Below are 72,089 nucleotides of genomic sequence, written 5' to 3'. Positions count from 1 at the left end.
CAAAACATGCTCTCCGTAATTCACAATGCCTTTCTTGTGGCCCTTGCTGTTTTAGTTTGTTGGTCATATCCGTAACGTTCTTGCGCCAACTAAACGATCCCGGAATGAAACACGCCTCTCTTCGCTATATCTTCCTCAACCGCACTCGGTAAGGGCCCCAGGCTGACGAACACTACTCAATCGGACGAAGAGTTTTTTTTTCTATCAGTTCGCTCGGTGATGAATAAGATTCCGCAATGAATCTCAGTCTAGGTTCTTTTTTCCTATTGGTTTTCGTGGTCATTTCACCTTAAGTCGCTCCGGATAGTTACTCTTAACTATTGCCTGTCAGCTAGTGTTTCCAGTGATTTCTCGCCAACAGCGTAGTCGAACAGTGGTTTACCTCTTCACCTATTTAAGTGAAATACATTACATTTATTTACGTTCGAGGTCAAATGCCAGCCGATGCACTGTCTGCTTGCATTTCGCTGCGGTCCTCTGGCGTACCAACGTTCTCGTAGATACAGGGTGTTTCAAAAATGACCGGTATATTTGAAACGGCAATAAAAACTAAACGAGCAGCGGTAGAAATACACCGTTTGTTGCAATATGCTTGGGACAACAGTACATTTTCAGGCAGACAAACTTTCGAAATTACAGTAGTTACAATTTTCAACAACAGATGGCGCTGCGGTCTGGGAAACTCTATAGTACGATATTTTCCACATATCCACCATGCGTAGCAATAATATGGCGTTGTCTCTGAATGAAATTACCCGAAACCTTTGACAACGTGTCTGGCGGAATGGCTTCACATGCAGATGAGATGTACTGCTTCAGCTGTTCAATTGTTTCTGGATTCTGGCGGTACACCTGGTCTTTCAAGTGTCCCCACAGAAAGAAGTCACAGGGGTTCATGTCTGGCGAATAGGGAGGCCAATCCACGCCGCCTCCTGTATGTTTCGGATAGCCCAAAGCAATCACACGATCATCGAAATATTCATTCAGGAAATTAAAGACGTCGGCCGTGCGATGTGGCCGGGCACCATCTTGCATAAACCACGAGGTGTTCGCAGTGTCGTCTAAGGCAGTTTGTACCGCCACAAATTCACGAAGAATGTCCAGATAGCGTGATGCAGTAATCGTTTCGGATCTGAAAAATGGGCCAATGATTCCTTTGGAAGAAATGGCGGCCCAGACCAGTACTTTTTGAGGATGCAGGGACGATGGGGCTGCAACATGGGGCTTTTCGGTTCCCCATATGCGCCAGTTCTGTTTATTGACGAAGCCGTCCAGGTAAAAATAAGCTTCGTCAGTAAACCAAATGCTGCCCACATGCATATCGCCGTCATCAATCCTGTGCACTATATCGTTAGCGAATGTCTCTCGTGCAGCAATGGTAGCGGCGCTGAGGGGTTGCCGCGTTTGAATTTTGTATGGATAGAGGTGTAAACTCTGGCGCATGAGACGATACGTGGACGTTGGCGTCATTTGGACCGCAGCTGCAACACGGCGAACGGAAACCCGAGGCCGCTGTTGGATCACCTGCTGCACTAGCTGCGCGTTGCCCTCTGTGGTTGCCGTACGCGGTCGCCCTACCTTTCCAGCACGTTCATCCGTCACGTTCCCAGTCCGTTGAAATTTTTCAAACAGATCCTTTATTGTATCGCTTTTCGGTCCTTTGGTTACATTAAACCTCCGTTGAAAACTTCGTCTTGTTGCAACAACACTGTGTTCTAGGCGGTGGAATTCCAACACCAGAAAAATCCTCTGTTCTAAGGAATAAACCATGTTGTCCACAGCACACTTGCACGTTGTGAACAGCACACGCTTACAACAGAAAGACGACGTACAGAATGGCGCACCCACAGACTGCGTTGTCTTCTATATCTTTCACATCACTTGCAGCGCCATCTGTTGTTGAAAATTGTAACTACTGTAATTTCGAAAGTTTGTCCGCCTGAAAATGTACTGTTGTCCCAAGCATATTGCAACAAACGGTGTATTTCTATCGCTGCTCGTTTAGTTTTTATTGCCGTTTCAAATATACCGGTCATTTTGGAAACACCCTGTAACAGCACTGTCTGTTGTTTAAAGTATATCACAGGAGATACTCTTTAGTTCCGACAGAAGGCTTTCCACGTGAACCCACAAGAAGAAATCTACTGGAGTCGGGCCAAAGAAACAAACTGGTTATTTTCATCTTCCAATCAACTTTGAACTCTGCTGGTAGCAAAATCAAAGTAAAATTATGCCAGCCGGTCTTTGCTGCTGGTACCAGAAGCCACGCTAGGCTGATCGTGTGTGGCCAGCTATCGACGCGGATGCAGCGACGTGGATTGTTTACATTTGATTATTTTTTATTTAGGAAGAGGCCTGCTTTGTGGGACTTGACATCGGAAGAACATGCAGATAAACTAAAAAAATAGGAACGAAATAACTATGATGTTCGGTAGCAGCGAATGCACAACACTACGGGAACAAAACGCTGTTTGTAAGTGCTTTTGCTTTGGTTTTTATTTTATTAGCCCAACATGGACATATAATTCAGAGAATGTAATCCAACTGCCTTCTTCTACAAAGTAATCGTTAAATACGTTTCTGTAGTGTGGATTTGATTAGCATGGAGAGCTGCATCAAACCAGTCTCAGGACTGAAGACCACAACAACAACAACAGTATGGATTTGACCCACGACCGCGTATTCGTTGTAGAATGTCCCGATAAACTGGAGGATATCCGTACTATGTATCCATAAAGTGTACGCCATCTCTGTTTCGTACGTAGTTTTGTAGAACACAACGTCCCTTGACGAGGCGTAGAGCTAAATCAGGGTCTACATTCATCGGCTCGTGAAAGATCTCCACTTATTTGCTGTTATCCCTAACGCGCGCTCAGCGAAACGTCTAGCTTATAAATGAAACGAGGGTCAAAACTGCACATGCGTGACCGTCACGGTGGCGTGATTAAGTCGTGAGTGAGACTTCAGGCGTGACGGTCAGATACGAGTTTGCTGGTTCGAGAGGCTGTCTTGTGTGTAATTCGGTTTTAAAATGGAATCTGAAACCGAGCAGGGTCGGGTTACGCGTAGTCACCAGCGTTTCTACATCAAAATCGAATCCCTACGCGGAAAGAACCCAACACTTTGAAAGAGGTGTGTTGGAATAGTGTAGTGGATCGTAGCACAGTATCACGGTGGTCTGCTTGTTTCCGTGTCGGTCGGAAAAGCACTGAGGACAGCTCAAGAAGGGGAAGGCCACAAGCTGCAACAGACTAAATATCCCAGATTATTGTTAATGACACTTTGAGGGAGGACCGGTGAAAAATACGTGAGGGAACTGCGTATGAGTCCAGAGTGTGTGTTACTTCGGTTTACAGAATTAAAAATGCAAAGTTAAAGATAAGAAAGTTGCTGCCAGATGGGTTCCGCATGATGTCACTGAAGAGTAGAAAGTAGAATTGCAGAACTGCTTCAAAGTCGTCGAACAGAAGAAGAATAATTTCTGAAAGGGACTGTTGCAACTGATGAAACCTTTATACGAGATTTTGAGCCACAGCTGAAGTCTAATTCGTCACAATAGAAAAGTCCCGACTGTCCACGCACGAAAAAATTCCGCTGCAAACAATAAAAGGTGAAACTGATGACGATCTTTGCGTACGACACGAATGGACGCATAGCTACAAACGGAGTACCCCAGGGAACGCCTGCAACCGGTGCGTACTACTCGTACAGGCTGTTTCTGCAAAATGTTTTTCGCCCGAAAATTCGTCAAAGAAGGCCTGACACGCTTGCAGCTGGTGCGCTCATTTTGCACGATAGTGAAACACCACATACTGCACTGCCAGCGAGAGAAACATCCTGCAAACACGGATGGGAAATACTTTCCCACCCACCATACAATCCTGGTATGAGCCCACGAGACTGATTTTTTTCCCAAAATTACGGGACAACTCCGCGGATAACGTTACAACCGATGAAGCTTCCAGTGACGCGACGGAGTTATAAGACACCTCAACAATGAAGTTGCCCAACGCGGAATACGGAAATTGCCAAAACATTGGGAAGATGCCATGAGCAAGAATGGAGATTATATCGAAGGCTTGTAAAGGTATTTTGCGAAATTATTTTCTCGAATCGTATTTTACAGTGTACAAAACTTTTGAAATGAACCGCGTACTTCTTTTTACCACCAAAAAATTAACAAACATTGCCATTGCAGAACGGGATTGCAACCTGCTATTTCGCTTTCTTTCGTTTCGCCTCACGATTCCAGAGGCACAGGAAACCTCCATCGTGCGACCAGCTGCATCCAGTCGAGAGTGAGCCGTGCTGGCCAGTCGCAGCCCTGATCGCAGGAAAGTCGCTGGTCGTCTCCACGGCCGCGCCATCCCTCTTAAGTTTTATTTCGCCCACCCTGTGTCAAGGTAACTTATTACCGATACGCTGTAGCTTCTAATACTCTTTCATGTCGTATGTTACAGTTTGGACATTCATTTCGAAAACAGACGTCTGTTAACTAGAAAACCATAAAACGCCTTTCCTACAAGCTCTATCCGACCTTACGGAACCCACGGAACACATTATCTTTATAGAATCCAAGAAGCGATGCGAGAAAGGTTGGTTGATGCTGGTCTCGACTGCTGCTTCCCTGAATAATAGCGTTTACCGTACCGTGCGTGCTGGAGGGTAGAGACGGGTCGTTCGCGAACTAACGGATCCAAAGGAACTGTTCACCGAGATGAACGGAACAAGAGAGGAACGGATTCTAAGGAACGATCTTTGATAGTGCACTTCGGTGGCGGCTTTCTACTTATAGTTCTCGGGAACGGGAAACTGTCGGTCTGGTTCCCGCGGCGGCACGTCGGCCGGTCTCGTTCCAGCCTCGTTCCCGTTCCCATCTGTCTCGGTCTCCGTCTCGCTCGGCCGGCCTCGTCGTCCTTCGCGTGGCCACTCGTCGCAGTTCCACTGCCGACTGCTCACAGTTCAGTATCGAGCTGTTCGTTTCGTTCGCTTCGAACGTCTAATCTAGATCTGTTTCAAACCTTTTTTGAAATCTGAACTTCTGGTTCTTTTCGTATTCTATTCAGCGTCCACGACCGGTAATTAAAATGTGTTTTATAATTACGTAAATTACATAAAAATTACGTGGTATGTAATACATTAATCTTTTCTGGTAACAGAACGGCGTATCAGCTTACTTCACTATTTCGATAAACAGCAGAAGAAATACTTGTAAAAAGGCAATGCAAAGGACGTCGCCACGGCACACACCAGTGGCCATTTTCCGTCTTTCTTTCATCCGAGGTAAAACAGCATGTTGAATGTTATGGAAGGCAGACCGACTTACAACCGAATGAAGCCAAAGCTTCGTAATCCAGTGTACGGTGTCACATTTTGTAAAGAGAATATAACTCCCACAATATTATTTCAGTGGTACAGGGTGGCTCACGAAAATTCGGCCCCGAGTACTAGACTGCTTATTGTCGCTTACCAATCGTCATCAGTTGTTTCTAAGTTGTTTGCATTAGCTTATTTGTTATTTCTTCATTGCCTAATTATTACTGTTTACCTGTTCTGCTCGTAGCGGTCAACAAATCCCGTGTAATTGGCGAGCAGTCTGTACTCGGGGCCGGTTTTTCGTGCGCCACCTTATATTATTTCACTGCGATCAGCCACATAACGCTACAGTTGGCTAAACGAGATGTTTTGCAGAATCACGAAAATTACAAGTGTGTGAGAATTTTGTTACGAATAAAAACTCTGTACTCCAGGGGGGACGCAAGTGCCTCTTCTTGGCGATTTCCATCTTCAGTCACCTATGCTCCTAATTTTCAGATTTTCATAAGAAACAAGCACAATCAACAGTGAACGAGTAAAAATGAACGGTTCCGAAAAAAGAGTGATCACCAGTGAACTAGTTCCCAAGGATGAACGAGTTTGCCCATCTCTAGTGGAGGGTACCCTGGAACACTACTAGTCGTTTCCTTTCCTGTTTCACTCACTGACAGAGGGAGGGAAAAACGACTATGTGATCGAAAGTATACGGACACCCACAAAAACATACGTTTTTCACATTAGGTGCATTGTGCTGCCATCTACTGCCAGGCCCTCCATATTAGCGACCTCAGTAGACAGTAGATATCGTGAGAGAGCAGAATGGGGAGCTCGGCGGAACTCACGGACTTCGAACGTGGTCAGGTGATTGCGTGTCACTTGTCTCATACGTCTGTACGCGAGATTTCCATACTCTTAAACATCCCTAGATCCACTGCTTCCGATGTGATTGTGAACTGGAAACGTAAAGGGACACGTACAGCACAAAAGCGTACAGGCCGATCTCGTCTATTGACTGACAGAGACCGCCGACATTTGAAGAGGGTCGTAACGTGTAATAGGCAGACATCTATCCAGACCATCACACACAAATTCCAAACTGCATCAGGATTCACTGCAAGTACTGTGACACTTAGGCGGGAGGTGAGAAAACTTCATGGTCGACCGGCTGCTCATAAGCCACTCATCACGCCGGTAAATGCCAAACGACGCCTCGGTTGGTGCAACGAGCGTAAACATTGGACGATTGAACAGTGGAAAAACGTTGTGTGGAGTGACGAATCACGGTACACAATGTGGCGGTCCGATGGCAGGGTGTGGGTATGGCGAATGCCAGATGAACGTCATCTGCCAGCGTGTGTAGTGCCAACAGTAAAATTCGGAGGCGGTGGTGTTGTGGTGTGGTCGTGTTTTTCATGGAGGGAGCTTGCACACCTTGTTGTTTTGCGTGCCACTTTCACAGCGCAGGCTTACATTGATGTTTTAAGCACCTTCTTGCTTCCCACTGTTGAAGAGCAATTCGGGGATGGCGACTGCATCTTTCAACACGATCGAGCACGTGTTCATAATGCACGGTCTGTGGCTGAGTGGTTACACGACAATAACATCCCTGTAATAGCTCAAATGGTTCAAATGGCTCTGAGCACTATGCGACTTAACTTCTGAGGTCATCAGTCGCCTAGAACTTAGAACTAATTAAACCTAACTAACCTAAGGACATAACACACAACCGTGCCCGAGGCAGGATTCGAACCTGCGACCGTAGCAGTCGCTCGGCTCCAGACTGTAGCGCCTAGAACCGCACGGCCACTCCGGCCGGCCCCTGTAATGGACTGGCCTGCACAGAGTCCTGATCTGAATCCTATAGAACACCTTTGGGATGTTTTGGAACGCCGACTTAGTGCCAGGCCTCACCGACCTACATCGATACCTCTCCTCAGTGCAGCACTCCGTGAAAAATGGGCTGCCATTCCCGAAGAAAGCTTCCAGCACCTGATTGAACGTATGCCTGAGAGAGTGGAGGCTGTCATGAAGGCTAAGGGTGGGCTAACACCATACTGAATTCCAGCATTACCGATGTAGGGCGCCACGTACTTTTAAGTCATTTTCAGCCAGGTGTCCGGATAGTTGATAGTTTTGATCATATAGTGCATATGCTTCCGTATGATCCGCAATTTCTCGTATCTTGTCTTCGCGATCCTTAAGCGGGACATAGGTTGGCGGCAGTAGGATCGTTCTGCAGTCAGCTTTAAATTTTCTGCGTGATGTTCCTCGAGAAGTTCGTCGCTTTCTCTCCAGGGATTCCCGTCTGAGTTTGCGAAATATTTCCGTAACACTTCCTTGTTGTTCGAAATTACCAGTAACAAATCTAGCAGCTCACCTCTTAATTGCTTCGCTGTATTTCTTTAATTCGACCTCGTGGCGATCCTAAACACTCAAGTAGTACTCAAGAATGGGTCGCACTAGCGTCCTATATGCGGTCCCCTTAACAGATGAACCGCACTTTCCTAAACATTCTCCCAATAAATTGAAGCCTTCCCAGTCACAATCCTCACATCGTTGTTGCATTCATATCGCTTTGCAATGTTACGCTCAGATAATTTAAAGACGTAAGTGTGTCATGCAGGACATTACTAATCCTGTATCCAAACATTAGGGGTTTGTTTTTGCTACTCGTCTGCATCCACTTACATTTTTCTACATTTGGAGCTAGTGGCCATTCATCACACCAACTAGAAATTTTGTCTGAGTCATCTTGAAGACCTTCCGTACACCACAACAAACAGCCGCACATTGCTGTCCATTCCATTCTGTCTTCGAGCCACTCACATAACTGGCAACCTAATACGTAAGCCCGCACCTTCGTTAAGTCTGCAGTGAGGTACCGTGTCAAATGGTTTTTAGGAATCTATAAACATTGAATCTACCTGTTGCCCTTTATGTATATGCCCTAGATGTATTTGCATATATCATGTTCCAAGTTTCTCAGATAACATGCGGAAAATAAAGTGGCACGAAATCTATGTATCTCCAAAATGGCGAGCAATCCAGAAAGTCACACGCTGTGTTTAACACAGGAGACTTCTCAGTTGCTTGCAAGAGAGCGAACACGTCGGTGGGTTTGTGTCAGGAAAACGAGTCCATACACAGGATAGGCATACCTGCTGCCAACAGTCCCGACACTGTTCGTGCGTCTACAGGCGGAAACGGCAAAACACAGCAAACTGAGAGAAGTACGACAGAAAGGGGAAGACTGACCAACAGGGAAAAAGCCCAGAAAGAGTGACTCTCTGAAATGGAAGTGGAAACGACTGAAAGAAACAGGCCCCTGCTCATTCTCACTATCCCATCTACACGCTCACAAACCTACAGTCTGCAGACCTGTGTTCACAATCGCTGTGCTATCTGAAATACTGGTAACAAACGTTAAGTCGACATTACATCTTGTTGACTATCACGCTGATAAAACTGTGCGAGTTTGTTGCTATTACAGTACTTGGCAGTGTTAAGTTGTTATGGGACCACATTGCGGAGCTCGTCGCTCCCTAGGCTTACACACTACTTAATCTAACTTAAACTATTAAACTAACGTACGCTAAGGACAACACACACACCTATGCCCGAAGGAGGACTCGAGCTTCCGACGTGGGGACATTTCATACAATTTCAATCTATGAAATACACAGCCAACCGGTTGCATAAGTTGAATGTAGAAACCTTGAACAGGTTTCTATATAACTAAGAGTAACTTTTCAAAAGGGAGTCACCTATAATGTTTTAAAAATATTTCTTTTTTCTTTTTTTCCGTCGCTCCGTAGAATTAAGTCTCACCGTCAGCGACGAGCCACCCCTTTTGGTGTCAAGTAGGGATGAGTTTTCACTTTATTTAATGCTGAAATTTGGGGTTTACTTCTTAGGGCCTTTGTGTTGGCCCATAACGTACCTCCAGCTAATGTAATAGTTCATATTTTCATTGTACTAATGGTCGCGATACTTTATAACAGCGTCATGGGAGTGGCATTGTCCGACCTAATGTTCCTAAATGATACGCCAAGCCTCTCAACTTATCTATTTTATACTGTAATTTCGTCGACCGCTTCCTGATCGCTTCATTTATTGTATACATGTGGAGTTCGTTATGTAGATCAACTATTCTGGTGTAACGCCTGGGACTAAGTATCCACCGAAGTATCACACACTGAAGCGCTAAAGAAAGTGGTATAGGCGTGCGTATTCAAATACAGAGATATGTAAACAGGCAGATTCGGCGCTACGGTCGGCAACGCCTATGTAACACAATTAGTGTCTGGCGCAGTTGTTAGATCGGTTACTGCTGCTACAATGACAGGTTATCAAGATGTGAGTTTGAACGTGGTGTTATAGTCGGCGCACGAGCGATGGGACACAGCATTTCCGAGGTAGCAATGCAGTGGGGATTTTCCCGTACGACCATTTCACGAGTGTACCGTGAATATCAGGAATCTGGTAAAACATCAAATCTCCAACATCGCTGCTGCCTGAAAAAGATCCAGCAAGACCGGGACCAATGACGGCTGAAGAGAATCGATCAATGTGACAGAAGTGCAACCCTTCCGCAAATTGCTGCACATTTCAGCGCTGGGCCATCGAGTGTCAGCGTGCGAACCATTCGACGAAACATCATCGATATGCACTTTCGGAACTGAAGGACCACTCTTGAACCCTCGATGAATGCACGACACAAAGCTTTACGCTTCGCCTGGGCAGATGGACGCGTCCTAGTATGGAGACAACCTCATGAATCGGCGGCCGTGGTGGCCGAGCGGTTCTAGGCGCTACAGTCTGGAACTGCGCGACCGCTACGGTCGCAGGTTCGAATCCTGCCTCGGGCATGGACGTGTGTGATGTCCTTAGGTTAGTTAGGTTTAAGTAGTTCTATGTTCTAGGGCACTGATGACCTCAGGAGTTAAGTAAGTCCCATAGTGCTCAGAGCCATTTGAACCAACCTCATGAGTCCACGGACCCTGCATGTCAGCAGGCGACTCTTCAAGTTGGTGGAATCTCTGTAATGGTGTGGGGTGCGTGCAGTTGGAGTGATACGGGACCCCAGATACGACTGACTGGTGACACATACGTAAGCACCCTGTCTTATCACCTGCATACATTCATGCCCATTGTGCATTCCGACGGACTTGGGCAATTCCAGCCGGACAATGCGACACACCACATGTCGAGAATTGCTACAGAGTGGCTCCAGGAATAGTCTTCCGAGTTTAAACTCTTTCACTGGCCACCAAACTCCCCAGATATGAACATTGTTGAGCATCTGTGGGATGCCTTGCAACGTGCTGTTCAGAAGAGATCTCCATCCTCTCGTACTCTTACGAATTTATGGACAGCCCTGCAGGATTCATGGTGTCAGTTCCCTCCAGCACTACTTCAGACGTTAGTCAAGTCCATGCCACGTAGTGCCGCGGTACTTCTGCGTGCTCACAGGGGCCCTATACAATATTAGGCAGCTCTACCAGTTTCTTCGGCTCTTCAGTGTATTCTACTACTTGTAGGCGACTTATCTGTATTTGGCTAGCCATACCTCAAACAGAGCTGCCGTACAGCATTATTGAAAGGACTGTGGCTTTATACAATCGTAATTTGGCTGAGGTGCTTAGGTACGAGCTTTTAAAAAAGGGAAAATTTCCTACTTATTCCAATGGCCTTGTTTCTCAGGTCTTCTATATGTTTCAGGAGGAAAAATTGTTTCTCCAGGGTAGCCACTAAGTATGTCGCCTTGGTACTGCATGGAATATCTTGTCCATTCAGTCTCAGCGTAACAGGTATCTGCGGGCGTTTTTAGAGAATTAAGTGGCAGTCGCCTTAGGCGGGATTAACTCTACTTTTATTAATCTTGCACCATGTGGCTGTAGCGTCGAGTTTTTTTTGCAGTCGTCCGATATTGGCCTGAATGTGTCTTCCGCTGGTAAAGTAGGTCGTATCATTAGCAAAGTGTGCTACTTGCACTCCAACAACTGTTGGCATATCGTTGACATAAATACTGAACAACAGGGGTGAGGGAACCGATCCTTGGGGCAGCCCCGCTCTTGCCGGATGGGTGTCGGGTGATTGGCCTTGGATTGTTATGATCATTTTTCTACCTGTCAGGTAATGAGCAATGAATTTGATGTAACAAGTTAGTACTGACGATTGTTTTTAGTTTTCGGATTAAGTGTTCTCCCCAAACCTTGTCGTAAGCTTTTCTATGTCTGGAGAAACTACAGCGGTGGCACTGTTTATGTTAAGGCTCTTTGTAAGATGTTCCGCAAGTCGTAATAATGGCAGCTACGATGACGATTTCCGTTGAAAACGGTATCTTTCTGCCAGAATTGTACCATCAACCACTAGGGGTCACTATTTTAGCGATTTTCCAGAATGTAGGGACGTATTTTTCAGGATTCAACCGTTGTAAATTCTGATCAATAGCGCGAGTGGTTTTCTTAGCAAGTTCTTTTTAACATATATAAAATAACAGTATAAAGTATTTAATGCTTGACAACACTCAAAAGAAGAACATGGAATAAAACTGGTACATAAATTACATGACGTTAAAATTTTAGACATACACGATGAACTAAAAAGCTCAAGTCAGACAGTAGAAAATATGAAATAAAGTCTTCTATGGAAACTGTAAAAATTGTTTCACAAGTGCAGCTTGTTAAATGAGCAGACATGAGAGTGAATGTATGGCAGCTAGTTACGATGGTAGATAGAGCGGGCCACTTACTGACCGCTTTAGCATGATAAACGCTCATCTGTATGAAATCGAGGCCGCGGCAAGTGCGCCTTCGCTCGCTCACTCAACTTAGCAGACGAACTACGTTTCTACACTTGTTAACTCGTAACTAGGTGTGTACGCACAAACGAGAATTGCATCTTCTACTGGAATCCGCTATTATGGAGTCTTACTGTTATTAGTCCTACAATGATCTTCCGTCCATAGGCCTACTTATAATTCTCTACTGCTGTGCTGGGGTACAATAAAATTTAAATCATGCCAAAATGGTTATCAGTTGCATACGGCACCACTTCTTATATGAAATTATGACTGTTAAGCGGAAGAGACTGAATATTGTAAATAAGCCGTTATAGCATTTATATCAAGTACTGGTGTTAAATTTTGTTGCAGTACTGTTGATCCGTAAGACTTCATAATAGCAGATTCTATTAGAAGACGTAATCCTCGTTAGTACGTACACGCCCAGCTACGAGTTAACATGTTTAGAAACGTATTTTGTCTGCTGAGCTGAGCGAGCGAGCGAGTTGAGGCCTACGTTCGTGACGTACCCGCCGCTGCCTGTCTTTCTCGTGGGCCTCGTTTGAAATACGCAACTGTTACAGTAATACATCAGTATGGTACAAGTTTAAACGTTGTAAACAGAGTAAATTGTATACGGTATGAGAATACAGGATGTATAAGAGATACACAAGGAACAAAATAATTTTTATAAAAATGACTACGATAATATGTAGCAAAAATGAATAAAGTGGTGAAATATAAATACGAGCTGGCAATAACGAACGTACTGTAACAGTATTTTTATCAAAGTGTTGCAACAAGCAAAAATGTGGAAAATGTGCTTTACACGAAATATTCAATACAGAATGTGGGCCGGCCGGAGTGGCCGTGCGGTTCTAGGCGCTACAGTCTGGAGCCGAGCGACCGCTACGGTCGCAGGTTCGAATCCTGCCTCGGGCATGGATGTGTGTGATGTCCTTAGGTTGGTTAGGTTTAATTAGTTCTAAGTTCTAGGCGACTGATGACCTCAGAAGTTAAGTCGCATAGTGCTCAGAGCCATTTGAACCATTTGAACAGAATGTAGTACACAGTGCTGTCTGGCGTACAATCAGTCAGGAAGTAAAGAGTCAAGAAATGAAAGGGAGAACCAACGGTTCTGAAATGAATGTGAGCGTAAACATGAACCCAAGCATCATATAGTTGCGAGCAATGGCTTAAAGGCGTTAAAGAAGCTTTTGTTTCGTGACTGTAGTTTTTCGTTTAAGATGGCCATTGTTACTGACCATAAGTCTGAAGATCTCAGGTTCTTCCGAGACATCAAGTATCCACCCTTTCTTCTCTCTATGTAGTATGGTCTTTACGTTTACTCCTTTTGGATTGTTACCGATATTAATAAATGTTCCACGAAAGTTGAATTATGAACATTTGTTCCTTTCTTCCCTAGCAAGTGTTCTTATGTCTTACGTTAAAAGCCCTACCGGTTTGAGCGATATAATACACTGGGCAACTATCGCAAACTGTTTTGTAAACTCCTGAGATACGTAAAGGTTTACTTGACGTTTTTAAATTACGGATTAAAGTAATATTTTTTCTGAATTACAGTTTCTTGCAAATTAAGCCTAGGCTCTGAACTGCACGCTAATGTAAACGGATTATCATCATTATACACTCAAGCGCCAAAGAAACTGGTACAGGCATGCGTATTCAAACACAGAAATATGCAAACAGGAAGAATACGCCGCTGTGGTCGGCAACGCGTATATGAGACAACAAGTGTCTGGCGCAGTTGTTAGATCGGTTACTGCTGCAACAATGGTAGGTTATGAATATTTAAGTGAGTTTGAACGTGGTGTTACAGTCGGTGCACGAGCAACGGGACACAGCATCTCCGAGGTAGCGACGAAGTTCTCGTTCGAGCATTTCACGAGTGTGCCGTGAATATCAGGAATCCGGTTAAACATGAAATCTCCGACATCACTGCGGTCGGAAAAAGATCCGGAAAGAACGGGACCAACGACAACTAAAGAGAATCGTTAATGCGACATAAGTCATCATGATGTTGGTTTGTGGGGCGCTCAACATCGTTTCATCAGCGCCCGTACAGGTTCCAATCTTTCCGTTTCCAGTTTCGCCACTACCCGAATGATGATGAGATGATCAGCGCAACACAAACACCCAGTCCCTGGGCGGAGAAAATCCCTGACCCGGTCGGGAAGCGTGACAGAAGAGCAATCATTCCGCAAATTGCTGCATATTTCAATGCTGGGCCATCAACAAGTGTCAGCGTGCGAACCATTCAACGAAACATTAATAATATGGGCTTTCGGAGGCGAAGACCCACTCGTGTACCCTTGATGAATGCACGACACAAAGCTTTACTCCTCACATGGGCCCGTCGACACCGACACTGGACTGTTGATGCCAGGAAACGTTTTGCCTGGTCGGACTAGCCTCGTTTCAGATTGTATCGAGCGGATGGACGCGTACGAGTATGGAGACAACCTCATGAATGATGATTTGGATTGATATGAGACCACTGATACGTCTGGTTACGACTGACTGGTGACACGTACGTAAGCATCCTGCCTGATTACCTGCATCCATTCGTGTCCATTGTGCATTCCGACGGACTTGGGCTATTTCAGGAGGACTATGCGACACCCCATACGTTGAGAATTGCTATAGAGTGGCTCCAGGAACACTCTTCTGAGTTTAAACACTTTCGCTGGCCACCAAACTCCCCACACACGAATACTGTTCGGCATATCTGGGATGCCTTGCAATGTGCTGCTCAGAAGAAATCTCCACCTCCTCGTACTCTTATGGACAGCCCTGCAGCATTCATTGTGTGAGTTCCCTCCAGCACTACTCCAGACAGAAGTCGAATCCATGCCACGCCGTTTTGCGGTACTTCTGCGTGCGCGCGGGAGCCCTACACGATATTAGGCAGGTGTTCCAGTTTGTTTGGTTCTTCCATGTAATATTTTATTGTTACTATTATTAAAATCCTATGCTTTTGTGATACGTTAAAAATAATAGCGATAGCAAACTACATGTGCTTGGGGGGGGGGGGGGGGGGTGAGGGCGTGAGGCGAACGGCGGAGGAAGAGGAAGAAGAAGAAGTAGGAAACTGTTACTCCCCTCAGAATTATACGCCTGACAGGAGAGAGCTTCAGTATCCACTCATGAAAATACAATACTATAAACACTCTCTCTGCCGTTCGGGTTTTTAAACAAAAGTGCACAACGTTTAGAATACTGGCCCTGCCACAAGAAAAATTCAGGTCACAATGTTAACATACCAATACGCATTCACAAGCCGCACTGTACCGCATAAACGCTCAACTGAGCAATGCAGACGCCACAAGAGAAACGCATGACGTAGCGGTAGTTACTCGTCCTGAATGGAAGCATAGTGTTCTATGACCAAATCAGTCTGTAAATGTATTTTTCAGAGTTTGCTTCAAAACCAACTAAACTTCTTAAGCTATCCGATTTCTAACTGGCTTCACATGTTTTTAATCCAGTGCCTTTACTGCACGATTTCGCTGCAGTCTCCGGCCACGTCATCTGCATGTCTATCTTCTCTCTCAGCCATCCACCAGTTGAGTTTCTGCTTAGCCCGCAAGCCGATGCTACGCACAGAAAACTCTCACTCGTATTTTTTACTTTCGGTCAGGTTCTGTGACGTCTTGTGATGGTACATAATCATTACACACATTGTGACTGACTCAGATTTAGGCGTTGCTCTATTACACGTTAAACTGTAACAAGACCTTAACGCATGCATTTATTCGCGCTTTATTTCTCCGTCAAAACTATTACTTCGCACCACACAATTATCTTATATCTCCACTCAACTCCGACGAGTGAATCCATTCTCTCGGCTGTGGGATATATTCGCAAATTAGCTGTGTCTTACATGCCAATGATCTAGAATATTCTCGAAGTCTTGCATAGTGCTTCCACGTGGACACATTACGGTCATCTACATCAAGGTTGAACTTCTTACGTCATCTCTTGGCACGGATACGAATGATGTCAAGTCATAATAGAGAAAATAAAAAGGTTTACCACATATTCCTCTGCGTTATGGAGTCTCTCAAATTGCCTCTAATTTACAGACCAGATGTTTCATTTACAGAGCAGATGTTTCATTTATAACCAAAATAATTACTACGTCATTCTTAGAAAAAAAATATCACCTCCCATCTAGACGTATCGAAAGCTGATCTAGTGTCCCCAAATTAAGATTAAAATTTACTTTGCACGGTTGGGTACGAAATATAGCGTGTGCACGAAATATAGCCTGGGCACCAAGATTCCACATTTTTTCAACTCATAAAAACAGTCGATCTGCTGCGATTCAGTTTTACAGGGAATATGCGACCCAAGAGTTTACAAGCAAAGATATTAGGAAATCAGTCAGAAAAAATCATCAATGCAATGACCAAAACGTACAACGCAGAGTAATGCAACAACTCTCAGATATAAAAGTACGGAGATGTGGTTGCTGTCGGTGCTGGTACGGCTCGGCATAATTTCGTTACGGCTCTCTGCCCGTCCATTGAGTGAATCTATACACGAAGTGTATATTGGCCAACTATTCATCACTGCATCTGTCAATACTGCTGTGTATCATTGCTAACGTACAACTATCACTACCGTAAAAACAAAACCGAAACAGAAGCGACACAGTACTAAATGCGAACTTCAGTTGGAAGTGCGAAGTGGGCGTTAATGTTGCCAACAGCAAGTACCGTGAGTGAATGACATAAGTTTGCTTCCAAAGAGAACTTTTGGGCAGATTTTTTAGTGTTATATAGGTACAAAGGTAAATGAGGCTAAATCGAGCGAGGTGGCGCAGTGGTTAGCACACCAGACTCATATTCTGGAGAACGACGGTTCAAACCCACGTCCGGCCATCCTGATTTAGGTTTAGCATGATTTCCCTAAATCGCTTCAGGCAAATGCCGGGATGGTTCCTTTGAAAGGGCACGGCCGACTTTCTTCCCCATACTTCCCTAATCCGATGGGACCGATGGCCCCGCAGTTTGTCCCGTCCTCCAAATCTACCAACTAACCAATAAACGGGGGTAAGAAATCACAGGAAACGTAATCACTCTGTAAAGAGCCTCCGGAGTCCACAGATGTCTTATACTAAAACACTCAGAACATATCAGTGAATACCATCCGAAATTTTGTCGCAGGAATTCGTTTTTACCCTATAGAAAGTTATTCATCTCCAGGGTTACAAAAGACGATTGCCGGGAAACTGCAACACATACGGAAAAATGGCGCGTATCAGTGGACAGGGCATCTCTCCAAGTTTCGATTCGTAATTGTCGCCGTGGCGTAATTATACTAGACGGACATGTCGCAACGTGTAGACTAATCATCCACTCCGTAACGTCGCACTTCATTAGTCGCGCCTGCAGATGGGCAACTCAGACAACAGATATCCTTAGCGAGCCCTGTCGTTGCGACTAGCTGAATTGCACGCACGTGCTCTTCCAGCCGTGTTGACGTTTGCCACGTTACGAACGATGCCCGTATTGAGTACTTCTAACGTGAGTTAAGTACTTGAAGAGATGCTCTATCCACTGATGTGTCTTATGTCTATGTCTTGTACGAGAAGCATTCAACAAGAAATGCAACACTTTTTTCTCTGCCAATTTCGATTTAAAAAATACGAAATTTTTTGTGGGACATCGTGGAATGGTCCCGCTTCAGCCCCTTTAGTTACAACAAGTTCAGAAAGGCGGCAGAGTTATACGTAACCTTCAAAATGGCGTCTGTAACAGATGTTCGTTTCAAACAGAAGGTTGTCATTTGTTTCCTTTTGGTTCCAGAGCATCACAGATATTCATAGGCGCATGCTAAATGTCTACAGACACCTGGCAGTGAACAAAAGCGCGGTGAGTCGTTGAGCGAGGCGTCTGTCGTCGTCGCAACAAATCGCGTAAACCTGTCCGACCTCTGGCGTGCCGGCCGGCTGCAATGTTGAAATGTACGTACACTCGTATTCGAGGTGATCTAAGGATGACAATCGCTGCTCAGTTGGAAGTCTCTGCCGGTAGTGCTGATGCAGTCGTGCACCAGTTGGTGTACTCAAAGGTTTGGGCATTTTGGGTTCCTGGCCGCCTAACAGAAGACCGTAAAGAGCAACGAGCGAACTTCTGTGTAGAATTTCTCGTACGTTACAGGCTTATTCTTTTTCACGTCCTACTTCGTGGTCCAATGATGAACTCTGGCGTGTATTGTGCTACCTTCAGGAAATTGACTAAATGACTTCAACGTGTTCGTTGCCCCAAAACTTCAAACGAACTTCTCCTTATCCACGACAACGCAAGGTGTCGCACACGTCCGCGCATGCGAGAGGACCTCACGAATCTTCATTGGATTGTTCTTCGTTATCTAGCCTAAAGCCCAAATCTCGCACCTTCTGACTTACTCCTGTTTCGCCCAACTAAGGATGCATTCTGACGGAAGCCAAGAGGCGTCCAGGGCCGCTGAAAACAAAAGCACGCGAAGCGTCGCCAGGAAGCATCAGCCAACATTTTGCCTCTAACAAAACTTATTCGCCATGACGTGATCTATCACACCCAGATGTTTGATGCAAAGACTTTGATCCATCTTTTACACACCGCGACGGTTAAAAAAAAAACTGGAGAGTAATGAGATTTCGGGAATAGGTTTAAGTGATTAACATTGGAAAAACATAGGTTAATGTGAGCGCGAGATAAACCACTGATATTTCAAATGCTGGAACATTAATAACTGGTGTAACGGGCAGAAATTTGAATGCAAACATGTGAACTTGCATGCGTTGTGTTGTACAGGCGCCGGATGTCAGTTTGTGGGATGGAGTTCCATGCCTGTTGCACTTGATGCGTCAATACAGGGACGGTTAAGCTGGTTGTGGTGACACTGTCGTCCGACGATATTCCGTATGCGCTCGATTGGCGAGAGATCTGGTGATCGGGCAGGCCAAGGTAACATGTCGACACTGTCAAGAATGTTGGGTTACAACAGCGGTATGTGAGCGAGCGTTATCTTGTTGGAAAATATTCCCTGGAAAGCTCTACACGAATGCAGTAGAACAGATCGAATCACTAGATTGACGTACAGATTTGCAGTCAGGTTGCTTGGGATACCAACTGCTCCTGCTGTCATACGAAATCGCACAGCAGACCATAACTCCCAATATATCTAGCACGCCGACCGGCTGGTTACAGGCCCTCAGCTTGCTTCCTTCTAACTGGCACCGAGGTAGAACCAGCTTTCATTAGATAATGCAACAGACCTCCATGACCTCTCTCTTGATACCAAGGAAGTCGCCAATGCCGGTGGTTTGGAGTCAGTGGAATGTACGCTACATGGCGTCTGTCTCTGAGCCCTCCTTGAAGCAACCGATTTGCACAGTTCATTGTCACTCTGGTACAAACTGCTTCTGCAGATGCAGTACGATGCGCAAGAGCCATACGCCGAACACGACAATCTTCCTTCTCGGTAGTGTCACGTGGCCGTTCGCAGCCCGGTGATCTTGCGACAGCGTATTCTCGTGACCGAGGCTGCCAGTAATAATGTACATTGACTACATTCCTGCCAAGTCTTTCCGGAGTAACAAAGAAGGAACACCCAGCTTCTCGTACGCCTATTACACGACCTCGTTCAAACTCAGTGAGGTGCTGATAGTGGAGTCTTTGTCGCCTTAAAGGCATTCTTGACTAACATCACCTAACCACGTCCAATCTCAAAGATAACTAACGAACACCACAGTTGCAGTGTGTATTTAAAGCGAAGCTGATTTGTATCCCCATAGTAGGGCGCTACTAGCGCCACTTTTAAGCGACTGCTGCGAAATTTGAACAGACATCGTCTTTCAGATGAAGAAACACGCCTACCAACTTTCGTTTATGTCGCACAACTCCTTCCCGGTGTTGCGACTTTTTCTGTAAATGTATTAAGTACAATCGTTGACGTTCCAGCAGATTACGAAAATTCTTAGTTACTGTATAATGGGTCCGAATAAGGTTGTACTTTGCTAACACACTCGTGAGTACGACGGGCCAAATCGTCTATCTGGTTATGCTGATCTAGGTTTTCCGTGATTTCCCTTCACAGCTTAAGTTGAATGACGGGATGTTCAAAATGTGTGTGAAATATTATGGAACTTAGCTGCTAAGGTCGTCAGTCCCTAAGCTTACACACTGAAACGTCACCTTGGAAAAATTAATGAATTACTGTGCTGATAAACCTCTATGTTATTTGACTTTCAAACAGCTGGGCAAAACTGAACGTACTCAGACATTACTCTCTTTACTTATTCTGATCAACAATAAACTGACACACAATATTTTTAGCGTAACGCAATCTGACTTTCAAAAATCCCTACCAAAGAATGGCCCTGACTAACAATAACCTACACCTTTCATGAACCACTTACCTCACAAAAATCTTCGTTACTCAAACTACTGCGATACAGCGAGCGCCAATACTGCCAGCTAAATAAAATATTCTAACTACTGAAGGCACTAACTACTGATAGGCATAGTTAGCAAATGAAAGATTTTGATAGAGAACAAACAATGTATTTACCTTAATAATGTTCAAAAGTCATCATATATATATATATATATATCACTTCATGATATCCAGTATTACAAATTTACTCTTTCCGATGGACACACGTCCAGATCGTCCGCTCTCAAAATTCTGCCATCTCTCTCCCCACATCCACCACTGCTGGCGGCTCACCTCCAACTGCCAAACACTACAATAGCGAATATTCCAACAATGCTAACCAGCCACAGACTGCACACAGCACGGCCAGTGATTTTCATACAGAGCGCTACGTGGCGTTACCAACATAAAAACCTAAACAGCCTACTTACAACACTACTGAACCTAAGTTATCCTAAGGACAAACACACACACCCGTGCCCGAGGGAGGACTCGAACCTCCGCCGGGACCAGCCGCACAGTCCGTGACTGCAGCGGCTTAGACCGCTCGACTAATCCCGCGCGGCCGAATGGCGGGATGGTTTAACTCAAAGGCTACGGCCGATTTACTGCGCGATCCTTTCCCAATCCGTGCTCGCACTGCGCCTCGTTGTCGACTGGGTCTTATCAATTTTTCCTCGATGCACGCCGAAACTGTTTTCGTTTCTCGGCTGCGAGGAGACAGTCCGCACAGAATATCGATCGTGTTCTGGCAAACATCGGGGTGGCGAGCGAAAAGTTTCATTCACGCCGGGAGGCTGGATCTCGCGGCTGCGGAATTTATTCAGGGCGGGGATGTGTCCCGGCGTTCGATTGGCAGCGCCGGGAGCGGCCGGAGGAGTGGTATCGGGCTTATTAGCGGCTCGGCGTTTAGCCACCCGCCACCCCCACCTGCGCCCACTAATTGGCGCTTCAAGTGAGGAAGCCAGCGAGAAGACGCAATTAACAATATAATTGCCACACGGCTCGCCGAGGGCAGGGCGGCCGTGTTGCATATTTTGCTAACGAGGCTGAGGTATCAGCGGGTAAAAGCCGGCAGCGAACGTGCTCGAGGACGTGGCCGCGCCCGCCTTCGTTACGCGCCTCTCGGCGACAAATTAGGCGCTAATATAACACCGCAAAACGCGCTGCGGCGCTTAGCTGCCGATCCGCTGCCCGCTCCCCGCTTCCCGCCCACCCACAGCCACAGCCAGAGATACCCAAATGCTGCAGCTAACAATCACTGAGGCTCACTCGTAAACAACAGTTCCCTAATAACTTTTCACTAAGAGCTAGAGATGAAAATTCTGGTAGGTACGAGAAGGATTCACGTATCGAGGTTTCCTACAATCTTCATAATGTGTATAGGCAGTTCGTCCATCCCACGAATCGATAACTTTACAGACTTTTGCCAGCTATGGATATCGATACTTAGAAAGTATCACAATATTTGTGACATAAACAGAGTGTATCTTTTGATTGGACTGACGTAGATGCTTAAATGTTTTATGCAGCAAAGGGCTGGCGCACCTTAATATGTCGAGAAAAAGGGGGCTTAACAGGCGGACGGAAAATCAGATATTCAGATAATAAACGATAAACTTTTTTCGTGTAACGCAATTACAGATTAACAATTTTCGGTTTGCTTTACTTTACATAATTTTTACTATGGAAGCTTGCTGCTTACCAAGTTTCACGATTCTAGGTCAACGGGAGGTACCCTACAGGCTTTGATCAGTAAGTTTTCGAGTATCAAAATATGTGACGTAAACGATCGTATCTTCTGATTACAGTGGCATAGAATCTTAATTTTTTTTTGCACAGCCAATAGACCGTAGACTTCAGCATCTGACAGATTTTAAAGTGATACGTCTACCGGTTACTTAGATAAAGGGGTCTTAATTCATGAATCGGCGGCCGTTGTGATCAAGCGGTTCTAGGTGCTTCAGTCCGGAACCGCAGGACTGCTACGGTCGCAGGTTCGAATCCTGCCTCGGGCATGGATGTGTGTGATGTCCTTAGGTTAGTTTGGTTTAATTAGTTCTAAGTTCTAGGGGACTGATGACCTCAGATGTTAAGTCCCATAGTGCCCAGAGCCATTTGAACCATTTCTTAACTGACAGGGAGACCGTCCGATAGCAAATGACAAAAATATTTTTTGTGTAACATAATAAGAAATTAACAATTTTCGAAGTTTCCCCTTTAGTTGTACCGTAAAACCTTGCTTCTTGCCAATATTCACGATTCTAGGTCAACGGGAAGTACCCTACAGCTTTTGATCAGTGAGTGTGAGAGTATCAAAATATGTGACATAAATGAGCGTATCTTTTGATTCTACTAACTTAGAAGCTTATATTAATTACACTACCAGGAGACCTTATACCTTAGTATGTGACACAAAGTTAGACTTGATATGCCTACTCGTTCCTGAGAAAAATGGATCTCCACAGACGGATAACAAATGTCAAAAAAATGTTTTCGTGTGATATAATTATAAATTACCAGCTTTCGGATATTTCCTACAGTTGTACTGTGAAACCTTACTTCTTGCCAAATCTCATGATTCTAGGTCAACGGGAAGCGCTCTCTAGGTTTTGATGTGCGAGTTTACGAGAGTCAAAATATGTAACACAAATGGCCGTATCTTTTGACCTCATTGATTTAGAAGCTTTAATCTTTCCCACCCCCAAGGAACGGCAGGCCGTGGTATGTGGCATACATTTCAACTTGATATGTCTACCCGCTCCTGAGAAAGAGGGACAGACAACAAAGTGATCATATAAAATTTCCGTTTTTACCGACTGGTATTCGGAACCGTAAAAAAAACTATGCCTGTAGCGAACTGGATAGTGGAGGAATGTTAACTGCTTAACGTGAATTTGACATTTTATCAAAGACTGACAAATATTTATTCGTACTTGTTGTGAAGCCATAGTACAAGTCTATCCCGATAACGGTTCAGATATTATGACATACCAGTTGTCCAAAAATGTGATTTATTTAATGTAAAACAAAACAAGGTTCGCTCTGCCGGATAGCCGTGCATTTTAAAGCACTACTTCCGGGACGGGGAGGTGCAACTGCTCTGTATTGATTTCGCCTGGCTGATTAACGACGAGGGTGTGTGTGTCGGCCAGTCTATATGTGGTAGATGTGGTTTTTAGGTGGTTTCTCCCGTCCCAGTAGGTGAATACTGGGCTTGTACCCAAGTCCTGCCACTGTTACATTTAGAAAAAAAAAAGATCTTCCGCTCACTACACGCAGACAGTTAGGGTATACATATTTCGCCGCAGGGAATAACTGGGTGGTCACAGGAAGGGTATCTGGCCATCCCTTACATTAACCATGCCAAATCCGTTCATAACCGTGCTGACCCTGCACCAATGTGGAAAAAAGGCAGAGGAAAAAGATGAAAGAAGAAGAAAACAAAGTTCAGGACAACACAGTTTCATCATCAGGTTCTGTAAATAAGGAAAATACTTATCGTTCCGCATATTAATGTACATTTAATGGATATCCTTGTTGTCGATGTAGTGTTATTTACCTTAACAGTTTCGTGGTTGATGGGATACATATGTCCCACTAAATGTGGGTCATGGTGTGGATATACAGAAGGCTGTTGCGATCAAATGGAGCGACGTTGTTTATAGGTGGCACAGTGCACCTGTTTCACGAAAATCAGATCACATCACCAGCTACTCCACTCCAAGAATGTCTGAAATAACTAATAATGTTTTCTTATACGTCTTAGACACTGTTTTGAAGCATTATTACAAACCTCAGTAATTTTAGAGTTTTGTTCATAATTCGTATGTAGTGAGACATATATGCCCCACAAAACTTATTGAAATGTAAAAAAAAAAAAAAAAAAACGCTGCTGTGTGGTAATAGCCATCTTAAAATGCTATGTTGAAAACTTTTGTGCAGTATGTCACGTTTTTCATAGTCAGATGGATAAATGAGTTATGTTACTGTTTACGTAATTACCAGCCTGATAAAGTCATTTTGAAATTAAAAAATTACCTCGGGAAATCCAGGGTGCACATGAAAACATGGGACTATAGTGCGTTTAAAATTAGTTGCGACTTTTGACAGTTGAGTGCTGAATGAGTGGAGGGAAGCATAGTTGCTAGCGTCAGCAGGTGACAGCGCAAGCTGGCCGATCTCCAATATTTCTCGACTATTAGCTAAAAACATCTGATTCTCGCACATCTTGTAGGTTAATTCGTCGGCTTCACGATGCACGGCGTAGCATTTCGTTAATGCTCGTAGTTATTGTGATATTAGGTAAACTACTGCAAGAAATTCTTAAAGTTTGCAGAGAAAGAAGCAATTGAAATTCAGTTGGCGACGAATTTAATTAATAGAGACAGCGGCTTCAGCTTGTACAAATCATGGAATCCGGCAATTTCTGTAATTAAATCACAAAGAAGTCGCGACAGTGCAGCTATCCGTAACACATCGGTATCACCGTGTGAATCGAATGCGCAGCCACAGATTTAATTTCCACCTGTATGTTACACCTCTTTCCCGCCTATCAACGTCTCTGGCGCCTTGTGTATCTTTAGCCGCATACGCAGTGGTTCGGTCCTCGCGTTTAAAAGGACGGAGCAAGTACTGGAACGTCAGTCACCTCAGCTTACTCTGAAGATGGCTGGACGGTATTCAGCGGAAATATTAATAAAAGCTGAATTTATGCGGCTGCACGCCCGAAATTTTATGGAAAAGTGTTCGCTGTTTGAGTTAGTGTGTGTTTCGGTACTGTTGTCTGTGTTGGTGTACGAACTGAAACTGCTGTTTTACTTGCTTCGTGTGTGTTATTGTGCTCTGTTATACGGCAGTGACTGTCTGTATTCGTCATGTAATGTCCTTGAAACATCATCAGCCATTTCGTTTATCTCCCACTTATCTTTCTTTGTCTGTTATTGCCAGTGTTATGTCACTGTCGTACTGCGTTGGAGCCTTGTGCGCTGCTCTGTATCGGTGACAATGAAAAAGTGTGTGTTCTGGGGATCCACCTTCTCCACATGCTGGCTGCTGCCTACGCAGCGTAAGGACAGAGACCCGTCAGAAAGTGAACCGTACCCCGACTGGTATTCATATGGCTCAGTCTCAGACGTTCCCTCATGTCCGGGAAGAAATAATACTCCTCGCGGCCCTTATCGCTTGACTCCGATTCCGTTTGCCAGGCATCCACCTCCGATTTGACGAGTTGGCGCTTTTCGGTGATGTCCTGTCCGGTAATCTCGTTTACCATATCCTATCTCCCCCTCCTCATCCGCTACATTGCAGCCGGAAACTGAACGGCTATGTCGATAGGGAAAGTTCCAAGCACCACGCAGAGTGATTCCACTGACGTGATGTCGAAAGCTCCTGACAGCCTACCAGGGCACTTCTCTGTCCTCGCCGCGCGATGTTCCTATTCTTCAAGAGACGAGACAAAACACTACTGGCGCAGGTACAAGTGTTCCGGAGTTCAGCACTCATTGTCGAAGATGGGGCTCCACGTGTTCCTATGTCGATCCAACAGCATCGTCAGTTACGATCGCAGTGGGCACGGGATCATCGATATTGGACAGTGGACCAACGGGAACATTTCGCCTAACCGCATAAACCGCGTTTGTTGTTACACCAGATAGACGGCCGGCCGGTGTGACCGTGCGGTTATAGGCGCTTCAGTCTGGAACCGCGTGACCGCTACGGTCGCAGGTTCGAATCCTGCCTCGGGTATGGATGTGTGTGATGTTCTTAGGTTAGTTAGGTTTACGTAGTTCTAAGTTCTAGGGGACTCATGACCACAGATGTTAAGTCCCAGAGTGCTCGGAGCCATTTTGAACCAGATAGACGGTCACTCCGGAGACGCTGTCACCCAACTGTATGGCTGCTCGAAATTTTTCACTGCACCGCGGACACAGATGAGTGGGGGCACTATTATGGGTTTTATGGTGTGGAGGACATTCGTCGGGGATTCCATATGACCTGTGACGGTAGTCGAAGGCACCGGACAACACGAACACTATTGCACGTTACTTGCATCACTTCACGCTGATATCTTCGCGGACGGTGAGGCATCCTCCAGGTCCACGCCTACAAACTACCAGCCCGTAATTTACGAGAAATGCGTGACCTATTCGTAGACAGATGGCATCACGCACCACTGGAAACCTACAAAGGAGATTGTCGATTCCGTTCCACGCAGAATCGCAGCTGTATTTTTTTTTCTCTGCCAGTTTAGGTTGAAAAATTCGGAATTTGTTGTGAGACATCGTGAAATATTCCATGTTCACGAAACTATAGCGGCTGAAGTTCCGATAGGGTGCGCCACTATATGTAGCCTTCAAAATGGCGTCTGTAACGGAGGAGCGTTCCAAGCAGAGAGCTGTCACTGAGTTTCTTTTCTCGGAAAACCAAAGCATCGCAGGTATTTGTAGGCGCTTGCAGAATGTCTGGCTGTGAACAACAGCTCTGTGAGTCGTCGGGCGGGAAGGCTGTCATCGTCGCACCGAGGTCGCACAAACTGTCCAATGTCCCGGCCTGCAGCACTCGCCTGTGTCTCGTTCGAGGTGATGGACGGACACTCGTCCGCCAGTCGCGGTACTCAGAGGTGTAAACTGCACAACTGAAGGAGCGCAGTACGTGCATGGTGGAGACGTTATTCATGCTGCTACAAGTATGCTCGGACGCCGACCAGTAGAGTGGTACTGTGCAGGCATACAGGACCACCCAGTAATTGAACGGAAATTGTGTTGATAGACAGGGTTTCGTATCTAAAAGAGTAATGAAGCGTATGGCGTATTCGAATTCTGGATAAAATCAACCTGCTTCCAGAAAAAAAGTGTTGCATTACTTCTCGAACATCTCTCGTATTTTAGCCCATCAGAGTATTTACTAGAAAACCCAGGAGATATTTAGTACAACGAGTGGGACTGCAAGACTGCAGTTGTTGGGGAGCTGCGTTTGGTGCGCCAGCGGTGGCTTCTCTTTGAGCACGTGGCTGTCGTTATCGCGACGCAGCGGCGGGCGAGAGGGCTGCGGGAGGGCTGCGAGAGCTGGCGCCAGGAGACAATGCACCGCAGTGCCTCGCACTGAATACACCGGCCGCTGAAAGCCGCGCCGATCAACAGCCGTGGCGACACATTTCACGGGATCCCCTGAAACACACCCGCACATCCCAACATCTGAGACGTGCATACCGGCAGCGATTTCAAAAGATCGGTTCCTACGAGCTGTCACTATCGACCTCTCTCACAAAAATGTTCGTAGTGAAGTGTGTCCTGTTAGGATCAGTTTCTAACAAAGGAAGGCTCAGACACGTATCCGCTTCGTCAGTGTTACACTGCACCACCAAAGCACGTGACTCGGGGTGCAAAAATATGTCAAATGACGTCACTTTCCGTCCCGTATCTCATCTTCGTCGTCCTTACGCGAAATGTGTCTTAGCAGCAGTAGGATCGCTCTGCAGTCAGCTTCAAATGCCGGTTCTCTAAATTTTCTCAATAGTGTTCCTCGAAAAGAACGTCTCCTTCCTTCCACGGATTCCGATCTGAGCTCCCGGAACATTTCCGTAACACTTACGTGTTGTCGAATCCTACCAGTAACAAAACTAGCAGCCCACCTCTGAAGTCGACGTGGTATGGATCCCAAAAATTCGAGCGGTACTCACTAAAATGTCACACTAGCGGCCTATATGCGATCTTCTTTGCAGATGAAGCACGCTTTCCTAAAATTCTCCCAATAAAACGAAGTCTACCATTCGTCTTCCTTACCACAATCATCACGTGCTCACTCCATTTGATTCCGCTCTGCAACGTTAGGTCCAGATATTTAAATGACGTGACCGTGTCAGACACGAAACTTCTAAATACTGTATCTGGATGTTACTGATTTGTTTTCCCACTCATCCACAGTAATTTACATTTTTCTACATTTAGAAGCAGCTGCCATTCGTCGCACCAACTAGAAATTTTGTTTAAGTCGTCTTGTATCATCCTACAGTCACATACCTTCGGCACCCTCCCATCGGTCTAAGGAGCTGCAGTCATGGACTGTGCGGCTGGTCCCGGCGGAGGTTAGAGTCCTCCCTCGGGCACGGGTGTGTGTGTGTGTTTGTCCTTAGGATAATTTAGGTTAAGTAGTGTATAAGCTTAGGGACTGACCTTAAGTCCCATAAGATTTCACACACATTTGAACATTTTGAACACCTTCCCAGACACCACAGCGTCACCAGCAAACAACCGCAGATTGCTGTCCACCCTGTCACCACATCATTTATGTATGCAGAAAACAATAGCGGTCCTATCACACTCCTGATGATACCCTTGTCTCTGATGGACACTGACATACTGAGTTCTGTTACTGAAGAAGGTTTCGAGCCAATCACGTATTTCCTATGCTCGTAGCTTCGTTAAGTCTGCAGTGGGGAACCGTGTGGGGAATTTAGAAGTATGGAACCTGTACCACATTACTCCTTCGATCACAATGGTAGATCGTTGCATATTTCCCCCGCATGCATCTGCCGTATACCCCCAGAATCATTCTCATTTCGCTTTCCCCCGCCTGGACTGCCTTATTTGATTCTACGGGCCACTGATTTTTGGTCGCAGGACAGGTGCCCGGTAGCATCCACGACGTTTCCCGACCGGTTCAGCTCACGCGAATTTGGTGGCGAAGACATCAACGTGAGTTCACGATCGTGATCCACAGATCACCATAGCACGATTCTTGCGTTGTGACACGGACAGTTATGGTGCTGGAAGACCCCTTAGCTATCCCTTAGGTATCGTGTATAAAAGGGTTGCAAGTGGTTGGTGAGCCGTGGCGGAACCGGCACCAGTAGTATCTCTGACATAAGTGATCTACAGGGTGTTTCAAAAATGACCGGTATATTTGAAACGGCAATACAAACTAAACGAGCAGCGATAGAAATACACCGTTTGTTGCAATATGCTTGGGACAACAGTACATTTTCAGGCAAACAAACTTTCGAAATTACAGTAGTTACAATTGTCAACAACAGGTGGCGCTGCGGTCTGGGAAACTCTATAGTACGATGTTTTCCACATATCCACCACGCGTAGCAATAATATGGCGTTGTCTCTGAATGAAATTACCCGAAGCCTTTGACAACGTGTCTGGCGGAATGGCTTCACATGCAGATGAGATGTACTGCTTCAGCTGTTCAATTGTTTCTGGATTTTGGCGGTACACCCGGTCTTTCACGTGTCCCCACAGAAAGAAGTCACAGGGGTTCATGTCTGGCGAATAGGGAGGACAATCCACGCCGCCTCCTGTACGTTTCGGATAGCCCAAAGCAATCACACGATCATCGAAATATTCATTCAGGAAATTAAAGACGTCGGCCGTGCGATGTGGCCGGGCACCATCTTGCATAAACCACGAGGTGTTCGCAGTGTCGTCTAAGGCAGTTTGTACCGCCACAAATTCACGAAGAATGTCCAGATAGCGAGATGCAGTAATCGTTTCGGATCTGAAAAATGGGCCAATGATTCCTTTGGAAGAAATGGCGGCCCAGACCAGTACTTTTTGAGGATGCAGGGACGATGGGACTGCAACATGGGGCTTTTCGGTTCCCCATATGCGCCAGTTCTGTTTATTGACGAAGCCGTCCAGGTAAAAATAAGCTTCGTCAGTAAACCAAATGCTGCCCACATGCATATCGCCGTCATCAATCCTGTGCACTATATCGTTAGCGAATGTCTCTCGTGCAGCAATGGTAGCGGCGCTGAGGGGTTGCCGCGTTTGAAATTTGTATGGATAGAGGTGTAAACTCTGGCGCATGAGCGTTACGTGGACGTTGGCGTCATTTGGACCGCAGCTGAAACACGGCGAACGGAAACCCGAGGCCGCTGTTGGATCACCTGCTGCACTAGCTGCGCGTTGCCCTCTGTGGTTGCCGTACGCGGTCGCCCTACCTTTCCAGCACGTTCATCCGTCACGTTCCCAGTCCGTTGAAATTTTTCAAACAGATCCTTTATTGTATGGCTTTTCGGCCCTTTGGTTACATTAAACCTCCGTTGAAAACTTCGTCTTGTTGCAACAACACTGTGTTCTAGGCGGTGGAATTCCAACACCAGAAAAATCCTCTGTTCTAAGGAATAAACCATGTTGTCCACAGCACACTTGCACGTTGTGAACAGCACACGCTTACAGCAGAAAGACGACGTACAGAATGGCGCACTCACAGACTGCGTTGTCTTCTATATCTTTCACATCACTTGCAGCGCCATCTGTTGTTGAAAATTGTAACTACTGTAATTTCGAAAGTTTGTCCGCCTGAAAATGTACTGTTGTCCCAAGCATATTGCAACAAACGGTGTATTTCTATCGCTGCTCGTATAGTTTTTATTGCCGTTTCAAATACACCGGTCATTTTTGAAACATCCTGTATTTCCTAGTACAGAGGTTTGTCTCGGGGCTTGGGCTGGCTCAGGATATAAGCGAGTGCAGACCGCCAGTAAGGGGAATAACGCTTTGAGAACGGAAGGCGGCGGTGCGCGAGTCGGTGATTGGCTGGCGGGCAGAAGCGAAGACGGCGGCGTTTATCACGTGGTTATACTGGAGGCGAATAGAGTTGGCCGGCGCTGTGCATTCTCCGGTAACCTCGTGAGCTGTTGATGTGCCCGCTTGCTTGGAGGGACACCTTGTTAAGGTCTTGCGAAGTGACGGTCTGACATCTTCGCAAAATTGCCCCAGCATCACGACACCCAGTTAAGTACTCTAATTACTAAGAGCGCTTAGTTAACTGTGATTGTGATCGCTCTCGGCATAGTAAGACGTTGCCGGACGCGTGATATGTGTGTTCGATTTCATTTGATGCCTCTTTCTAAGCGTGTGCTCTGCTTCCGCATAATATTGATGTATTTGCAGAATGTTAGTTCATTAGCTATTATTAGCAAGTGTTTAATTTGCTTACGATATCGGTTAATCCATGTCAATATGTCCTCTGCGGGCATTTGAGTTTTTATTTCTAAAGGTTACGGTGTTGAGCTTTGCAGGCCCTCTTAAGGTGGCCAATATGTTAGTGAGTGTCGGCTCTCGTGAGCCAGTTCATTTCCCACTCTTCGCGTTTGTTTATCAGGTACTGTTTCACTTAAAGGACTTGCGAGTGAAATTAGTTGTTTAGCGTTTATTTTATAGTGTTAATTTACTGGTCAATATTTAATGTTAAAGTTAAGAAAAGTTTTTTGGCCTCCTGTTGTCGCGTGTGGTCTGTGTTTCAGTGAGCTGAGGCAGCGGGCAACCGAAGCGCAGATCTTCCATTTAGATTAAAAGTTTGGCTTACGGGCGGTAGACTTCGCCTGAGCTCGTGTGTTCCTCTTCTGTAGCATTTGCTGGGTTCGCATTTCGATGCACTACTCGATATGGGGCTGCAAACGGAGCCACGTCTTAGTTCGAAGTTAAGTATTACTTCCCTCAATCGGCTCCACCGTTCGTGGTTAAACTTCCGACTTACAAGCTTGGGCCTTATTTCTGTTGTTACACGTTGATGACTGTACAAAGTTTTAACTTTCTATGTCCTAAAAGCCCATTTTAAAAGCCAATGGGCATCTGAATAATTTCGTGGTTCGCTCTGCAAGGTTCTCTAGTCTAGTAATTTGCAAGACTGCCCAAGTTACGTTTTAATAAATATGTTCTAAGTATTCGTGTTAAAATTGAGGCTGTGTGTCCACTGTTATTTTTCATGTAATGTTAAAGTATTGGAATTGAAAGGATCTTAAATAACGTGCCTCAACTAGAGTAGTTTTGTTAAAGTTATGGCCAAATTCAGCCTTAGTGGCGTTTCTCAATGTTTATGGGAGATCGTTGGCTAATGATTTATTAACTCGCTTATGATTTTATGTAATGAGCGTTTCGGAAATAATCTTGCCTGAGTGGCGTCAGTCAATTTGTATGTGTGATTGTTTCTGACAGTTAATAAACACATTGGAATTGAAATGTTCACTTTATTGGGTCAGTCCTTCTACTCCCTTTAGATTTAAAGGTTAAACAAAGTACGTGTTAAGTAAAACCGTTCCAGTTCACAACACTGCTCGTGCATTCCACAGCTGTCGCGGTGCTTTCGATTACAATCACAGCTTCCATAGAAGCCGAGGTGAATGTTCGCACAGCATAATACTGCCCCACAGCCTGCGTTTGTAATATGGTCCGTGTTTCGTGCAGACGTTCGCTTCGATGACGCGTATCTGTTCACTACTATCGACCTAGTGTAACAAGAAATGAGAATTATCTGAGCCGTCTCCATTGATCCACTGCCACTGTAACTGACTATGTCGTGTTTTGAAACAGTTGGCCTCTCTCGCCGGATGCCCCGCAGGTGGCCGCCTATCCTGCTTTACAGGGCCTCCTACCTCCATATTGAGCGAGGAAGCGTGGACATCCAACATCTCGTCATCTACTCGTTGCCTTCTGTCATTCAATCACTTCTGACGGATGCTCACGACACTAGCTCGCAAACAGCCGGCCAACTTCGCCGTTTCTGATAAGCTCGTTCCGAGGTTCCGAGCCATAACGATTTCCTGCTTGTGAAAGTCGCTAGTGTGAGTGGATTTCAGCATCTGCGATCCGTATCTACTTTACAGTGAATCCCCATTCGTCTCTGATCCGCTCGTACAGGGTGAATATTAATAAAACCGACAAACTGCAGGGACAGATTTTTGGCTGGAAATGGAGAAAAAAAAGGTCCTATGAACATGTTTCCGGAAATACATGGTTGCCACGATAGATGGCGCCGACATATGACAGTTCCTGTGTTCCTTGTGTGCTGCAGGCTGTCGCAACGTACTGTAATCGGCGGAATGGTCCGCTATTCGTGACGGCAACAAGCCTATGTGGTGTCTGTGTACGACCAAGCAGATAGAAACGGTCGAGAGGCAGAACGGCTATACCAAAACAAGTACCCTCACAGACACCAACCACGTCACACAACATCACAAGTTCTTTTTGGCCGTTTGTGTGATCACGGATCCTTTCAAACAGATGAACGTGCAAGGAGGTGATGGACTGTGTGTACATCATACACTCCTGGAAATGGAAAAAAGAACACATTGACACCGGTGTGTCAGACCCACCATAATTGCTCCGGACACTGCGAGAGGGCTGTACAAGCAATGATCACACGCACGGCACAGCGGACACACCAGGAACAGCGGTGTTGGCCGTCGAATGGCGCTAGCTGCGCAGCATTTGTGCACCGCCGCCGTCAGTGTCAGCCAGTTTGCCGTGGCATACGGAGCTCCATCGCAGTCTTTAACACTGGTAGCATGCCGCGACAGCGTGGACGTGAACCGTATGTGCAGTTGACGGACTTTGAGCGAGGGCGTATAGTGGGCATGCGGGAGCCCGGGTGGACGTACCGCCGAATTGCTCAACAAGTGGGGCGTGAGGTCTCCACAGTACATCGATGTTGTCGCCAGTGGTCGGCGGAAGGTGCACGTGCCCGTCGACCTGGGACCGGACCGCAGCGACGCACGGATGCACGCCAAGACCGTAGGATCCTACGCAGTGTCGTAGGGGACCGCACCGCCACTTCCCAGCAAATTAGGGACACTGTTGCTCCTGGGGTATCGGCGAGGACCATTCGCAACCGTCTCCATGAAGCTGGGCTACGGTCCCGCACACCGTTAGGCCGTCTTCCGCTCACGCCCCAACATCGTGCAGCCCGCCTCCAGTGGTGTCGCGACAGGCGTGAATGGAGGGACGAATGGAGACGTGTCGTCTTCAGCGATGAGAGTCGCTTCTGCCTTGGTGCCAATGATGGTCGTATGCGTGTTTGGCGCCGTGCAGGTGAGCGCCACAATCAGGACAGCATACGACCGAGGCACACAGGGCCAACACCCGGCATCATGGTGTGGGGAGCGATCTCCTACACTGGCCGTACACCACTGGTGATCGTCGAGGGGACACTGAATAGTGCACGGTACATCCAAACCGTCATCGAACCCATCGTTCTACCATTCCAAGACCGGCAAGGGAACTTGCTGTTCCAACAGGACAATGCACGTCCGCATGTATCCCGTGCCACCCAACGTGCTCTAGAAGGTGTAAGTCAACTACCCTGGCCAGCAAGATCTCCGGATCTGTCCCCCATTGAGCATGTTTGGGACTGGATGAAGCGTCGTCTCACGTGGTCTGCACGTCCAGCACGAACGCTGGTCCAACTGAGGCGCCAGGTGGAAATGGCATGGCAAGCCGTTCCACAGGACTACATCCAGCATCTCTACGATCGTCTCCATGGGAGAATAGCAGCCTGCATTGCTGCGAAAGGTGGATATACACTGTACTAGTGCCGACATTGTGCATGCTCTGTTGCCTGTGTCTATGTGCCTGTGGTTCTGTCAGTGTGATCATGTGATGTATCTGACCCCAGGAATGTGTCAATAAAGTTTCCCCTTCCTGGGACAATGAATTCCCGGAGTTCTTATTTCAATTTCCAGGAGTGTATTTGGAGCACGTTGCTCTACAGGGTACTGAGAAGAACCCTAATATAAGCTTCAGGCAAGTGTCCCTCCCAAGTCCGATTATGTGTATCCTGTATGACACTGCACAGCACGGATACCGCTTTGAACACCTGTTGCGACGTGGGTGCGATGTAGCTCTGTATTGTATTCCGGGACGATTTGTTGACGTTGTATGCACACCGTCCATTTCCGGACACATGCCCATAGGACCTTTTTTTCTGCCATTTCCAGTCAGGAATCCAACCCTGCAGTTTGTAGGTTTTACTAATACTCTCCTCACGTGCCCATAAAGCCAGCAGGCGGCATTCAGTGTTACAGTGGTCAGTTATCGAAATCTCTTTGCTCGTCAATGCACGCCCTGTGGATTGAACTGGACAAATGGGAGACACCGGCAGCTAAATATGTATTCGACTAATCCATAACAATTATATCTGAACTCTTCGCTGGGAACGCCTGCTGTTTTTAAGCCTCAAGATTTGTTTCCTGCTTTAGAACCCAGTCTCGTTAGCCGGTATCTCTACTGGGAGCCTGTGAATTGACGTTCGGCTCGTACTGTGAATGTGGAATAAATTTTATGTTACTGGCATTTGGCCAGCTTGGGGAGGAGAGGTGGCAGTGTTCAGGGCCTGATGACCGTCTTTACATCAATGTCCTGAGTTATATTCCTCACTCATCGTAAGCCAGTGCCATTACTGGGTAACTGGCATCCCTCTACCTCTTCCCCACCTTCGAACTTTTTGTTTAAATTCTGATTGCTGTTTAGCCTCTTTATTCGTTTATTGAGAGCAATTTTTTCTTTACTGTGAAGTAAAGAAATGGTTCAAATAGCTCTGAGCACTATGGGACTTAACATCTGAGGTCATCAGTCGCATAGAACTTAGAACTACTTACACCTAACTAACCTAAAGACATCACACACATCTATGCCAGAAGCAGGATTCGAACCTGCGACCGTAGCGGTCGCGCGGTTCCAAACTGAAGCGCCTAGAACCGCTCGGCAACGATGAAGGGCAGCGGCGTTTGTGTAGAGTTGTCAGCGCTAATAGACAAGCAATACTGCGCAGAATAACCGGAGAAATGAATATGGGGCGCGCGACCAACCAATCTGTTAGGACAGTGCAGCTAAATTTGGAGTTAATGGTGTATAGCAGCAGACGACTGAGGCGAGTGGCTTTGCTAACAGCACGACACCGCCTGCAGCGCCTCTCCTGGGCTCGTCACCATATCGGTTAAACCCTACACGATTGGGAAACCGCGGCCTGGCCAGATGAGCCTCAATTTCAGTCGGTAAGAGCTAATGGTAAGGTTCGAATGTGGCGCAGACCTCAAAAAGCCGTGGACCCAGGTTGCCAAAAAGGCATTGTGCAAGGCGTTGGTGACTCCATAATGGTGTAGACTATGCTTACGTGGAATGGCCTGGGTCTTCTAATCCAACTCTACTGATCATTGACTGGAAATGGTTATGTTCGACTACTTGGAGACCATTTACAGCCATTCTACTACGGAATTCTTACAGATGACAACGCCCCATGTCATCGGGCCACAAATGTACCCAATTTGTTTTAAGACCATTCTGGACAATTCGAGCGGATGATCTGACTACCCAGATCGCCCGACGTAAATCTCATAGAACATTTATGATACATAAAGGTTAAGTCAGTTCGTGCACCGGCAACAGTTTTGCATTTATTGACGGTTGTAAGGGCAGCGTGGCTCAATATTTCTGCAGGGGACTTCCAACGACTTGTTGAGACCATGCCACGTCGTGTTCTGCACTATGCGTGGCAAAGGGAGGTCCGACACAATATTAGGAGGTATACCATGACTTTTGTCACCTCAGTGTTCACTGAAATACTCTGAAAATACCCCTGAAGAAACCGTAGGTGGAGTCTGGGTTCTACCTGTAGATGCCACCATCGTCAATAGTTGTGCAGTTCTTTCTGACAACATTTCAGCCGCCATTGAGTTTTGTAAACTGTGTCATACGTGCGTTGTGGTTGCCGACCCGCGCCTTGTGATGGGTGTGTTTGTCGCTACGGACATTGTGATGTGAGTACATTTTACACTTATGATTTTTTATCTTAAAAGAATTCTTCTTTTATGTATTTAATTCACACAATTTCCAGATTCAGTAACATGTTCGTCGGGCATAAAATCAACAGAACAAAAGCAGTGCGTGTGCAATGTATTAAGAACGGGAAGAACAACTATATCCCTGCCACAAATTACGTTCAACTTGAAACTAAGCAGCAGGTAGAAGTTTACTAGCTGCTTCATTAATCGTCTCATATGACACAAGTTATCTTTTTCTTTATTAACGTATACTTAAACAATTATTAACGTTTAATTTATGTGGGATGAAAAAAATATGGATTCGAAAAGAATGGCAAAATACTTAAAATACTAACTGCAATGTAATAGTTACATGCGCCCACTTACAGTAATTTAGATTCTAAGATTCTGAGTGGTGTCTGTTTGTTCTAAGTCGTGTCTCCCTACCACTTTCGCGCGTGTTTTTAGGGAATTGACTAGTTTGAACCTGGAACCTGTTGCTGGTAAGGAGACGTCAGACCACACATGACATGTAGAGTTCAGAAGAGTTCAGTGAGACTAGCGATGATATAATCAAATACTTAATGACTTCAGCGTCAGTTCTACCGTACTCCCTGTAAGTGACTCTTAATACTAACTAAATTTAGTGGAAGGGGTTCAAGGCTTTCCTGTTTTTAGTTAGCTGGTAAAATAACGTTGAAAAAGCAATTAAGTTTACCATTGGAATTTTTATTCTGCTCACAAAACATTGTTTATAAATTGTACTATTGATAAAAGGAAATATTATAATACAGGATGAGAAAAACCAACTGCGTTCAACAAAAATGTGAACGAATATTCCCCGAATGTGTTTCCAAGCTCTATAATGGATCGAAGGATGACCTATGTCATATCACATCTACACTGCTGGCCACCGTAAATGCAACACCAAGAAAGACAAGAGGTAGCACAACAAAATTTATTTTGTAGATAACGTGTTGACCAAGTATCAAATGATCACGTTTACAGACGTCTGTGACATGTGGTTCCTGCCAGAATCAGTAGCCAGAGTAGCCGCCATTGTTGGAGATCACCGCTGACACACGTCTCGGCATTGAGTCAAAGAGACGTTGGATGTGTTCCTGGGGTACAGCAGCCCAAGCAGCTTCCACACGTTGCCAAAGATCATCTGGTGTGGCAGCTGGGGATGTAATCTGGGTCACTCGTTGAGCAACCATGGACCACATGTTTTCTATCGGCGAAAGATCCGAAGAGCGAGCCGGCCAGGGAAGCACTTCAATCTGGTTATTGACGAAGAACCTTTGGACACTGCGTGCCACGTGTGGTCGCGCATTATCCTGTTGAAATTTGGCTGTGGCAGAGCCCTGAAGGTAACGAAGGACAACTAGCTCCAGCACCTCGGATATGTAGCGCCGGCTATTTAAAGTACCGGCAATGCGTACTAGAGGCGTGCGAGAGTAATATCCAATACCGCCCCATACCATAATACCCGGTGCAAGACCAGTGTGGCGGTGCATAATGCAGCTGTCCAGCATCCTCTCTCTACGGTGTCCCCACACTGGAATCCGACCATCGTGGTGCTGCAGACAGAAGCGTGCCTCGTCAGTAAAGACAACGTCATTCCATTCTGCCGTCCACATCCGTCTGTCATCACACCATTGGCGACGGAGACGTCTGTGGTTCTGCGTCAATGGTAGACGAAGCAATGGACGTCTTGCGGACAGACCACTCTGCTGCAAACGGCGTCGAATGGTACGCGCAGACACTGGATGATGCGTTACAGGCGCAATGTGCTGTTCTATGGTTCGGGATGTCACTGAGCAATCCGTCACTGGCATGCGCACAATTTGCCTATCAGCACGTGCAGTGGTGCACCGAGGTGAATGCGATCGACCACGTCGGTCCGTCGTACCCTCCTGCATCCAACGGTCACATATCCGCATTACAGTTGTTTGGTTTCGTCCAACACGACTAGCGATTTCTCTGTATGATAATCCACAATCTCGGTAAGCCACTATCCTTCCTCTGTCGAACTCGGATACTTGATCAAACGATGTTCGCTGTTGTCTACGAGGCATAACTGATCGTCTTGTGAAACAACCACAAGGCAAACACACGTGCCGAACGTACACTCGTCGAAATCGCCAAGCCTTAAATGGCGCTATGAGGTGGCGCCAAACGCGCGTGTGATGTGCGTCTGCGCTGAAATTCTAATCAGTTGCATATCTCATCGCAGCAAACCCATGGTGCAAATTTCACTTGATTCGGATGCTTCCTTCAGGGTGTTGCATTTACGGTGGCCAGCAGTGTATAATATAGGTTTAAATTAAGTTTCACAAAAGAGAAAACGATCAAAAATGGTCTACAGTGACCCTCAATTATCTTTAATTACTTATTTAACTTGTCGTAAATTAAAGTGGCTTCTCAATAATTATATAACAGAAAAATCATCGCGTTTCAGATTTTAACTTCAAGTAGCAAATGTGAATACCATGAAGTTTAATTGACGATCGACACTAGCGTTACGTAAAAAGGGAATGTAACAAATGAGACTTCTGCAGTTCTGAGTGAAGCCTTATGCGCTCTTATGCGGCATCGCGTGCGTTCATTACCCTGTCAGTGGTTAGGCAGCGTCAGGGATGGCGGGCGGCGCGGCTCCATACACCTCGCCATCTCGGTAGCAACTCTCTCGAACTTATCCTTACTACTGTTTACCGAAGTTGGTTTAAGAAAAAGGTATCTGGCTGTGTTTTCAACTGACCAATCAGCGTCTCAATGTTAACCTTAAGCTCCGCCTATAAAAATTCTGTCTATCCAATGAGAAACGTTATACTTTTCGTGGTGAGGCAGTTTTTTTAATGTGTGCTACATAACAGAGACGCGTACAGTCTCACGCTAAACCTTGCAGCTGGTGTGGCCCTTTCAGTGTTATCGTAAGATCTATACTGTTCTTCTGGAGGGCTCTATCTTTTAACGTGGGCTGGGGGATGGACCTCCAGGCGGTCGGCCGGCGATGTGGGTGTCCCATGGTCCCGCTCTTTATCGTAGGGCCTTCTAACCTACACAGTTCTGCTCTCGGCTTCTGTTCTCGTTTCTCCCCTCGGAACTCCGTCTGTTTCACGGTGAGAAGGTATGCCATGTATTTAGGCATTCTTGTGTTAGTCTGTGGTATTCCATTTACTCACTCATTGATCGTATTACTTTGGTTAATTTAGTGTCAGGATCTATTCGGAGCTATGTGACATATTGCCGTATTTGCTATTGTGTCAGGGTTTTCATGGAAGGTGTTGGATTTGCCTGATACCTTACAAGATGGCACTCTCGCCCATGAGTTATCAGAAGTCAGACGGAAGCCGTTGCAATGCATTAGTTTTAATAACAAGTTCTGAGATGGAATGATGTAACATCTGCAGTTGCATCAGCATCTTGCACTAGGCAAGACAGGCCAAATTATTTTCACTATGTTAGCTGCTGACACATCAGCTATGGGAAACATGCAGATATTATGGTAATATTAATACGTTATGCATTTGCATTTAAGCAAAAGTATATATTGTTCAAAAGTAATGTACCAGAAAAGCCTTATTCAAAAAAATTGCTTGCAAATGAGTTAGTGATATTGTCGTCTTACATTACAAAGATTTCACTAGTATGTATGTACAAAGCGTTACTCACTTAGCTGCAAGGGTGAGTACTGACGCTACCTTAAATATACAACTTATTTTGTGCCATGGACATCTGTACGTGCTCCAACGTATTTTTTGATAACATGGACAATGTTAGTAAACTTGCTGTCATTTTAAAATAATTGCGAAATTAATAAATTATGTTTCTTTATGTCTTCGTATAAAATTCTGGGAGCACTACGGGACTCTCCAATAATAATATATCAGCTCAGTTCCGCACACACTGTTAACGAGCAAAAGCTATGGCCACTGCCAAAATTGCGTCACACTCTAAATGAACACGCGATTGTTGTTATTCACTATTCACTATACTGTAGCTTGTCGGTACACCATATTCACACTGATAATGAGACATTAATTCACTTGGACATTAAATGCATCCCATAGATTTTCCCTATGTACGTAAGCTACGTCTAACGAAACACGTTTTTCACGAAGTGACTCTCTCCTTCAGCTTTTCACAATCAATCTTCCAGAGTTTCCTTTCCATTCAGTTAATTCTTGTACCAGAATTAACACTAAACGTGTTACTGGACAAGTTGATGGCGGACTCAGGTGGGTAAAGAGCAAAAAAACACATGAATGTACGAGCGCGGTTCTTTTACGCTTAGCGGAAATCACAAATGCATGATTTTGCTGACGCACTAGACTTGGAGACAGCCAGGTTCGACCCCTGGTATCCGAAGAAATATTCACCGTCAGTACTCGGTTGGAAAAGGGAGGAGAGGAGGTTGACGGAAAATTTTCAGTAAAACTGCAGTGTCCATCATGTTTCCCGATTACAAGGCGACTTTGTAGGATGACTAAACTAAAATTTAAATTTACGGATCTTTACCCTGTGCCTGACAACAGGAATAAATGCAGGAAGCTTCTCGTGCTTTACATAAATTTAATGTAACTTGTGCTGCGTATTTGTTACTGTGAATCTGAAGCCGGGTTTCCACGGGCATGAAATGCTTACAGATGCATTCCCCCAACCACTCGAGTAACTCACCTTACATGTTGAAGCGATATACCTGCACACTGTCATTCCAACTTACGCATAAGTTACGAAAGTTAGCTTTCTAGCACGATGTCGCTTACCCACCATCACCTACGAGTTTCAGAAAGTGTCGCTAGGTGGATATGTTCTCATTCTGCTCTGGTTCGTTCCACAGCCCAGATCTTGAATCATTTGTTTATGCACATGACAAGTTAGCTTATTGCCAAAACAAGGGGCTTAGCCTTTAACTAAGTAAAGATATACCTTTGTAAAGTGGCAAAATGCTCTTAGACTCTGTGATAGGAATCTCATTGTAGCAATCAGTAATTCCTTATAATCAGTCATTTGTGTTTGAAGTGACGAAACGGATTCTAAAAGTATCGCAGCTGAGAGTGTGGACTTCCTGAGGTTCAGATTACTCCAGAACTGTCAATATCGAAAACGCATTTTTTTTAGAATACAGATAAGATTTTGCTCAATAAAATCTTAGGCAATTGCAACAGTGTTCGTATTGGCGGTATCATTGAATAATGAATATTCTGCATAATAGTACAAAGTTTGGTTACAATATTATGTATCCTACCGGCAAAGGGAACGTTGTATCATTGTATTTACAGTACCTATCAGAACCTTCACTAACTTTAAAAACAAAAATAAAGCGGAATCGTTGAGACAATAAAATTACTTTCCCATGTACCTTCAGTGTACTGTAGATAAAATGAAAATTTAGAAACAGTGCACTTTAAAATGCGATAAGCGTGTTGTAGTGCCTCCAGTTGCCGGAAGTTACAATGTTACTTGTGTACTCGCATACGTGTATCAGACTGTTGTATAAACCGTTAGACGATTTTCGTATGAAACGTCTTTCTTCGTAGATAACTTTCTTACTAACGTATTAGCTATTCCCAAATGACTGGTATTAGATACCCATTTCCATACGCAGCATTTGAGGGTCCGTTTTTTCTTCGTCAGCGTCACTATACGCTCTTCGGCTAGAAGCTGCGCAACTCCCACATGAATAGCTTCACTTGTCACCATTTTGAAATTCCAAATTCGGTATGCGAAAACGTAACTTGCATATAAGGATAGTGGTGGGGGGAATGCATGTGTTAAGTAATTCATGCCTCTGGAAACCTGACTAAACGATCACTGTACACTTAGCACGTTTCCTACTCTATGTGTGTCAGTGGTAATGGTGAGTCAGTGTTCATGCAAATATTTCGTTTGTTGTTCTAAAGGTGCTACAGTGAACACAAGCTTGAAACTAAAATTAACATACATTCTAAGAAAAAAAAAGGCCCACCACGAAAGAATTACCCGAATGGAAATCGGTATTCGGCAGATATGGTGTACATGTACAGACAAATTATTATAATTTCAGAAAAATTAGATGATTTATCCACGAGAAAGATCTTTACAAAGTGAGCAAGCTAATAACGCGTTGGTCCACCTTTTGTCCTGATGCAACCAGTTATTTGGCTTGGCATTAATTGATAGAGTGCTTGTATGTCATTCTGCCTAATTCTGTCCAATTGGCGCGTTAGATCGTCAAAACCTCGGATTGGCTAGAGGGCCCAACCAATAATGCGTTCTCAAATGGGAAGAGAGCTGGCGCCCTTGCTGGCAAGTGCGAAGACAAGCAGTAGAGACTCTCGCCGTGTGAACGCAGGCATTACCTTGCTGAAATGTAAGCCTAGAATGACTTGATAGCAATGGCAACAAAACAGGCGCAGATTATAGTCGATGCACCGCTGTGACAAACAAAGGAGCCCTTGTGTGACATTGGCCGTGCGGTTAAAGGCGCTGCAGTCTGGAACCGCAAGACCGCTACGGTCGCAGGTTCGAATCCTGCCTCGGGCATGGATGTTTGTGATGTCCTTAGGTTAGTTAGGTTTAACTAGTTCTAAGTTCTAGGGGACTAATGACCTCAGCAGTTGAGTCCCATAGTGCTCAGAGCCATTTGAACCATTTGAACCCTTGTGTGACAAGAAATGCCACTCCAGACCATTACTTCTGGTTGTCTGGCAGTACTCGGTTGGTACCCCACCACGTCACCGCTGGTCATCACTGAACACGATTCCACTCCAGTCAATTAGATTCCAGGCAGTAGATTATAACAAGTCACTGATATTTTTCAGTGTCATTAATTCATAATAACTAAGGAAATGTGAAAAATGACGTCCTTTTTCTTCTACTCACAATTCGGGTTATCGACTATCGCATCGTTCGGAAGATTCCAAAGAGTGTCGAAAACTTTCGCAAGGTTTCCTTCCATGGCACATTGGTAAAGCGCCTCGGCATATGTTATGTTCGTTGCAATAATTATATTTTTAATGATACATGTATGGTACAGTGCGACAGTTGTTGAACTACATGAAGAAATTTAAATTAGTTACAAACTACGGGGTGCACACACTTTATTCAACATGTAAACGTCACTAAAGATGTTCGGATTTAGGTTATGACATATTCGATGTGCCTGCATCATTGGCGATGTGTAGCGCAGACGAATAGCGACATTCTGCATGACCCGCTGAAGTGTCGGATCATCGATGACCTTCTGAATGACTGTTTTCAACTCAGAGCTGGTTTTGGGGTTAATGCTGTATACCTTGTCCTTAATATAGCCCTACGGAAAGGAGTCGTCTTTGTTGAGATCTGGTGAATATGTCGGCCAATCGAGGCCCATGCCAGTGGCCTCTGGATACACCAGAGCCAGAATGCGGTCCCCAAAGTGCTCCTCCAGGACATCAAATGCTCCGCTGCTTCGACGGGTTCGAGCTCCGTCTTGTATGAACCACATCTTGTCGAAATCAGGGTCACTCTGGATAATGGGGATGTAATCATCTTCCAAAACCTTCACGTACCGTTCGGTTGTCACTGTGCCATCAAGAAATATCGCACCGATTATTTCGTGAGTGGGCATTACACACCATACAGTCACCTGTAGAGGGTGAAGAGACTTCTCGATGGCGAAATGCGGATTCTCAGTCTCCTAAATGCGCCAGTTTTACTTATTGACGAAGCCATCCAAATGAAAGTGGGCACCGTCCCTAAATCAAACCATACAGTGCATACTAATTCTCATCATGCCCCGGGGCCAACCGTGCAGTTTGAATGACCTAATGCGAACCGTTCAGAAGTTATGACGATTGTATTTTGTATTGTACACTACTGGCCATTAAAATTGCTACACCACGAAGGTGACGTGCTACAGACGCGAAATTTAACCGACAGGAAGATAATGCTGTGATATGCAAATGATTAGCTTTTCAGAGCATTCACACAAGGTTGGCGCCGGTGGCGACCCCTTTAACGTGCTCACATGAGGAAAGTTTCCAACCGATTTCTCGTACACAAACAGCAGTTGACCGGTGTTGCCTGGTGAAACGTTGTTGTGATGCCTCGTGTAAGGAGGAGAAATGCGTACCATCACGTTTCCGACTTTGATAGAGGTCGGATTGTAGCCTACCGCGATTGCGGTTTATCGTATCGCGACATTGCTGTTCGCGTTGGTCGAGATCCAATGACTGGTAGCAGAATATGGAATCGGTGGCTTCAGGAGGGTAATATGGAACGCCGTGCTGGATCCCGACGGCCTCGTATCACTAGCAGTCGAGATGACAGGCATCTTATACGCATGGCTGTAACGGATCGTGCAGCCACGTCTCGATGCCTGAGTCAACAGATGAGGACGTTTGCAAGACAACAACCATCTGCACGAACAGTTCGACGACGTTTGAAGCATCATGGACTATCAGCTCGGAGACCACGGCTGCGGTTACCCTTGACGCTGCATCACAGACAGGAGCGCCTGCGATGGTGTACTCAACGACGAACCTGGGTGCACGAATGGCAAAACGTCATTTTTTCAGATGAATCCAGCTTCTGTTTACAGCATCATGATGGTCGCATCCGTGTTTGTCGACGTCGCGGTGAACGCACATTGGAAGTGTGTATTCGTCATCGCCTTACTGGCGTATGACCCGGCGTGATGGTATGGGGTGCCATTGGTTACACGTCTCGGTCACCCCTTGTTCGCATTGACGTCACTTCGAACAGTGGACGTTACACTTCAGACGTGTTACGACCCGTGGATCTACCCTTCATTCGATCCCTGCGAAACCCTACATTTCAGTAGGATAATGCACGACCGCATGTTGCAGGTCCTGTACGGGCCTTTCTGGATACAGTAAATGTTCGACTGCTGCCTTGGCGAGCACATTCTCCAGATCTCTCACCAAATGGTCAATGGTGGGCAAGCAACTGGCTCGTCACAATACGCCAGTCACTGCTCTTGATGAACTGTGATATCGTGTTGAAGCTGCATGGGCAGCTGTACATGGACACGCCATCGAATCTCTGTTTGACTCAATGCCCAGGCGTATCAAGGCCTTTATTACGGCCAGAGATGATTGTTGTGGGTACTGATTTCTCAGGACCTATGCACCCAAACTGCGTGAAAATGCAATGACATGTCAGTTCTAGTATAATATATTTGTCCGATGAATACCCGTTTATCATCTGCATTTCTTCTTGGTGTAGCAATTTTAATGGCCAGTAGTGTATAATAATTGTCACCCTGTACTTATTACTCAATAATGATACTAAACACTAATATTATACACACATCGCTGAAATAAAAATGAAACAAGCATGCTGTTAGTTACCTAGATCTATTTCTCCATCAGAATCTTAATACACAACACTGCCTTTATCTCAGTCTTAGTATATGCTAGTTTCTTACTTTTATGAAGTGGAAATTCATTCCCCTCTTTTATTTATTTCATTCTTTTTTATGGGACACACAGGTGTTGGACAAAAATATAATTACATTAAGAAAAACGCACGTTTTAATGTAAGTGCAGATACTAGCCACGCCTGCTGGTCGCGCTGTTGTCTGTGACCACGAACGTCGACTATAGTATGGGCTCAGCACATTCGTGATTATAACAGCGTTCTGTGCAGTTGTGGGTTCATTATGTCGAATCGAAGTTAATTGGAACGAGAGCCAATTTTTGGTGCTCGTATGGTGACTGCTTCTATATCCGAGGTAGCGGAAGTGTTTAGCGGCAGCGCATCGAAGATTTATACGGCAAAAAAAAAGAAAGTAGAAGAACATCATCCGCTAAGTCACAATGCGGACAAAAGGATGTGTTAAGTAATTCTGAAGGATGGTCATTGAACAGGATTGGGGCAAAAATAAGAGGACAAGAGCTGCAAAAGACACTCCAGAACTGAAGTTACACGTGGTAAACCTGTCAGCACCAAAAGAACACGGAGACAGGTCCATAAGCAGGGAATTGCAGGGCGAGATGGAATCCCACAACCACTCATCAGAGATGCAAATGCCCGTAATAGGAAAACGTGGTGTCGAAGCCATAAAACCTGAGCTACGAAGCAATGGAAGATATTCCTTTGGTTGTACGCTTCCAACTTGTGGTACAGTTTACGTCCCAAGAGTGAAAAAAAAGCACTCCGTCTTCAGGCCACAAGTGGCCCATCGTGACCATCCGACCGTCGTGTCATCCTCATTGAGGAGGCGTATAGGAGGGGCGTGGGGTCAGCACACCGCTCTCCCGGTCGTTATGATGGTTTTCTTTGACCGGAGCCGCTACTATTTGGTCGAGTAGCTCCTCAGTTGGCATCACGAGACTGAGTGCACCCCGAAAAATGGCAACAGCGCATGGCGGCTGGATGGTCACCCATCCAAGTGCCGGCCACGCCCAACAGCGCTTAACTTCGGTGATCTCACGGGAACTGGTGTATCCACTGCGGCAAGGCCGTTGCCCCAAGAGTGAAACATGACGGGGATTTCGGTGATGATTTGGGCAGCCATATCGTGGGCTCTGTGACTGCTCTACGAGGTCGCTTTTATTTTTCTTACTCGAGGATTATATGACCATTTTGGCTGATCAAGTCCATCCTTTGGTACAAATTGGATCCCCAAAGACGATGCTGTGGTCGAAGATGACAGCGCTCGTGTTGACACAGCTCGCATCGTCCCGGACTGGTTTTGCGAGCACGCGTCTCCACTCGCCACCACCCAGCAGGCCTCGGTGTTATTGAGCCTCTGTAGTCTAATTTGGAGAGAAGTGTCCCGGACCGCTATTCACCTCCATCGTCGTAACCTGCAACTTGCCACAGTGTTGCAGGGGGAATGCTATAACGTTCCCACAAAGAACCTGCATTTATACATAACGAGATGATTGTTTTCACTGCCATCTGGTTTACCACACACTAATAGGCATAGTAATGTGTTGTCATTGTCCACAGTTTTGTACGCCTCTGTATTGTCATTGTATCAAAGTCACACAACTGTTAATTAGACAAACAGAATTTAGGGGATTAGCAAACATAAAAATAAAGAGTGAAGCAATGAAACTCTCTAGTTAAAGATGCAGTGAAAGTAATAATATTAAGAATTTTCCTGTTTTTTATAAATCTTCTGAATACATAAGTGAAGGAAAAATTTGGCCGTAATTTGATAATAGGAAACATCTCATCATTTGCATTGGCTGATCTTAGAAAACTGTGGACAGCAAAAATCAGAGTGCGCTACATAATTCGTGAGTAGCCTTATCGGGCGTTTTCATATAATCTACAAAACGGGAGCATCACTCAGACATTTTTGATGTTTCTCGATTATTTGACAGAGAAACCGTGACCTTCCTCTGTGAAGCAAATTAGTTCGCAACATACGTCAAATCTGGCCAGGCTAATTACTTCATGGCGCAGCAACGCTGCGACCCGCTTTTCAGTTCATAATGAGCTACAAATGTGCACTTAAATAAGCCACCGAAGCTTTCCGGCATATTCGCCCGAGCCGTCAAGCGTAAGAGGCAAGAGCGTTCATTTGCACAGAACAGAAATTAAGTGTGTAGTGTTGGCTCTTTTCATTTGCGGTTCTCGTCGGTGCTCGCCCGCATCTAGCGCTTCAATTTAAATCGAATGCGGCCGGAGTGGTTGTGTGCTGTGCCCCATTACATCGTTATGCGTGCCTTCTGCATATACTCAATGTCAACACGTTCCACCTTTATTTCCCTAAAGAACGACCGGCTTATGTCATCAAGCACGCCGTCTGCTATTCAGTTCAGCACTGCTAACTTTAACTTTAACGGAGTTCGTGCGTTCAAGCTGCTGCAACCCCGATTCCATTCGTAGCACCTCGAGTTATCACCAACGTAAAGACTGGGGGAAAAGGGAGCGATTCTATGTCCGTGTGTACAGGAGAGTTAGGAAATCAGTGCCTTATTGTGATAACACTTCTTTGCAGATTAGACTGGTCATTAGTTCTACAGTTATCAGTACTTTCAGAGAGCGCGGAAGATTGTCCTGAATACTACAAAAGGGAAATATTTATTTCACAACAGATATGAAAATTGTTCTGCGTCACGTGTAGACATCAGAAAAGTTTTGTGAAACTTTCAGAACATGAAGTAGCCCTAGATGTAGAAAGATTTTCTTGAAGTGTGACGTAGTTTATTTCACGCCAAACTAGAGGGGTTTTTGATCAGTTTATTTGCTCTGAAATTTTTGATGTAACCTCGAGCAGCAGAGTTGCAGAAAAATGTAGAAATGTTATCAGTTTAATGACCACACTTATCTGAGAATATAAATTCAATGTTGCGGTGAACTATACAGCGAAAATAGCTACTAATGTGTGCTGAATAGGAGCACGTTTGATCTTGGGGTTCGCAGATTAAATAAGTTATGGAATTCTTCACGTACCATAAGCATTGTTCCTTTCTGTTGTAACTTTGTAATTTGCGATTTATCTTTTCTTCAAAAGTTATGTTTAATTTTAAGGCTCGAAACTGGAAGTATCGTATTTTCTCAACATCCTCTGTGTCAGAATTAGTTCGCAGAGATGATATTACGTGCGTTTGTGGTGGTTAGTTGTCAGTCATCTTTTATCTTCCAATGGGGTTCTCAGCTCTCATCTGTTTTTGAAGAACTAATAATTGTCAGAAAAGCAGACATTCTTTCACTGTATGTAATCTGACTGCATTGTGCAGGGTGTTTCCGTAAAAGCGTGCAAAAATTTAACAGAACACAGATGATGCTCCACTGAACAATTTGAGGTAGGAAACCTGGGGATGGAGAGATAAAATCGCAGCACTGTGTACTTTTTTATTTACATTAGTTACACTTAGCTGCAAATACCATCATTGACACTATGAGCATACTATCTGTACTGTATCTTACAAAGTGTGCTAAAACTGATGGCCATCAACCTCAATACAAGCATGAAATTGGCGAACAAGAATCTGACGCACCCTGACAAATATCCCGGGTGCGTTTCGAATCACATCACAGGCAGTTACAATTCTAGCAACTAATTCCACTTGCCGGCCGACGTGGCCGAGCGGTTCTAGGCACATCAGTTCGGAACCGCGCTGCTGCTACGGTCGCAGGTTCGAATCCTGCCTCGGGCATGGATGTGTGTGATGTCCTTAGGTTAGTTAGGTTTAAGTAGTTCTATGTTTAGGGGACTGATGACCTCAGATGTTAAGTCCCATAGTGCTTAGAGCCATTTGAACCACTTAATTCCATCTCCGTATCCACTGGCGACTCATACACAAGTGACTTTAGATATCCCCAAAGGAAATAATCAAGGGGATTTATACCGAGCAAGGTGGCGCAGTGGTTAGCACACTGGACTCGCATTCGGGACGGTTCAAACCCGCGTCCGACCATCCTGATTGATTTAGGTTTTCCGTGATTTCCCTAAATAGCTTCAGGCAAACGCTGGAAAGTATTGTTAAGAGAGAGAAAGTAAAAACACGCACTCCTAAGGCTACAACATTCCTCACTTAAAATGGGCTATTATGTTATATCGCTTAAGCTCCCAACCTATCACTCATATGGAAGATAGCCCTGTTAATATTCCATTGTAAGAAATATATTTCAAGCGCATGAAATACATCCTTCTTCCCAGTTTCTCTAGGATAAACTATGCTATCGAATCGTAAAACGAAAAACATTTTTCTTAAAACATTTTCTTTGTGTGATATGGTTACAATATAGCTTTCCAGTGATGTATAGCGACCACTGTTCACATCCGATCACGGTTCAGAAATTATGCTATGCTTTCATCAACCCTATATATAAAATGACCGTTACTAACGGGGAAAGCCTCTTCCAAGGAAACAGGTAAACGCATAGCAGCAGCGCCCGACATGCGAAAATTACAAGTCATTCTACTACTAGCTCTGTCAGGCAAATATATACACAGGGGGTTGCAGTACCCTACAAGCATCCATCGCTAACTTAGTTATGAAGCTGAAGTCTCGACTTTACACCGAACATGCCACAGGGGGGTTGGAGTACATCATATAAATCATAGTTTGTTTAGAGGAATGTGTCACGTTTCATCACAAATGAGATTGAAGTTATCTGATGCAGGAGATGTTCACAGTTAATGATCACAAGTAGACAGTGCTTCAAATCATATACAGAACACGTAGCTGTATGCGAGTCGAACGCAGGCTATGTCACGTGACGGCAGATGCATTTAAGTTTATGGACGGATGGTTCTCTGTCTTCCTGAAAAGCGTCAAATACAGTAGTCAACTCGTGCATATCACAGGGACCTCAATAGACATACAGTATAATGCTGCCTCAACGGGCAAAAATTGACTGCTTCCCTCATTGCCTTCGCTACCATGTCGATATTTTCTCAGATTCCTCTTGCTGCAGCATACTTGATCACATGTACAAATTGTTCCGCACCAACCAGAAGATACGTAAGTATCTGTTCAATTTCGCAGCATTTACATTCGGTCAATTTATACCTATGTCCCTTATCACTTTTCGCAGTTCTATCTATTTTATGTCAGCCCTGTCCATGCGATTGTGTAATAACCTCTCGTTCTGTTTTCTAGAATTGGTTTTAAATTTAGTAAAACTGCCAACACCTAGCCCAAATATACTGATTGGGAGGCGTAGTATAGTACAGTACTCGACTGTATCCAGTGACCCACACATTTGGAGAGCGTTTGCCCTGTTTTCTGTACGACTGTGTATATGCATGTGTCGCAGAACACCCCCCGGACCGCACGCCAACATCGGTCAGGGAATAACGCGCGGCGGGTCCACACTTGAACACTAACTCTGCTGTACTGCGTCCTGGGGAGTTTTCTGCGACACACTCATACAGAAAACAGGGCAAACGCTCTCCAAATGTGTGGGTGACTGGATACAATCGAGTACTGCGCCGTACAATGCCTACCCATCAGTGCATTTGGGCTAGGTGTTGGCAGCTCTACTAAATTTAAAACCAATTCTAGAAAACAGAACGAGAGGTTATCACACGATCACATGGATAGAACTGACATAAAATAGATAGAACTGCGAAAAGTGAGGGGGGATAGTGAACTACCGTTTTGACGCATTTTTGGAAGAAAAAGAACCATTCGTTTATAAACTTACATGCATTTGCCGTCACGTGACATAGCCTGCGTTAAACATGCATACAGCCACGTGTTCTGTATATGATTTGAAGCACTGTCTACTTGCGATCGTTAACTGTAAACCTCTCCTGCATCAGGTGACTTCAGTCTCACGTGTGATAAAACGTGACACATACCTCTAAACGAACTATGATTTATGTGATGTCTCCAACCCACCTGTCGCATGTTGGGTGTAAAATCGAGACTTCACCTTCATAACTAATTTAGCAATAGGTGCTTGTGAGGTACTGCAACGCCCTGGCTATACAGGGTGGTCCATTGATAGTGATCGGGCCAAATATCTCTCGAAGTAAGCATCAAACGAAAAAACTACAAAGAACGAAACTCGTCTAGCTTGAAGGGGGAAACCAGATGGCGCTATGGTTGGCCCGCTAGATGACGCTGCCATAGATCGAAAGGATATCAACTGCGTTCTTTTTAAATAGGAACCCCCATTTTTATTACATATTCGTGTAGTACGTAAAGAAATATGAATGTTTTAGTTGGACCACTTTTTTCGCTTTGTGATAGATGGCGCTGTAATAGTCACAAACGTATAAGTATGTGGTATCACGTAATATTCCGCCAGTACGGACGGTATTTGCTTCGTGATACATTACCCGTGTTAAAATGAACCGTTTACCAATTGCGGAAAAGGTCGATATCGTGTTGATGTATGGCTGTTGTGATCAAAATGCCCAACGGGCGTGTGGTATGTATACTGCTCGGTATCCTGGACGACATCATCCAAGTGTCCGGACCGTTCGCCGGATAGTTACGTTATTTAAGGAAACAGGAAGTGTTGAGCCACATGCGAAACGTCAACCACGAGCTGCAACAAATGATGGTGCCCAAGTAGGTGTTTTAGCTGCTGTCGCGGCTAACCCGCACAACAATAGCAGACAAATTGCGCGAGAATCGGGAATCTCAAAAACGTCGGTGTTGAGAATGCTACATCAACATCGATTGCACCCGTATCATATTTCTATACACCAGGAATTGCATGGCGACGACTTTTAACGTCGTGTACAGTTCTGCCACTGGGCACAAGAGAAATTACGTGACGAGGACAGATTTCTTGCACGCGTTCTATTTAGCGACGAAGCGTCATTCACCAACAGCGGTAACGTAAACCGGCATAATATGCACTATTGGGCAACGGAAAATCCACGATGGCTGCGAGAAGTGGAACATCACCGACCTTGGCGGGTTAACGTATGGTGCGGCATTATGGGAGGAAAGATAATTGGCCTCCATTTTATCGATGGCAATCTAAATGGTGCAATGTATGCTGATTTCCTACGTAATGTTCTGCCGATGTTACTACAAGATTTTTCACTGCATGACAGAATGGCGATGTACTTGTAACATCATGGATGTTCGGCACAAAACTCGCGTGCGGTTGAAAGGTATTGAATAGCATATTTCATGGCAGGTGGATTGGTCGTCGAAGCACCGTACCATGCCCCACACGTTCACCGGATCTGACGTCCCTGGCTTTCTTTCTGTGGAGAAAGTTGGATATTTGCTATCGTGATCTACCGACAACGCCTGACAACATCCGTCAGCGCTTTGTCAATGCATGTGCGAATATTACGGAAGGCAAACTACTCGCTGTTGAGAGGAATGTCGTTACACTTATTGCCAAATGCATTGAGATTGACAGATATCATTTTGAGCATTTATTGCATTAATGTGGTATTTACAGGTAATCACGCTGTAACAGCATGCGTTCTCAGAAATGATAAGTTCACAAAGGTACATGTATCACATCGGAAAAACCGAAATAAAATGTTCAAACGTACCTACGTTCTGTATTTTAATTTAAAAACCTACCTGTTACCAACTGTTCGTCTAAAATTGTGAGCCATATGTTTGTGACTGTTACAACGCCATCTGTCACAAAGCGAAAAAAGTGGTCCAAATAAAACATTCATATTTCTTTACGTACTACACGAATATGTAATAAAAATGGGGGTTCCTATTTAAAAAAAACCGCAGTTGATATCCGTTTGAGCTATGGCAGCGCCATCTAGCAGGCCAACCATAGCGCCATCTGGTTTCCCCCTTCAAGCTAGACGAGTTTCGTTCTTTGTAGGTTTTCGTTTGACGCTTAGTTCGTGAGATATTTGGCCCGGCAACGATCAATGGCCAACCTTTTTATATGAGCCTGACAGAGCTAGTGATAGAACGACTGGTATTTTTCGCATGTCGGGCGCTGCTGCTATGCGTTTACCTGTTTCCTTGTAAGAGGCTTTCCCCGTTAGTAACGGTCATTTTGTATATAGGGTTGATTCAGGGATAGCATAATTTCTGAACTGTGATCGGATGTGAACAGTGGTCGCTATCCATCACTGGAAAGCTAAGTTGTACCACACAGAGCAAAAGTTTTAAGAAAATAGTTTTTTCGTTTTACTGTTCGATAGCATAGTTTATCCTAGAGAAATCGGGAAGAAGGATGTATGTCATGCGCTTAAAATATACTTCTTACATTGGAATATTAACAGGGTTACCTTACATATGAGTGATAGATTGGAAACTTATGTGATCTAACATAATAGCCCGTTGTAGCCTTAGGAGTGCGTGTGTTTATTTCTCTTTCTTAACAGTACCTTCCAGCTATTGATCCTAGACTCTGGAATAATAGTTTAAAATTGATGGACAACACTTTCAAATCTGTTACTGTACATCGTTAAGGAATGCTAACCTCCTCGACATGGACGCATTTCGAGAAATCTTGTACACTTGGATGGGCGAGGACTCAGCGAGCTCCATCCATTCACGAGACGTGAAATACAGCTGACTACCTCTGATCGGTTGCAGATTAAATAGGTACCAGTGACGCAGGGCGGTTTGGTCGATGACAGTGTGAGGGAGGTCTTTCAGTCTCTAATTTTGGCATAAGACTATGGGAATGTTCTGTGACTCCCATCAGCATAGACGTAGATCGTAAATTAAGCTATATGCTATAGGTGTTAGAAATATGTAGAGCACTGTCTAATATACATTGATGATATATGTGTTCGAGAAATAACAATGAATGGACGTACTGCACAGTCATCTATACAGATTCGCAAAGTGGCCAAGGGGTAGTTTAGCTATGATACTGAAATTGGGAAACAAGCTCTCACATCAGAGTTGAAATTAATTTAGAATTGGTAAAATTGTTCATATTATCAATTGTAATGCTTATCATTTGAGTAGATCGGCGGTGTCTTTTCCGTCCACTGTGACGTTGTTGGTTACCACATTATGATTGACTCACAATGCTTGTTCGAGTTGGAGAAACAGTTTTGTTGAGGGGAGATACCTTCTGGGGGATGCTGGCACCGAAACAGTGATTGCGTACATGACTGGAATATCAGGAATCAGTCGAAACGGAACGCATAGCAATCAGATTTGGACTGTAGTTTGGAAACCCACGCGAATGTGGTAAAACTATTCCAATTTCGAAACTTCCTGGCAGATTGAAACTGTGTGCCCGACCGAGACTCGAACTCGGGACCTTTGCCTTTCGCGGGCAAGTGCTCTACCATCTGAGCTACTGAAGCACGACTCACGCCCGGTACTCACAGCTTTACTTCTACCAGTATCTCGTCTCCTACCTTCCAAACTTTACAGAAGCTCTCCTGCGAACCTTGCAGGAGAGCTTCTGTAAAGTTTGGAAGGTAGGAGACGAGATACTGGTAGAAGTAAAGCTGTGAGTACCGGGCGTGAGTCGTGCTTCAGTAGCTCAGATGGTAGAGCACTTGCCCGCGAAAGGCAAAGGTCCCGAGTTCGAGTCTCGGTCGGGCACACAGTTTTAATCTGCCAGGAAGTTTCATATCAGCGCACACTCCGCTGCAGAGTGAAAATATCTCATTCTGGAAATATTCCAATTTCGTTATCTTGTAAGTGAATTTTATTTAAAATCATCGAGTATCTGTTATAGTAACAGCAGTAAAAAATTTATTTACACTGTGCGAAGTGTAGAGGTGTCCCAATTCACCTATCTCACCTCCAAAATTCAAATTTCCCGCAAAGGGGGCTTGGCAGGGGGGCGTGGCACTCTCCTATGATCTTGGGTAGTGGTACTCACATCATCAACTGACTTCAATCGCGTCACTGTGCGAAGTCTAGATTTCTGCGAGAGGCTGTGTTAATGTCAGTTTAGAACTTGACACAGACCTCGAAGTCGTGGCGGGGAAAAATAAATAAAATGTTTGACAGTGTACAAAGCATGTTAGGGCAGAAAAATTAATGTTTCACACAACGAGACAGGGTCACAGGGTGTGCCTCTTGCAACTTACAGTATGGTCATCAGGATATGATCATTGTCCTGCGGTACAGGTGGTGAAACATTAAACTGAGGTGTGCAGTTGATAAAAACGTGTATATTTAATAGGATCGTCACATGTGCTCGATGCTAGCACGCATGCGGTATTTTGTTTTCGATATATGGTAGGAGAGAGATGCAGTGAAAATCTTATCTGGTTGTCTATCGGATGAAGTCAGTGGAGCTTTATAGTTGCTAATATTTCTGTCTTGGATGGTACAGAATAACGAAGATAGATGTGATTAGACTCGGATCTTTAGTACCTGTATGTAGCTTCGGGGGGGGGGGGGGGGGGGGGCGAGGGGTGCACTGCAGTAAGGTAGAAAAAATCATTGTCCTTTCAGCAGTTCCAGTTTGCATCGAGTGGTTTAAACACTGTCCTGTCGCAGTAACGCAGCTTAGCCTGTTTCTACATGGGTTGCAAAATGTGGTAGATATATATTCCTCCGACTCCAGTTGCGATTTAAATTGGAAATATCAGATCCGTAAAGCTGGAAAAATGGCAGCAGTTGCATGGGGGCTAACTAAAACGAGGCTGGGATTTTACTGTAGCAGATTGGCTAGAGAAATGTGAGTCGTTTCGAGATATGAGAGTGCTAGAAATATGATTCATTAGTGGCTGTAATAAAGGACTTCTCCATAGGATGCTACACAGGTATGTGCTTGAATGCAAGGACTTGATTCAAAATCGGACACTTCATTTCTAGCGGATAGCGTAGCACTAAAGATCTGAAAAGCTAGTGTACATTTCTTACGCATCATCCACTGCTTGCGTTCTTTCTCAATAAAGCATCGCCTATAGCCTGTCGATATATCACGGAACTTCTGAAATGGCATAGAGAGAGAGACAATGCTTTACAAATACTGGATAAACATCTAGTTTTGAGGTGGTTGAAAATACCGGTTTCATAACACGTTCCTTAGCAGAATAATTTTCTAAACTGGGAGCATCTATTTTATAGAGTATGTGCTTGTGTTCTGAGATGTGTGTGAAGGATATGACTATGTCCAGTGGTAGGAAGGCTTTGATTTGACGTGGAATACTGTAATACCAAAGGGGAGAGTATGTCAAGTGATAAGAATGGTATGATATTTCTATTTCCAGAGCCGTAAGCAGGGTGTATTTCGGATACTTTGCTCATTGTCGAATGTCATTCAATTGTAAGTATAGCGGTTAAATATACATGTGTTCGATTTGGTTTGATGGTTGTGTCTATGTGGGGCCTGTGGTAGGAATGATTCAAGTGTCCCGCTGACAGTGGGAGGCCATCCAACGGAGAGAGCTGTTGCAATGCGGGACTGTATCTGACTTCACCGTGTTGCCGTCCAGACGACCGAATAGCGAACTAATGCTTAGTATGTGTTGGACAGCTTTCGTTATCAAGTGGGAATTTGATAAGATTGAAATGGATGTGTGTTTGCGCTGGCTCATTATTCTTTTATCACGTAAATTGTTCAGACGAGTGCTTCTTCGCATTTGACTTCTTTATTTAGTTGAGAGGAGGTCGATTGTAGAGTGTGCATCTAGCAGGTGGAAGACACGTTTGCCGATTGTCTAGATATGAGAAAGACGTTATTTGACTTTGTAAATTATAGGTCGTGATTTGGAATCTGTTAAATCACGGAAATCTGTATTCGTGGCGCTTCAGTCTGGAACCGCGCGACCGCTACGGTCGCAGGTTCGAATCCTGCCTCGAGCATGGATGTGTGTGAAGTCCTTAGGTTAGTTTAGTTTAAGTAGTTCTAAGTTCTAGGGGACCGATGACCTGATGACCTCAGATGTTAAGTCGCATAGTGCTTAGAGCCAATTGAAGCTTGCTTTTTTTTTTTTTTTAAAAAGGCAACGAACGACAACTAACCGCTTCATTGTTCGAAATCTGCTTAGCGTGTACGAAGAGGTTGCCCTCGGTTGGGGTTCTGACCGCCGGGGGTAGCATCCAAGCATTGGCGGTGAGTTAGGCTTGGAACCCAGCTCCTAGTGCTGACGGCGGGTCCACTGTTCGTCGGTCCAGTAGCAATTTGCTGCCTGTCGAACAGATATGTATTTACTGTATCTAAAAATATTGGAGTATTGAGTGGAATACGGAGACAGCATTAAAGCTGGTAGTTTTATCGTGAACGGGAATGTTTATGGGGCCTACGAATTGTGATTGTAAAAACAAACTGAAAAGATTAGGCGCGCGGAGGGAAATAAGTCAGCTGTTAGAAAATAACCTGCACGATGTGAAAAAGAATGTGGATTCCTTATGCACATCGTTTTAGTGCAGGAACGGCTCTTCTAAAGGAGGAGTCATCTTTGGAAATTGTAGGGTTTACACAGTTCGATAAAAATTTGAAATCCGTAGCTCTCATTGGCAAAAAATTATGAAACAGCCCATATTCCATTTCAGCTTTAAGGTGAAACGTTAATTTTGTCCCATCACTCTGCTGCCTACATTTTAAAAGAGAGGTCGTCCATGAGCGACGTTTCTTCTTCTTTTTCCGATTGTCAGTTTCTTGCAGTAAAATAAAAGCTGCGCTTGTAAGGAATAGTAAATCCTCTTCTTCCCTCATCGTATCGGCCGGTGAAATTGATACTGAAACGCTGCTTTACGACAATAACAAAAGAGAGCAGCCTCGACAAGTTATCTGCGCCAGCTGCGATTCCACGAGGCCGAATCTCTCGGTCCCGACCTATCGGTTTGGTGAGAATGATAGGCCGAACACCAATGGTAGTCCAAATCTGTCGACTGCCTTCGTCGAGCTAGCGCGTACTCGTATTTACGTGAACTGTTAGCGAATCCGGTGTGTGACTGTTTCAGCAGAAGAGTCGGAAGAGGATCGGGAGGCAGAGCACGTAGCCGACGCGAGCGCCAGCAGCGGCAGCGCGGGGGGCGGCGGCAACGATGGCGGCGTCGTGAGCGCGCTGGACGCCAAGGCGGAGGCGGCCGGGGGCGGCGGCGGCGGCGGCGGAGGCGGCGGGGGCGACGCGGGCCCGGCGGCGGCGGGCAAGGGGCGCAAGCCGCGCCGGCGCAGGACGGCGTTCACGCACGCGCAGCTCGCCTACCTGGAGCGCAAGTTCCGCTGCCAGAAGTACCTCTCCGTGGCCGACCGCAGCGACGTGGCCGACGCGCTCAACCTCAGCGAGACGCAGGTCAAGACCTGGTACCAGAACCGCAGGTACCTGCATTCTCTTACTCGGCTCCCTCTGCACCAAACAACGAATGTGATCAAAATAACGGGAATTTTGTTTCTTTTTTTAAAGAAAAAAGATTATTCACGCATCAATATCAACTTCGTCCCTTTCAAAGTGACCCCCCTAAGATATAATATTCCCGTGCCAGCGCTTTTACAAATCTCGGAACTCGTTCAGTGGTTCCGTTTTTATCTCGTCAACGGTGGTAAAACGACGTCCTTGCGCTGTTCTCTTCAGCCTCGGGAATAAAAAGAAGGCACAGGGGGTCATGTCCCTCGAATACGGTGGCTGAGGCAACGAAAAGGTTGCTTTTTGCTAAAAAATCGGGAAAAAGCGTCGAGGTGTTAGCGGTAGCATGATCGTGATGCAGTTTCCACAACTGGTTTTGCCACAGTTCTAGTCACTTTCTTCGGATTGTTTCACAGAAATGCTGCATGGCTTCCAGGTAGTATTCCTTATGGACTGTAAAACCGTAAGACAGGAACTCGTGAAGCACTATCCCGTTCCAATGGAAGAAAACAGTGAGAAGTCCCTTCACGTGTGATCGAACTTGTCAAAGCTTTTTCGGTCGGGACGATTAGGCCTCGGTTTTGATGTCATATCCGTATATCCACGTTTCGTCACCTGTCATAACCTTTTTTTAGAAGTTACGGATCGTTGTCCACTTCATTCAGCTATTCCTGAGCGACGTCTACACGACGTTTTTGGTAGATCTTCAACAATTTCGGAAAAACTTTGCTGCTACAATTTTCATGCCCAAATCATCCGAAAAAAGTGCGTGACCTCAGCCAAAGGATATGCCGACGTCATGAGCAACCTCTCTGACGCTCATTTGGAGATTTTCGAGAAGCATTTTCTTTACTTCTACCATATTTTCGTCAGTAATTAATGTTTAATGTATGGGGAGGGGCGGGGGGGGGGGGGGGGGGGGCAGGGCGGTCGCGGTCTACAGCGTCTTCTCTACCCTCTTTGAAATGTTTATACCACTTGTAAACTCTTGTCTTACTCGTAACAGATTCGCTAAAATCCATAATCAACATTTCGAATGAATGAGCTCACTTTATTCCAGTTTTCAAGTAAAATTTGATGCAAATTCTTTGATACATCTTTTTAGAAAGTAAAAATTCGCCGAGCAGCCGAAAGTGCAAACATTCATCGAGAACACGCTTACCACCAATGTAAAAAAAAAAATTGAAAATCGGATTTATAAAACCCGCGAAATTAGAAAATTCCTTGTTACTTTTTTATCACGCCTAGTACACTTTGTCGTAAAGAAGTCACTACACCTACGTATATACTCCGGAAGACACTTTACAGTAACTACTAGTCATATAATTTCCTATTCCACTCGTAAATAGCGTGAGGAAAAAACCCTATCCATATGCTTCCGTATGAGCCCTAATTTCTCGTATCTTATCTTCGTGGTGTTGGCAGTAGAATTGATCTGTAGTCAGCTTCTCTAAATTTTCTCAGTTTTATTCCTCGAAAATAACATCGTCTTCCCTCCAGGGATAACTTTTTCGGTTCCCGAAGCATCTTCGTAACAATTTGGTGTTGTTCACAACTTCTGGTAACGAATCTAGTATCCCGCCTTTGAATTGTGTCGAATTATTACTTTAATCCGACCTAGGGTGGATCCTCGAGCAATACTCAAGAATAGGTCGCACCAGCGTACTGTATGCGATCTCCTTTGCAGATAAACTACACTTCCCAGAATTCTTCCAGTAAACCGGAGTCCCACCAGAACCCTCTCACGCTCGTTCCACTTCATACCCCTTTGCAACGTTACGCCCAGATATTTAAACGACGTGTGTGTATCAAGCATGACGCTACTAATGCTGTATTCGAACATGATGGTTTCGTTTTTCCTACTCATCCGCATTAACTTACATTTTTCTACGTTTAGCGCTAGCTGTCATTCATCACACCAACTGTAAATTTTGTCTAAATCATCTTGTATCCTCACACAGTGATTCAACTTTGACACCATACCGTACTCCACAGAACCGTCAGCAAACGATTGCAGATTGCTGCCCAGCCCGTCCGCCTGATCGTTGACGACACCCTTGGCTCTCATGAGCACTCGCTGTCGAGAACAATACACTCAATTCTATTACTTAAGAAGTCATCGTGTCACTCGCACATCTGGGAACGTATCCTATATTCTCGTACCTTCGTTAACAGTCAACAGTGGGGCAGCGCATCAAATACTTTCCGGAAACCTCTGCCCGTTACCCCTCATTCATAGTTCGCTCGCAGTATATAAAGTAAGAAAATAGCTAACTGAGCTTCGCATGCTTTTTAAAACCGTGCTGATTCGGGGACACAATCTTCTCGGTCTTCAGAAAATTTATTATATTCGAAATGAGAATATGTTCAAAGATTGCCGGCCGGGGTGGCCGAGCGGTTCTAGACGCTACAGTCTGGAACCGCGCGACCGCTACGGTCGCAGGTTCGAATCCTGCCTCGGGCATGGATGTGTGTGATGTCCTTAGGTTAGTTAGGTTTAAGTAGTTCTAAGTTCTAGGGGACTGATGACCTTAGAAGTTAAGTCCCATAGTGCTCAGAGCCATTTGAACCATTTTGTTCAAAGATTCTGCAGAATACCGGTGTTAGGGAGATTTCTCTGTAACTTAGTGGCTCGAAGAAAATAAATACAGACAACCGTAATTTTATTAATTATTCTATTGGACTAGAGGTGTGGACAGTCCACATCTACAGAGAAGTGTCAGAAATGTTTGGAAGCCAGCAGAAATTAATGTCCCTGTAATAGCGTGGACATTTAACTTACTTATCTAGCCATGTGTGTAGAGGCCGGAAGATGGTGCCAATACGGCATCGAAACGGGCAGCCAATAAAACAATTAATAAAATTACGGCTGTCGGTATTTATTTTTTTCAAGTCTTCGACCAGCCGCAGTCCCTCTCCATTTATGCAAGATGGAACTACAGAAATGTAATTTTGTGAGCCCGTTCTTTCACCATTGTTACATACAGTAGTCACCTTGGCTTTTTTCCAGTCGCTTGGAACTTTGCACTGAGCGAGAGATTCGAGATAAATTCAAGCTAAGTAAGGGGCCAAAACCATAGAGTACTCTTTGTAAAACCGAACTGGGATTAAATCCGGACCTGCCGCCTACGTACACTGATAACTCAAAAAATTACGACCACTTCCCACCGAGAGACGATATGCTGCGTGGTGCCGTTACGGACAGGTGGCGTGCTAAGAAAAGAATATAAGCGGAATAATTATGCCAACCATACGAGACTCAAATGGACAAATTCATCTACATAAGCGACTTTGATAAAGGGCAATTTGTTGTTGCCTGGATCTTAGGAACGAGCATCCCGGAAATGGGGATGATGGTCGGCTGTTCGCACGATAGTGGTGTGAGCATATTTGGAAAGTTGTTGAAGGACGACGAAACTGTGAGTGGGCGACAAGTTACTGCACTACCACGCCACATCGCAGAGGCTGCCCCGCTCTGTAAAGTACGGTAGGGCGCGATCGGACGACAGGGAACAATTCTGGCGCGGGTACAAGGGCTTCGGAGCACATCGTTCAGTGGGCATTGTTAAAATGCGGCCTTGCAACAGGTGATCACCTACATTTTCCCATGCTGACACAACGACCTCGTCAATGGGCACGGTATCATCGAGATTCGACCGTAGATGGAGGGAAAATTGGCTGATTATCACGTTTCTTGTTACAGCAAGTCGATGCTCCAGGATTCAAACATGCAAACATGCACTGCACCACAGACACAAGCCGGTCTGGGCAGTATTATGCAATGGGGGACATTCACCAACGTTTCCATGCACCTATGGTAGTAATCGAAGTCACCATGATAGCTGCGTACTACACGAGTGTTAATCCCTGCATGCTTCAGTTCTTCCCCGACAGCGATGGAATCTTCCACAAGGATAATAACTTCTCATCCCTAACTTTCAGTCCACCTACCGCAATAGGCTTGTTGTTGTCCGCTCCTTCGTTCTCCGTTGATAGGTACTGCCTCAGCCTGCAAAAGCAGCGTTCAGGGAAATTCGGTTAAATAGCTACCCAGCATAACTCAGACTTGGAGGCATCATCTGACAGATCGTAAAAATATCGGCGGTTCGGAATTCTAAAGGGGCCTGCACACATTCACTATTTATTGACAACACTAGTTTGTCAAACCTTCAATATATTGAAGCGACCTCACACTATCAATAACACTGACAAAAATGGTCAGCTGAAAGAATGATTTTACAAGGTTACGATGTCGAAGACCCAAAAGAAAGCGTGTGTTGCACTTACGTGAACTATAGCTTGCAAGCAACGGAAAACAACGAAAAAGAGGAAATGGGTCAGAGATTGGCTGAAAAAAAGGAGCCAGTGGTCACATGTTAACTTATTCACTGATATCAGAATCACGGCCCACAAAAGATTTTATATATTATTCTCCGATGGTTCTGCATCGTACGACAAGTTGTTACTGTTGATACGAGATAAAATAGGAAAGCAAAATACTTTAATGAGAGAGGCAATCGCATTCGACAAGATATTAGGAGTAACTTAAAGGTATCTGGCGACAGACATGCCATTCTAATGCTCGACGTTTAGTTCTGTAATATCTGCAAAAAATTGTATGGAAACCTATGAAGCTATATCTGCCTAGCAAGGACCTGTTCAGGAAATTAACGTCAAACATTTCTTTTTTAAGCTTTGTGATAATTTGGTGAAATTGACACTCACTTCCCAGACCTCTTACTAGTCACTGCAGATATGTGACGTATTTTTCGAAATGGGTGCGTTTTCCAAAACTGCTAAGTGATACAACAATCTATACTATATTTTAAAATTAATGCAGTAAGCAACGTCATTGTGAATCCTTCGTTAACCATTCCAAAGTGGCATATACAATGATTACCCTCGAATAGGCCTATTAAAATTATTTTGTGTTAAAAGACTCCTTAAGAATTGAATCTAAGGTGTGATATACACAACGGCGAATTGAAAAAATAAGTAGTGCACACTAATGCCGCGTGGTTGATTCCTGAAGCTCTGTCACAATCTTAATGGGGAATATTGTCAAACAGTCAATATTTGACCTCAAACGTTCAGTAGATATTGACAATACTGAGAATATTTTGAAGCCCATCAATACTGCTCATTAACATTTCTACGGTTGACAATACGTCAATACGCGCCCTCAGACGGCCAATATATTGACAATCTGACAGTATTACTGAATCTGTGAAGATCTCTTTAATAACTTGTTTGAAAATGTTGTAAAGTTTAACTTCTTAGGTTTTATTGCCTGCAGAATATGTTGTAAATGGCTATCAAGCCCACATTTACTATCAAAGTGTTATTCTTGTACATTAGTCACTGTTTTTACGACAGGTTGTACACACTAAGGCAGCCAGAAGTTCACCAGCCCGACCCGTTCTATAGAGATACTGACCCACAGCTGTTTGCGAGGTACTACATCAAGTCGTCTTATAAAGAAGTGCTCACCCAAATGTTCCGTGATGTTCACGAAACACGTCACGTGGAGTTTGAAGTACGACCAGAAAATTCACACGCAAATAACTTCCAAACATAACCACATAAATGCCCAAACTGCCACAAAACGGTAGTCGGTACTTTTGGTTTTTTTTTTTTTCTTCAGGTTTTTTGTCAAGGATGGCCTCTTGTAAGGACTATCAGCGATCTCAACAGTAAATGATGTTGCTCTGCTTCTTTTTCCTTATTCTGTGGAAATATTTCTGAAATATCAATACCCATCTCCATGTCTTTTTCGGGGTCAGAAACCATATTTTGTAGGTGTCATCATGTGAAAAATTTGCAATGTTGAAAAAATGTGACAACTTTATACTATTCTTATTTATAATTACTAAACCACTTTTACTACTTCACTGGGGCTCTGGTAAGTAAAGTAACACTTCGTTATTCTGATAAAAAAAAGAATAAATCTCTTGTTTCTCATTACGTGATTGCCAATTAACATGTCTTATGATTACGTGTGTCGATAGAATGATTCAGCACATGAATTGTAGTACGACAAGATGTGAAAACTGTAATTACAGATCAGGTGTAATCTATTCTCTTTCGTGGTTAAATGAAATAGCAAAACGTGCGAAATTCAATCTTCGAAAGATGAGCCATAAATGTGCCTCCTATATTTATATTTTCACTATTGTCAAGTCTTATAGCAGCATAATTATTAAGTCATTTATTAGAACAAATCAGTAGTTAAAGCATATATACTGAACACTGTTTTAAACTGTAGCGGTACAATATATAAGAAAAGTGATAGTGCAATTTAGAAAACGGCGCTATACTTTTCTAACTTACCTTTCACTGCAGAGGGACTATGGCGATTTTAAATGTTTCTACGCTGTTCTATCACTGAATAAGTGTAGTTATCTGCTATATAAATTATAAATAGAATTTAAATACCTATAAGAGTACAGATGCTTAGCTTCAAAAAGAAATATTTACCTCGTCAGGGCACATAACAAACTTCAGTCGCTCGATGCAGAATTCTCAACAGTCTGACAAACTGGTGAGTACAATAGTTAGATACAACCTAATACACATTTTGTCAGACAGGCAGCATCACCGTGGAGACACTTTTCACTGCAATGCCTTTTAAACTGTACCACTGATATAAGACTGTTCTCTAAATCTGACGCTGTCGTTGATAGTATCACCAGAGTGGCCTGTACTCTCCAGAGATTTGGACACCAGTCAGAGGAGTGGAAACCGTCAATGAGATGCGCATCGAAAGCGTATTGCCATGCTGCCTCCAAAGTTGTACGAAACTGTATTAGGGAGTTTGCTTACGCAAATGTTGGTGATTTGTGGGGCGAGAGAGAATCGTCAAGAAACAAGATAGAAACAAATATTGAATTAACATTTGTTATAGCTTGGGTGGAGACCTGAAATGCAGGATACTTTGACTAATCACGTAAGAACCACGAACACTGCTTTTATAATGACGGCACGAACGAGAAAGCTCAGGCGTAAAAACCCCGCACACAGAAGAAGGAAATCGTCTTCCGTCATCTTACGTACTTGCATCCGCGACATTAACGCTTCCCGTCGTGACAGTTCGTATGTGAAATCTGCAGCCATGTTCAGGGCGAGTCGGTGACTGCGTTCCGTGTATCCCAGCGGGCATATTCATTCGCTGCCACGATAAAACCTCGTCATTCAAAGCTATACTACGTAGTATGTTGTGCATGCGTCGCAGAAACAGTCGGATAAATAACTCAAATCAAAGATAAAATCGAGATGAGAACTGTCAGTCAAGTAGGCAGGCGACTGACATTTGAGGTGTGTCAAGCGGTTGCCTACCTGTAGGCGCTTAGGGCTACTTCGCAGTAGGACTCCGGTATTTTTAAAAACGTAGGGAGTCCGATATATCGTTATTTAACATAATTTCGTCATTGGCTTTCATATATCGAGAAAAATTATCGACATATCAACCATTGATGGCAAAAGGGTCTACGTACCAGCCCATAAAAATATCGACTTCAACTGGTAAATATACTGCCGGTTTTAGAGTTGTATATGTAAGTATTGATTTATTATTATATATCCTGTAATCGACAAACTAGCAGCCTGCCTATTCCCCTTAGAGCAAGAATTGAAAGGAAAAATACGTACGTTCACCACTGTGCTAACAATGGTAACTGCATATAAGTGGCGCAATAAAAGGTGTCCCATGGGTCGGATTTGTCCGAAAAACTTCGTGTCGACTTCCCTCGTTTTTCATTTCTGCGAACGCCAGCGCCGTGAAGCTAAACGTTGCAGTAGCTGTTGGTAGCGACAAGCGCCGATTACATCTCTGTCCACTGCAAAGAGCAGTCTTGTTATTTAGATTTTTGTTCATCATTTTCAGCAGTTGTTTTTGAAGACTGCCGATGTGACGAAATAGTACGTTAGTTGCGTAAAATGATGATTTGGGAAGTCATAACGTGGTATTCCATGGGCCCCATAGTTCCCCTGCAAAATCGCATTATTGTCAAGGATTACGCCACCGCTTTAACTGATCAGGTCCATCCAATCGTACAATGTGATGATGTGTTCCAAGCCGACGGGGCGCTTCTCACATAGTTTGCGTCTTCCAGGACTGCATTTGTTCTAGGCGCTACAGTCTGGAACCGCGCGACCGCTACGGTCGCAGGTTCGAATCCTGCCTCGGGCATGGATGTGTGTGATGTCCTTAGGGTAGTTAGGTTTAAGTAGTTCTAAGTTCTAGGGGACTGATGGCCTCAGAAGTTAAGTCCCATAGTGCTCAGAGCCATTTGAGCCATTTGACTGTTAGCATTGACACCTCTTCGCAAGCGCCACTGCTCTCGGTCCTCGAGTGAAGGTCGTCAGCCTCTGCATTGTCCACGGTGACAGATAATGCCTGAAATTTTGTATTCTCGGCACACTCTTGACACTGTGGATCTCGGAATATAGGATTCCCTAACGATTTGTGAAATGGAATGTCCCATTGGTTTAGCTCCAACTACCAATGCGTTCTGAGTCTTATTAATTCCCGTCATGTGACCTTAACTGCGTCGGGAACCTTTTCCCATGAATCACCTTGGTACAAATGACAGCTCCACCACTGCCCTTTTATATCTCGTGTATGCAATACTAACGCCATCTGCAGATGTCCACATCGCTACATCGCTATTCCGTGACTTCGTAGCCTTAGTTTAGTACCAAGGCAGATGGTCGAAGCTCGGTTTAGCGCCACAGGTGGTTCCTGTAAGTCTGCAGATGTGTTGTTCCGTATAGATACGCTGAGCTTCGTTTCTTCACGGTTAGCTTTGAATGTAAGGAAACGATCCATTGTCATTGTAGTGACTGGGGTTTATTCGACCGAGGTTTGGCCTTGTCCTCATTAAGTGGCATAGCAGTTTGGTCGAAGTAAACTGTTGATGATACACGCGTTATTTCATCTATGATCAGTAGGGATGATAGATCGGGTTTGTGTTGCAGGACTAAGTGGAAGCGGCAAAACCAGCTGCGCCTGGAGCAGCTGCGGCAGCAGGCGTCGGTGGAGAAGGAGCTGCTGTCTGCGCATGCGCCCGCAGAGCCGGCAGCCTGCTGCCCCTACCAGCCGCCCGCCTTCCTCACCACGGCCGCCGCCATCTTCCGCAACGTCACCTACGTGCACGGCTGCCAACTGTAGCGCGACCACGTCTCACGGAACTAATTTCTCTCCGAGGAGCGGCCGCTAACCAAACATCATCATCTCCGAGGAGTGCCACTTGCGTGTGACTGGTGCCACTAGTTGCGTCGCGAGATAACTGAGGACAATTTACACTTGGCGCGAAATGCAGCAATCTGGGTGTGTATACCCTACGAGTCTGATCCCGACACCGAGCGTCGCTGCCTACGAATCGAAGAGAGTCTACACAACGCAGCAGCTCTTCGTTGCGTGAAGTTGAACTTCACGTGACTGCAACTCCTGCTAAGCTGAGGAATGTTTCCCTCGCACAGAAAAGCCAATCCCTTCATGCGGGAGAATACAAATATTTAGGTGCAGATGTCTTAAGATGCAGAGTTTACGCCCACAAACAAGTCAGTTCAGTTATTCCGTGTAGCGTGAGCTGACGAAATTAAAACTGAAAAAAAGTAAGTGAAATGGTTTCATGTCGAACGAGGGACGCATCGATTGACATTGGAGCATTTTGCCTTGCGTTATTGTTGTAGTTCGGACTCTGGACTGATCGTAGTTACCAAGAAAAAGGGATAAAAAAAGTCGTGTGGCTAGGGCCTCGTCGGGTAGACCGTTCGCCAGGTGCAAGTCTTTCGATTTGACGCCACCTCGGCGACTTGCGCGTCGAACACGAGAGATGAAGAAGAATGAATGGCAACGAAACAATAAAAACTTCAATTTGCTATTTATTAAGAAACAAACACTGCTTTTTCTCTTTCCTTTTCCAAATATGAACAAATATCAGTTCTCTCAATTAGGTGCCAGACTTTCAGTTTAAATAGAATCTCTCAGGACGTTTTGACAGTAGCAGAATATTAAGATTGCAAACAGTAAAATAATCTTATGAGTTACTAAGGTGGTTAGCCAGTGTAGGCATGCGGATTAAATAACATGTATTGGGAAATCTGTGGGCTCTCACACTAGAGACAGTGTGCTGAAAAACGTTTCTTTCTGAAAACTACAGTCTTACATTATACACAATTATTTTACATGCCTTCTCGTGAGTGAACAGAAACGAAACTCAGACAAATAACAAAATTTGTCATAATTCGGTTGCCACCACAAATGTGAGGTTGTCCAGGGATTCGATAAGTTTGAAACGAGACATATCTCCTTAAACTACGTTTTTCCCAACTTTTCTATTGTAGCGAGCGCCGAGAAGAAAACATCGACAGACGATTTCATGTCTCTGGCTGTCGTGCGGTTCAACAGATTTGAGATCAACATAATGTAACTATATTGTGGGTTTGGGTGCACCAGCTGTAATGTAAATACGAAAGACGATCTAACAGGATTAAACACCGCGACTACTTAAAGGTAAAATTTATATTTTATTTCAAGTCACTTAACTGTTTCGGACAATCGTACATTTCCAATTACAGAAACACATAGGAGTATGCGTACGGGAATGTCGTACAATGTTTATGGCATGAAGAATACGCTTGAGCACATTACTACAAATAACTGGTTTTTAGAGAGCTGTTATGGCTTACAGCCGCTCTTGGTCTTTAACTCTGTGGGGCCTGCTTCAACTGAATGTCCAGTACCTTCTTAGGAAAAAAAGTAACTATCTCAACGTACAGAAAATAAAAGCAGCTACAAGATTTTTTTTGACAGTTTTGTAGACAACTTTCAGAAATAACTGAAATGATTTCACCAATGTGCATGAGCTACATTTTTTCCGTACAAAGATACTCAATGCGTTTCTCCGTGCGCATTTTGCAGATTTCAAGTCTCTAATGAAGTCGACGTCGACGTAACATGTCCATTTCCTTTTGGCGAAGGCATTATTAAACACATTTTTCCCTTTATTGTTGCTTCATCCCCACGCCCCTTATGGGTGGTACAATCAAGCCGTTCTTCAGCCAAAGGACTGATAGCATTCACAAACGCGAAAAACATTAAAATAAAACGGCCGTCCTGATTTCCGCTATGAGAGGTATTCTGCGTCTGCAAACTGTCCATACCATCGCAGAATAGAGTTCAACTAGGTTGTACCTTCGTCCAATACCTTTAAGCATTGTAGTTGCACTATAGTAATAGAATAATGCAAATGAAATTTGTGTACAACGTAAGCTTTCTAAATGCCAGTCGCTATCTTTTCTAACTGATTACTGCTGCAATCTGATGGAAGAAAGCGGAAAGAGTTACAACAAAGAAAGCTTTATAAGTTTCTCTATAATGGAAAATGACTATATAGTATTGTCAAAAATATAGTTGCAGTACAATGGACAAACTGCTCCAGTCATTTGTAATACTCTCGCATTTAAGGCAATTGGAATCTTAGAGATACTGTGTGCTGCTTCTATTTGTAGACAGTTTACACAGGTCATGGACTACGGGGCAGAATTCTCATGACCCAGTGTGGTACAACTCAGTGTTAAGTGCACTATCCTAAAAGCTTCTTCCATGTTACTAGAAATTGGGTTTCCAAGCCAGGCTGTTGCCTTCCACATAACAAGAGATCTGAATAACCTCATTCCTTGTGCGTCAGTAATTAATGTGATACGCTTATTAAGGACTTCGCCCAACTATTTCCATCACTTTCGTCATACAGACAAAGTGCGCTCCAAATATTTGAACGTATATGTTAAATACAACTTTCTACACTTCACTATTCCTTTAGAAGCTCAAAGAAACGTTCCTTTTCTCGTTCTATAAAAAGACATTATGTACTTTTTGTGTGGACGACTTAGCAAATCGGAGAAGTATATTAAGTTCCTCTTTCACTTATTTCTTAATGAGATGAAGTACTCCAAATGGTTGTCAGAAACATGAAACTATTCTGTTGTGCACCGATTTACAAATACGGAAGAAACACTGTAATGTAGGGGATCATGTTCCTGGAAATGACAAGAAGTGTACCCTGGACTATCTAGTCCCATGTAAATGGTAGTGCGCGTTGCATGAGAGCGGAGTTTGTAAGGAAACCCATACTTGATCAATAGCACTACTACTCCCATCCTCCGCAAGACGTAAAAGACAAATAGTACAACTTGTTTCCAATGTATTCTAACGTGAATTAATATGACACTTGCCTTTCAAGGATGAAAGACTTATCCTTTTATATTATTGTATTGCATCGAGTTCACATAGCTGATTAGTTGAACCACCATAACTTGAAATTATCCTGACATATGGTAAAGCACTGCACGAACACATGCTAGGCAATCA

At 44.7% G+C, this 72,089-nt stretch overlaps 1 protein-coding gene and 1 pseudogene across 1 annotated transcript; one reads left to right on the top strand and one right to left on the bottom strand.

The window, feature by feature from the left end:
- The first annotated feature begins 40,864 nt into the window (after positions 1-40,864).
- Positions 40,865-68,885, top strand: LOC124555825 (homeobox protein H40-like). The gene is made up of 3 exons (XM_047129892.1): positions 40,865-40,873; positions 59,525-59,691; positions 68,693-68,885. Exons 1-3 carry the CDS (start codon positions 40,865-40,867, stop codon positions 68,883-68,885), a joined length of 369 nt encoding a protein of 122 aa, XP_046985848.1.
- LOC124556982 lies at positions 47,438-47,554 on the bottom strand (annotated as a pseudogene).
- Positions 68,886-72,089: the final 3,204 nt, after the last annotated feature.

The sequence above is a fragment of the Schistocerca americana genome, chromosome X (genome assembly GCF_021461395.2).
Source record: "Schistocerca americana isolate TAMUIC-IGC-003095 chromosome X, iqSchAmer2.1, whole genome shotgun sequence".
NCBI classification, from domain to species: Eukaryota; Metazoa; Arthropoda; class Insecta; order Orthoptera; family Acrididae; genus Schistocerca; species Schistocerca americana.
The sequence above is the reverse complement of the archived record's forward strand: the minus strand, read 5'-3'. Positions and strand labels throughout refer to the sequence as shown.

Excerpts from the sequence above, each read along its gene's own strand:
- LOC124555825 (XM_047129892.1), top strand. Across the intron at positions 59,692-68,692 it reads ACCTGGTACCAGAACCGCAG|GACTAAGTGGAAGCGGCAAA; the intron begins GTACCTGCATTC and ends TTTGTGTTGCAG.